The 60,948-nt window shown below is 33.9% G+C and overlaps 1 protein-coding gene across 1 annotated transcript; it reads left to right on the top strand.

The window, feature by feature from the left end:
- The first annotated feature begins 244 nt into the window (after positions 1-244).
- Positions 245-38,002, top strand: LOC128546789 (myeloperoxidase-like). The gene is made up of 18 exons (XM_053518121.1): positions 245-398; positions 4,280-4,393; positions 5,565-5,694; positions 6,409-6,550; positions 7,005-7,131; positions 7,354-7,533; positions 8,076-8,124; positions 12,301-12,407; positions 13,931-14,032; positions 17,035-17,145; positions 20,564-20,724; positions 23,190-23,347; positions 23,737-23,916; positions 27,984-28,123; positions 29,434-29,518; positions 32,177-32,346; positions 35,919-36,018; positions 37,577-38,002. Exons 1-18 carry the CDS (start codon positions 245-247, stop codon positions 37,704-37,706), a joined length of 2,340 nt encoding a protein of 779 aa, XP_053374096.1. The 3' UTR covers positions 37,707-38,002.
- Positions 38,003-60,948: the final 22,946 nt, after the last annotated feature.

Raw genomic sequence — 60,948 nt, 5'->3', positions numbered from 1 at the left:
ACGAAACTTTCCAGTTTCAAAAAGTAAAGTCCATTTCGTTAGCGAGATATATGCGATACAGAAGCGCGAAATATCTGCTAATTTGAAAACAAGAAAAGTATTTACAACGCTCGGCATCACGATTCATGATTTTATTCCTGGCCATTGGCAACACAGTTTTATTGGAAGAGGTCAGAGAACGGCTGTGCATAATGAATCCACTAGAAGAGTTTTATTGGAGGTGGTCAGAAAACGGCTGTGCATAATGAATCCTCTAGATAGGTTTTATTTAAATAAGAAGTGTTATATTGGAAGTGGTCAGAGAACGGCTGTGCATAATGAATCCACTAGAAGTGTTTTCTTGGAAGTGGTCAGAGAACAGCTGTGTATAATTAATCCACTAGAAGAGTTTTATTGGAGTGAGTGAGTGAGTGAGTGAGTGAGTGAGTTGGATTTTACGGCGAATCGACACAAAATGTAAACTATATCGCCAAGAGTTTTATTTGAAGTGGTCAGAGAACGGCTAGGCATAATTAATCCTCTAGAAGAGTTTTATTTGAAGTGGTCAGAGAACGCCTGTGCATAATGAATCCACTAGAAGAGTTTTATTGGAAGTGGTCAGAGAACGGCTGTGCATAATGAATTTACAAGAAAGGTTTTTTTGGAAGTGGTCAGATAACGGCTGTGCATAATGAATCCACTAGAAGAGTTTTATTGGAGGTGGTCAGAAAACGGCTGTGCATAATGAATCCTCTAGATAGGTTTTATTTAAATAAGAAGTGTTATATTGGAAGTGGTCAGAGAACGGCTGTGCATAATGAATCCACTAGAAGTGTTTTCTTGGAAGTGGTCAGAGAACGGCTGTGTATAATTAATCCACTAAAAGAGTTTTATTGGAATGAGTGAGTGAGTGAGTGAGTGAGTGAGTTGGGTTTTATGGCGAATCGACACTAAATGTAAAATATATCGCCAAGAGTTTTATTGGAAGTAGTCAGAGAACGGCTATGCATAATTATTCCTCTAGAAGAGTTTTATTGGAAGTGGTCAGAGAACGGCTGTGCATTATGAATTCACAAGAAGGGTTTTATTGGAAGTGGTCAGAGAACGGCTGTGCATAATGAATCCACTAGAAGAGTTTTATTGGAAGTGGTCAGAGAACGGCTGTGCATAATGAATCCAATAGAAGAGTTTTATTGGAGGTGGTCAGAGAACGGCTGTGCATAATGAATCCACTAGAAGAGTTTTATTGGAAGTGGTCAGAGAACGGCTGTGCATAATGAATCCATAAGACCTAAACTTATATTTAGACATACTGAATAAGTAGGTTCTAATATTGTTTGTGGTCACATGTCTGCATTTTGCGACCTAAGAGCTCGCACTTATCTAAAAATATTTGATTCATGAAACTTTGAAGGAATTAAATTCAGCACTAGAAGCTATGTCCCTGAGGTTTCATTTGGGACTTCTTCAAGCCCTCCACCCCTGAAACACATTTTAGTTTCAATATATTGTGTTTCCTGCTGATGTTTTGTAGTATTCTTATCCTTAACTCCTCTTACCACTCCACTACATTTTATTTTCATTTAATTGGAAATACACCTTGTCTTTATACAGAGATATTGTAGTGAATTGCAAATTAATTGTTTAATTACCAGAAAAATATAGCAGTTCAAAAGGTCATGCTTAAAGGACATCGACCATAAAAACAGTACGTGTTCTGTTATTTTTTCTGTTAGTATTTCTTATAATTGCCTATAATTTTTCACAGCTGTGACTTTAATTTACATCTTTAATGGTATGTTGATCATTTATCTTTGTTGACCATCATTTTCTCCATATATCGCGTATCAGAATTTATGAATTTAATACCACTATTGAACAGCTCCAGCGTTTATTACTTTCAGTGGACATAGCTCTACCTGTGGCTGGAAAATACAGATATACTGCTAGGTAAAATAAGATAAATATTATTATACTGGGCATTACTTTGATTCTAACAGTTCAAAGGAATAAAAACAACATGTAACATTTATTAAATTATGAAGGTTGCATTTGAGAGCAGTTGTCCTCTTTTAGTTATTACTTGAAAAGAAAACGATTTTTGTTAAAATTAAAAAAAGGTTCCGTCAACAACCGTATACTACGGAAATTGTCACGGAAAATGACTGCGTTGTACGAACTTTACCGACTGCGTTATGGATCTAAATCCTTAACTAGAAATATAAAAATTCACAAGTTTTTAAACATTTTTTTCTAAATAAATTTCTAAGATGCACGGTGACCCAAACCTGATTTTGCCATTTTGAAGCATTTTTGCTGCAAATTATTTTTAAAATCTTAACGTCAGAATTTTTTGTAGATTTAAATACCTTTATTCCATTGAAAATAAAGTGGGTGGGATAATAATGTCAGCATGTAAAAATGAAAGAGATTTGTTAGTGATATGTATGCTTGTATAATACTGATATCACCTTGTATTCATAGTAACCGGTAAGACCTGAAATCCCTATAACATTTAGTGGGATATCATATGTTTTATAAAGTACCACCATTTTTTCAATTTTACAAAATTTCAGAAATGCTTAAACAGTGGGTGAAGAAAATGCCCTAAAAAATTAAAACGAGTTCGGTGACCTGTGCTTTTTCTTCGCTTTTTTGTCTTGTTCTTCAAGCCTACAGAGTATAAAAAAATTCTTAACGTTAGAAAAAAAACGATCCTACATCCTTAAAATGTTGCAGTTTGAAAACTCGGACGCGGTGGAAAAGAAATTGGTGCACTTGGGTTAAAGAAACTTTGTGCCCGATGGCTGCCTCACATGTTAACAGAAGAGCAAAATGCCATTAGGGTCAAATGTGCTAAAGAAACACTGGAAAAGTTCTCAAGATGATCGCACAATGTGACACACCTCCTAACAGGAGATGAGACCTGGTTATACTTTTATGAGCCTTAGCCGTGTTGGCAACAGACAGTGGCTGCGAAAAGGTGACCGTAAACCAGTAATTGCAAAAAGACCTAAAAATGTCAGAAAGGTTTTGTATTCTATCTTTTTTAACTCATTGCAATGGGTACTGTTTACAAATTCCTACACCGCCAGGAAAACCAGTCACAGGAAAGGTTTTTAGAGACAAAGTACTGACAGCGGAAATACAAAATATGTGTCAATGAACTGGTCTTCGCAGTCTCTATTTGATCCATGACAACGCTGCGGCTAACAAAAGTGCCATCGTAAGAGTTGAAAAAGTGGTACAAATCTAGCATCCCGCTTATTCACCAGACCTTAGTCCTTCTGAATTTTTACTCTTTCCAAGGCTGGAAGAGATACCGGCTAGGCGCAAATATTTATTGAATTAAGCACTTTGGAGAGATATTTTTCACTTACTTAAGACTATACCAAGTGAAGCTAGACTACTCTGCAGCGTTCACATTTTCGATTTCGATTTCTCGACTGCAATCAAGGGCGAATACTTTGAAGTGATAAACTTAGTTTGAAGTCTGTTTACAGACTGTGGATGATACTCCAGCACGATTACGATTGTCATTTTTTTTTCCGGATTTATCATACCCGTTAAATATAATTGATAAAATGATCGACCGAGCCATGCATTTTATATGTTATTCAACTCCTAACTGCACTATTAATCAATCTATAATTCATTTTATAGCACCGCTTTCAATGTTAAACTTCTTTGATAGTAAGATGCATGAATCAGTTTTAGATATAGGTTTGGGTGCAGTATAAAAAAGGTCTATGTAATAAATGTACAGACATAACAGTGTGGATTTCTGATTGATAAGCCTTTTGAGAAAGATTACGTTGGAAAGAGCAAAAACTGTTAAGCATGTATGATAGAATTTTTGTAAGCTTACTAATATATTTTACAGTTACCCCTATGTTCAACTTACATCAGATTAAGGGAAATTCGGCCAAAAATAAAGGTCAAGTTTTGTTTTCGCAACGAGTACAATCTGAATGGTTAAGTGGTATATTATTGGACACATTTTGATGATTTATTATTTATTTTCGGAATATGGTTTGTTTGAAACAAATTTTCAAAGAAACATTTTTCAAATTGGCGGATATTCTGGAGGAAAAAAAACCGCTTAAATATCCTTAAGACTGCGCAGGTAGGTCTTTCAAAATATTTGATGTCCTCTATATATGAGACTGTGCGTATTAACTTTTTAAATTTTTCTCGAGCTTCTATGTTAAACGCATACGATAACATACTTTGGAATATGTTTATCTGCAGATGGAAATCAAAATTCTGTTACTGGTTTATCTTGGATGCATTGTTGCAGTCCACGATGCTTTCAATGGAAAAGAAATTGCTGCACAAATCGGGAAAGCATTAGAAAAAGGCGAGAAAGCTTTCATAAAAATTGAAGATAACGAAAAGCAAAAACAAAAAGACGGTAAGGCTATATAGCAATATTTCTTGGAAGATACCAAAACTATTGTTCTCACATAATAGGTATTGAAAGGAGATTTTTGCAGAATATGAAATAAACGTAAAATACAGGTTATTATATATCACAAGTGTGTAAACAATGATATCAACAAAGCATATCATACTGGTTTTCCCGATGGTCGAACTTAGACATCATGACATGAGTTCACAATATATATATATATATAAAGAAGTCACATACATGTACGATGATGAGTGATTGAATATAACAACAAATGCTGGCTCTTAACTTGCAAAATACATTGAATTCTGATTTGCACACTAAACCCAGATTCATTTCGTAATAGTTTCAAGTTGTAATATTAATAAATGAAATTTCCCGTTAAAAGTTAATATTATCATTATTTTATTATTTCAGTGTATGAATGATGAGATAAAGACGCATTTTGAAACTAATATGTCAATTAATCCATGTGCTTTCACAACATCCTATAAAGTATTCAGAGCAATTATTCAGCAATGTTTTAAGCCTAAATAATTAGATATCAACCTAACAATGAGAAATACTCAATTTGCCATGACTTTATATCATATTTAGATATATAAGATTTCGTTGATTTTAAACATTCATCAATGCGTTTTGTGATACGTCTCCTGACATTCCAGAGCCAAGGTTCACGTAAATCAGAACTGTCCACTGTCCGCTAAGGATTTCCTTAATTTCCCTTGCAATCAAAGACAAACCCATTCATACAATACATTATTCTGAAGAACTCTGAATGGGGTTATGTGTTTTAAACATCTTAACTGGCTCATATTTATCATAAAACATTTTTAGGTAGGGTAAAAGGTGCATGAAGTCACCAACCCTTTAAGACTCAAATATTTTTGTGTTTACTTATTGTACGTACAGACTATCTTAGCTGGAATGAATAAAAGCAACATTTCCTTGATAAAGGCTTGTACATTTCCATGTGCGATAATTTACACAAAGAAAATACATTTTCGGTCTTCGAATCGACCCTGTAAAAGATATCCTAAAATACAAAAAAAATCTTACCATCAGCACAGGAGATCTTTTGAATGATGTATACTTTATATCAGGATCTTGCAATTTATATAAAATAATCTGTTACTGCTTAGATTACATAACAGTTTGATATTGTTTCTTTCAGGGATAGACAAAACGAACAAGACAACAGCAACAGACCAACTGGCATTGATTGCTGCACCAGAAGAAGACACCAGAAAACTTGCAAAGAAAGCCAGTATCCAGCTGGCGGCTTTAAAGGAGCTCCTTTTAATGTAATAGGATTTTATAAAATTAGATATGGAATGTAATGACTAGATTCATTCGACCAAATTTTCAAATTGAAACTATAGGGAATTATGTACAGTAACTACTGCCTTATCCATTTATTCTAAATTTTAACTGTTGTTTTTCCTACTAACTATACTTATTTTAGTTCAATCATTAAGAATACTGAAACTGTTAGAATAGATCTACTTTATGTAACTTTTGTACTGCATGAAGTTCTTATGTAAGCGTGTTTTGCCTACAGTCTATTTCACGATCAAACAGGCCCAATTTATGTATTAGACAGCATTGTATACATCGCAAAAACCAAAAGCAGAAATTCTACTATCAAATTCATAAGCAATATAATCTATCGAAAGATTCTTTGTTAGCATAAAACTTCGCAGCTTAGCAACAATCTCGATTGGACTGAGTCTGTTCATGACAAGTGACGAGATAAACACCCCTCACTCCCCTTAACCATGACTTATCTCCAGCTTTATTATCCATAATCATTGAATGGACTCCATGAATGCAAAAGATAAGAAAATGTAACAGAATATCGGGAGTCAAAGTATCGATTTGATTGTACAATCTGGCGTTCTAAACTATGAAGATTATCACCAACTTGGTTCTCCAATTCAACATTCACAGATAAATGTTAAGAAAATAACTTGATTTAAACAGTATGAAAGACTTTGAAAACGGATGATGCAACATAGGTCGGTTGCAGTAGAATATATTCTAAACAATCTACATTGCATTTTCAGGGAGAACCTGAACATATACAGTTTAAAAGCAAATAAAAAGTACCTACGCCTTTGGAAGCAGAAGTTTCACGAATACTGTCCAGGAATTTACACTGTATGTGAACATTCAACGCCTACACATAAGATATAATAAATAACATAGTTAAGGTTCTACATTTACATTCAGTGTTGCAAAAAAAGAAAATAATATATTTAAACTTACTCTTATGAAATGTGTATCTTGAAGTGCAGGGGTGGGGGTGGGGGGAGAGAGAGATAGACAGAGAGAGAGAGAAAAAAAAACAGCATTCTTGATCCCTGGAACTTGCAAGAAGAAACGTTTTGATTGACGGACAACTGCCATCACATGCACTTACATTACCCTAAGTTGAAAAGAAGCCAAGGAGTTTAGTATATAAAGCAAATAAGGCATACTTAAGTGAATTACAGTTTTCTTTCGCATCACCGAAGGATACGGTTTAGAACTTAGAAATGACAGTCTGAATAAAAATTTAAATAATCCATAACAATATGAAATTTTGATAGAAAGTTTCATTAAATATCTTTAGGGTACAACATGTGATCCCAAAGCCTACTACAGAACAGCAGACGGCACTTGCAATAATCTACAGAATCCCACCTGGGGCGCGCTTTTATGTCCGCAAAGGAGAGAAATTCCACCCATGTATTCTGACGGTTGGTTGAACCTTTGTATTTGCAAGTCTGAAATGGACCATGTATTTGCAAGTCTGAAATGGACCAAGTATTTCGCAATTGATACAATGATTCATTGATTTGTCTTAAGTTTCTTTCTATCTGTAGAAGCAGAGTACTTACACACTTTAACACGAATATATCCGCATTCAACATTTATCATTACAAACCTTTCGCAGCTAAAGAAAATAAGTGTTCTTTCAGGTATTGATGCACCCCGAGATCGCGACTTGTTAGGTTATCCCCTCCCAAGTGCTCGAGTGGTCAGTAATGCACTGTACAAAGTTGAAGGGAAATCACCAAGGAACGATAAGCTCACGATGATGGTCATGCAATGGGGTCAATTCATCGACCACGAATTTGTAGCTACACCTATCCTTAAAGGTAAAGTTATTATACAAAATGTCCCACTACTTATTTTCCGGTTAGGAAAAATCTGGTTTTTGAGTGGTATATGACCTATGTATTGAAAAATCACCCAATTTTCGGATCACTTTATTAAAAGATTATTATAACGTTGAGCATCAGTTTATTATCTGAATGAATTGATAGAACAAACAAATTGCCGTTTTGTTATATTTTTAAGATAAATAAAGTAAATAATAATAGAATAAAAATATGATTTTTTACATCTAATAGTACAGTTGAAAGCATTTATAAAGCCAAAGAAAAGTGTATAAAAATGAGTGCAGGTGATTCAATGACAACGGACTACATATGTCACTAGGTATGCCGAGAAGCCTATTAGGAGTTCGGACAAAAAATCTCAACAAAAAACGGTCAGTGACCGCCTATTGTGTCTGTCTTGGAAAGTATATTTAGCCCCAGTATCACCCGTTGTGATACCTTGTATCATAGATTTTTGCAATTCATTCCAATATGCTTCACACGATACTTTTTCTGACTGTAGTTTCTTTTCAATCCAGGTGAAGAGGGAGCTAATATAGAATGTTGCGGCGAAGGAAACGAAAATAGGTTAGTTTCCTTGCTATGTGAAATATTTCATGCATTATATCTAATTACCCATCACGGATAAAGGGTAGTTACCTACTGCTCGGGTCTGCATTTTTTTTTCACAAACATGTTCATAATCAATTATGTCTCCAAATATATGTAAAATTCAGAGCGTTCTACAATTCATCGTTTTCAGGAGAGCATACCCATGAGTCTTAATTACGGCCGCAAAGTATGTGCCTGCATATAAACTGAAGGGCTTGTAATTCCCCATGTGCTGTATATTTGCATTTACATTTCTTGCGTACGAACAAGTGGACATATGCCTAGAGGATGAAGACATAATAGTACTTTGATTTATTTCTTGTACAAGGGTTGTTTTACGAATTGATCCATGTAAACTAGTATGCTTTTTACGGTTCAATTTGTGCAAATGAAATAGAAATATTTTATTAAAGTTATAATCCTGTTAAAAATCACCGTTTAAATAAAGCAAATAACTTTGTAGGTTTGTAGAAAACAGTCTAATGAACAAATTCGCCCGTTAGTTAGACTTGGATGGCCAAATATTGTTGAGATACGAATGGATATAAAACCATGAAATATTTAATGACCAGCTGGTCACTAATTCACTCGCCAGGCTTCGCCGAATTCCGTAAACCAACGAAGAAAGTGTCACGTGACAAAAATTAAAACACGTCGAAAACAACAATGGCTGATCGGCCGTGATAGGATCTTGTGCAAAGACGGCGGATAAATACAGAAATTTACAAATATTTTGCTTTTCGATGCCATTTCTACAAACAATACATTAATGTTATAAAATTAGACTGTTGTTAAGTAAAAGGAAAGGCAATTTACCAGAAAATGTGATACGAATGTGCTAGACATGTTGTTGTTTTGTTTCTTAAAATAGATTAGCGTGGCTCTTTGTACGGTCCCGTACGAACAATCATTTAGCATGGCTCGTATTACGGTCCCGTACGTTTCACAATCAATTTGTCTACATCTGCACAGTAGTCCCTAGCTAAAAGTTCAGATGTTTATATGATATGCTGTTACGGATCTCTGAGCTAAAATGAATCCCGTACTGACACCTAACCAGGAATCGTTCCAGAAGTCTGTCACGCTATAATTTTATCAAATGCAATGGACTCACCTTTTACTACACAATATTTCTAATCAATTTTCCTTTTGATCTGGCATAAATAATTCATGCAACATATTTTGAACACAAGTTTCAAATTGGTACCCCTGTCTGCAATATTTTGTCCGTCATTGCAGTTGTCACCTGATCAGGGTACTCTTCATTTCGAAAAACCAATAGGTGGTAGAGAATCGTTATTTATTGACATTTTCTGAGAAATTGTATGTTGTTTTAGAGAAATTTATGTGATTAAATTAAATTCATAAATAGGTAAAATTTTGATAGTGATTTTCAAGAATAACCACGTGCTCTGAACTGTTGCATGACATCATGAGTTTCTCACGAGATACTGTGCGCGATGTTGCGGTTTGATACTTGTTAGCTAAACAAATGGGGTTTCGCCATAACTTAATGAATGCGACCATCAGAAAATAAAAACAGTGCCAGTTAAGTTATGTAAGCCAGAATTAGATAGTCCCCATTGTCAATGACTGACTGTGACTGGGAGGCGACTGTCTGGTCGACACTTTGATGATTAAGCCTTTATTGAAAACACAAATTAGTGTGCAATGTTAAAATCAGCACTATTATATTACAAGTTACAGGTTAAAAGATGATAAAACATATATTTCAGGTTTGAACATCAGCAATCTAGGCCACTCCTGAACTCATTAAGAGTAGCACTAGATTTAACATGATGTGGTAGGTTGTTTCAGAGTCTAATGGTTAGTGGGGAAAAATGAGTTCTTGTGATAAGGGATGCGACAGGAGGGAATATAAAAGTGAAGGTCCTGAGAGTCTAGCCGGTACTGGTGATCTACAAAAAAACAACAATGGAATGACGGATTTTAAATAAAAGAATCAGGGATGTAGGGATGTGAAATTTCTCCATGTTTCTAACGTTTGCCAGTACAGTTAACATTTCTGTGATGCTTCATCTACAGCCATAGTTGATTTGAACATATCTGGCGGCAGCCTTTCGTACTCTTTCAATTCCATATGTTAGAGATGGTTGAATGCCAAACAGTTGAGCAATATTCCAATTATGGTTGAACATGTTTTGTACGGAGTTTCTTAAATTTGTACATTTATCATTTGTTTGATCATTTCTTTTCGTGTATTTTAGGGTCTTGTTTGTCTTTTTTTGTGATCTAACACTGCTGGTTCGTCTAAATATTAAGCATTTTTATAGTTTTAAATTCATGGATATGTAGCTTATAGCGAAAAACAATGTTTTTTTTATTTCTTTTTATATACCCTAATCACTTCGCATTATCGGAATTTAACTCCTTTGACCGGGTCTTTTTCCAAAGCTCTAATTTATGGAGGTACTGCTAGAGAGGATCACAATCATGCATGATAATTATAGTGAGATAAACTACTGTATCATCAACAACGAGTCTTACGATGCTTTTAAGTGAGCCAGGCAGGTGACTGATATGTTAAGAAAAGGCAAGACCTAAGGACATACCCTTGCGGTTCCCCTGATACCAAATGTGGTATATCTGATTGAAGACCTTTTGTGTTCATATTTAAAGGAAATATTTAATCCACATGGATGCTTTTCTATGTGTACCTAATTGAAATAGCTTGTAGACCAGACGATTGTGATCGACTTTGTCAAACGATTTGATAAAGTCCATTACTATTAGGTCTGTCTATTTACTAGCTTCAAGGTAATCAAAAATTCTTGACTAAAATTTAATAATTGAGATTCACAACTGTGCTTTGAGCGGAAGCCATGTTGGAAGGAATAAAGCAAATTTTATTATCTAGATGATTAATAATATTTGATACTAAAACATGCCCCATCAGTTGGAAGCAATTGCAAGTAAGAGAATAGGTTTGTGATTGCTGGCTTTGCTTCGTGGGCCCTTTATGTATACAGGGACAACGATAGCCGTCCTCCAATCTTGTGGAACACTGCCGGTACCAAGTGAAGACATGTAAAATTTAGTCTCATTTTTATAGAGGAGCAGTGTTTAAGCTGTGGGCGGACATTGTGTTGTTAGCTGTTTCTTTTACTTTCCTGTTTTGTTTTGTTTTTGTTTGTTTGTTGATTTTTTTGTTTTGTTTTGTTTTTTCCCCTTCTGATGAATCTAAGTGAATTGTTTGCTTTTGATGTGATGTTATCACCATACTCTGCCCAAATGAGATACATGTATTTACTTAGTGTGACACTCAGATATTTAGCAGCGTCTCTAGCTTTCAGTGGGGGAGAGAGAGAGGAGATAGAGAGAGAGAGGGAGAGAGAGAAGACTTATTATTGTCAATAATTAGTTTCAGACTTATCAACCGAAATATGAAAGAAAAAGTAAGCATATTACTTGATATTCAAACGATGATGTGAACTTCTATAGATGACATTTTTATCATTCACACTTATTGCATATGTGTCATACGATGACAACAATATTGCACCCAGACATAAAATTAGTCTTTTTTTATATTCGAAATCATTTCCTGTTTATGTACGACTGAAAATTAAAGAAAAGTAAAGAAATCGGTTGAAAACATATCAGTTGAATGACTTCAGTACAAGGTAATACAAAACTGCCGTACGAATAGCCACCTGCGGTTGATTTCACTATTCATACGGGACCGTACGATTAGCCACTTCCTTTAGCGTAGTCACGGACGTATCCGAATGATGGCGGTTGTGTCGCTGAAACCGAAAGTAACATTTTTATATCTGTCTCCATCGGTGGAATCTATCAATTTACAAGTAAATTTATCCAGCCAATGTCTTCGTGAACGGATGTTTTATGCGTTGCTGTAAAAAAATGACCTTCCTATTACTTTCGCTACGTAATTTTATCTGGCCAGTATTATAACTTTAATGCATTACTCCAAATTCGTTCGTCTACTGCCTCCCAATAGCTTACGTACCGAGAGCAGATACCGGGATTTGGAAATTTCTCTTAACCCATAATAATGCTTTCCAATCCAGGTACGCACCAAATGATGACCCATACCTATTTATTGAATGTGTGAACTGATCTCGGAAATTAAGATCAACTTAATAATCGATTTTTTTTTGTGTTTAACAGGACACAATGCTTTCCTATCCGTATACCAAATGACGACCCCTTCTTCAATAAAACGTGTATGGGATTTGTACGTTCTGCACCCGTGTCAGATCACAATTGTGAACCAGGTAGAATGATTTTAGTGACATTTTGGTGGTTTATTTCTTAAATTACTTTATCTATTACAGTCTCTGTCGGCATGACATGTTTTTCATAATTTAGACGTGCATTTCCTGCACGCAATTACAATCAGTTTGCATAATTCTACAACATAATTTAAGTTCAGCAGAGCGCACAAAGTACGTCTATGTAGGATATCTCTAAAATGACTTGGTGTATGTTAATTAAACTTGACATATATGCTCTTTATGTGGTTATCTATTAGGCCTGTTTGAGAAACCTATTCCATACAGAACCTGTTTCCATTGTAAAAAAGGAAAATTTAAAAAAAATAAAGAGAAACTAAATAGTATCACAGAAATTTACCTCGAATAACTTTTACTAAGCATGCTCACATTTTGTTGTATGTTTAATGTACTTGCGAATGTTCCTTTGGTAGCATTCTAATGAAATTGTTCAAATAAAACATGACGGCCAGAGAGCGTGGTCAATTAGTCAATTGATGAAGCCTTTAAAATCTTTTTGTCAAAAACTGTTTGTCCGGTGCTTAGCTCAGCAGGGTTACTTTGATCACACACAATCCGTTGTCTATCCTTTGTCTGTCGTCCGTTTAGTAGGCGTCAACAGTTTCTTTAAACAATTTCTCCTCTCAAACGTTTTCGAGGACTAGATAAAACTTGGCGTGGATGTTCATTTGTTGATTCTCTTCTAAACTGGTTCAAAGAAAAACATTCTATGCCGAACTCTTGTTGTCATGGCAACGGAAAGGAAAAAAAGGATAGAAACTACTGGGTGTATAACAAAAGAATTTCATAACATGCTCCTGTTTAACTCACTAATAAGATTGTTCAGACTAACACAGTTCGTCAAAAACACATGACTGCTTGAGGGCGTGGTCACCGTTCGCTATATTCACACGCTCGGAAACTAAAAAATGTGTTAGAAGCTGATGGGCTGATTTAAAAATAATTCCAAATGAACAAGGCCGTAAAAGAGCGTAGTTACTTAACCCTGTATGTATTTAGATGGAAATTCCAAAAACCTTCTTGTGATAAACTATTGGACCGATTTTAAAGCAAGTGTAAACAAATGGTCCTTGGGTGGCTCTTTACATTTTTTTAATATTTCAATTTCTCAAATAAATAGAGAAATAAATAAATTAAAAAAATAAACCGTCGGCCTTCTGTAAGCCAGTTGTATAGATTCCTCACATGCAGGAATTCTACAGCCAAACTAGCGGGGCTATTTATTATAGTAAATAACAAGGCAGATATGTATTTAAATAAAAGGACATCAAAATTGATATGAATGTGTATATATAGCCTTCAGATATTTTGTACATTCTTCAGCAAAACAGAATTGAATGTTCCTAAGCAGAATTTCCTTAACTACATTTTTTAATGATATTAACATTCTGGTCTTTTATGATCAACATTTGAGACGGCCACCACCACGCCTTTGACTGTCCCTTTCGTAAGTATGTATGACTATATTTCTTCAATTTTGTCTTTATCTATTAATCTTTATTAAGGTTTCCGGGAGCAGATGAACCAAGTGACTTCATTCATAGATGGCTCTGGAATATATGGCTCTACACTTAACAGCACCAACGCATTGCGTACAATGAACAACGGTAAATGCTTATTTTTATGTATTCTTATTTAATGGTAATAAAATGGCCTTACAGCTATTATGTTAATGCAATGTGTGTCTGACTATGCGAGCGTGCATGTGTGTTCGCGTTTATCGTCTTTTTAACATTTTTTTAGTCATATAAAGGACGGGATCTGCGAGTAGTAGTGAGCGCAGTGCACAAATTTATAGTGCTGCCTCACTGTAATACCATGCCGTAGACACGTGTCATGATACCCGATCCAGTCACATTATACTTACACCGGGCTGACCAGTCCTAGTACTATCCTTCTTTTGCGCAAAGTGAGGAAGCTGCTAGTACCGTTTTCACGTCTTTGGAATGGCGCGTTGTTAAGGTCGCTAACTTTGAATTGACCCCCCTCACCGGCGTGGGGTCAAAGTCTCGCTCGGGGAGTTGATTTCTTTATGTGTGGAATCCACCCAGCTACTTTATGATAGGTCGGTGGTTCTACTCATGTGCCAACTCGTGATAAAATAATGCACTGGGGTCTTCTTCCATCATCAAATGCTGGAAAGTCGCCGTTTGACCCATAATTGTGTCGGTGTGACGTTAAACCCAACATAAACATAACAAATTTAAAAACTAGTATGACGCGACCATGGAGCGAACTCTCGACCCTCTGCTCTCAAACTGGGCGCTCTACCGTTCGGCTAATGAAATAGAAGACCTAAAGTGTCTCTTTCGGACATTATTTTTAGCACGGTCGGACATCTAGGTAGAAAAAGCGTAAACATTCACGTAAACAGTAGCGTGTTGATAAAACATACACAGATGTCAACGGAAGGATTTTCCATCTATGAATATCGAATGATTTCATATCTGTAAAATCAATATTTGCCTACTTCATATTTGAATAAGTTCAAAATAGTTTAAGTTAACCTAAGCTTTTACAAATCTTCAACTTTTGCAAAAGCTGATATTAATAACACACAAGCTATCAAACAAATTTATTATTGTAAATCATACATTGACAGAAGTTATGTTACACATGAAAATAATTCTTGACCGGCAAACACTTGCCCAGTATGCTATAATCACCTTATAATCTGATTAGGATTGCAACACTTCCTAATACGATTAACATTGTTGACACTCGAAAACAGCACCTGCTACAAATCAGATTACGGTGGCAGATTTCAGATACATACGCTTTTAAAACGCACAGAGTTGGAGTTCAGCTTAAAGGAGAAAATTAAGTTCAAATGACTGCGATAAATAATACTTGTCTGGTCACATATTTCCAACAACTGAACCATGTATAATTACATTGTTCTTAAATGTACTTAGTTCATGTATACTTATAAAGTCATATATCCTGCTTATTGAAAAAGCTAATCATGGTTAATGAAATGAATCTATGAGAATAAATTAAGGTAGCATATATATTAAGTCATACATGTCTATTGATATTTCTCATGTAGAGCAGAACAATCACGTTTTCCTATACCTACTTCCTTGTGAAAAGGTTATAAAAGTTATAAAAATTCATTAATAAGACCACTTCGATATTACGACCACTTGAGAAAGGTCCGACAGGCGCGCTTAATATACATGTATATGTTTCACAGTGCTAATACTCGCATGTCAATGTCTTCAATTTTTTCTTGAAACTTACAGTGTCGTTAAATTTGTAAATTTGGATTGCCTCTGAATCAGCACAACCTACTACAAGGTTATTGTTGGCAACATTGTAAGCAATGGCTTTAATATTTTCCATCCCGTATTCGAGCAAAATTGGAATCAAATGTATACAGTCATAATTCAATTCGTATATCCCGCATGGATTCTTTGTGGATATAAATATGTTGTTGTTAATATCAACCTCAACGCCAAGGTAGCTTTCAATATTCCGATCAAAGGAAAGAGACACGATTTTCCCCATTTTAACAGAAAATATTCCTCCGTTTTGATCCAGTATATATATTAGACTATCCGATGCTTTCACCGCTATGCTTTTGGGGGAAGGTCAAGTGGGAAGCTAACTATCCCATCTATTGTCAAAATTCGAATTTCCGTCTTGTATCTGTAAAGACACAATAGATATATATGTGACTCGTGACTTGAAATGGCCCTATACAAACGCAACCTGTTTTAAAACGTTTCTTGATCAAAAGGAATTGGCCAATGCAGACTACAAGCAGCCTGTCGTATGCTAATCCTGATATTGCTGCAAGAATTGAATTTGAGACCACTGTAATATCATGAGATGGCCCATCCAAGGTTAACATCGATGATTTCCCCCATCCAACGCGGAACATTTTTATTGCCATATTACTGTAATCGGACACAACAATTCGGCCATCTGACATGCATTTAATACTATTAAGTTCACAGACCCTTTCATCATCGGGGAGTCGTATGTTTTGTTCGTCAGTTAGGAATAATTGAGACTTTGGACGATGAAAATATGTTTGACTGTTATATAGATATTCTTCAGAATCGCTTGTTCTGCTTTTTGCAGACGACTGTCTTTCATCAGGATGTATACTTTTTTTTATAATAATTACTTCTTTAGTCATTAAAGCAACTGTTTGCAATTTTTGCTAATTGATTTTAATGTTAACCGCAACAATCCCATCCCATCAAAAATGTTGTCGTCATCTAGGTAATATTCTGTGACAAGACCATAAGTTTTTACGCGATCCTTTAATGGTTTCGAAATACACTAGAAGTTACTGGTTTGCTCACAAATTCAACATTCTTTTTAATTGGTTGGGTTTTGTTGGATTCGATGGGTTTTGTAGGAAGAGATTAAGATATCATTTGTAGCATTTTCTGATCGTCTTCGTATTGAATCGTTTCAACTTTCAACTTTAGTTTTACAATTTGTTTTGATTGAAATGTCGATATTATGATTGGTGACGTATACCCGGATACGTACATGCATGACAACGTATCTAATTTTTGGTTGTACGTTTTTGGAAACAAGCCAAAAAAACGGGAAATTTAAAAATGCCATTTTATACTTTTGAAATATACAGGTTTGCTTAAGACATTCAATGATAGCAGCGAAACAGATAGTAAACTACTACCCAAGGATTCCAATGACAAGTGCACACTTGAAAAGCCAGAAGATCGCTGTAACCTAGCAGGTATTCGGCTCACTGTTTGTTCCATGTTTTCCTTAATGAGGTTTATTTTAGTTTCGTTTCTGTACTATTGGTCCAAAATTGTGGAATGAACTGCCGTTAGAATTACGCAAAAATAAATCACTTGATGTATTCAAAAACTTATTTCAAGACACTGTAATTTAGAGATTTTATGGTATTGTTTGATATTTTTGAACAATTGTTTTATATGTTGATATGTTTAGGACATGAATGTTTTCTAAGATTAAATTATCTCGAACGCTCGACATCTTATCTCGTGCGTACGACATCTTATCTTAATGCGTACGACATCTTATCCCGTGCGCACGACATCTATATATATATAATGAAGATAGGATGACAAATTATGTACACTGCTTTTTCCAAATGATGTGATAAACTTGTACTTGTGGGAAGTTTAAATTATATCTGATTAGGTGGGACCCTAATTATCTACTTGTCCGTATGTTTTTATTGATGACTGAGATAAACATAAAGGACCTTAATATATATACATGTAGATAAGATGTCGTGCGTTCGAGATAAGATGTCATGCGCACGATATAAGATGTCGAGCGCTCGAGAAAAGATGTCGAGCGCTCGAGATAAGATGTCGTGCGCTTGATATAAGATGTCGAGCTCGAAATAAGATTTCGTTCGTACGAGATAAGATGTCGTGCGCTCGAAAAAAGATGTCGTGTGCTCGAGATAAGATGTCATGCGCACGAAATAAGATGTTTAATCAAATTAACCAGTTTCAGTTTCAGTTTATATATACATGCAACATGTTTTTATATTTAAGGCATACAGACACTAAATAGGAAAATGGCACGAAAAAATGGTAGTCGCATAATAGCTACAAATAGTCTTCAGCTATTTCGATCTGTAGAGCTATTTTCCTTATTTTCTATGCAACTTATTTGCTATAATCACATGACAGATCTATGCTTGACATGTAGGTAGCTTTTTCATAATGAAATAACAACATGACAGAAATTTTCATGGAAACTTATATCATACACCAATACTACAATTTGGGGTCTAATTTATTAGCTGATTTTACAGTTTGTGTGTTTGACTGAAAATAGTTTTCTTGCATCAGACATGACCCCAACTTTTCTTTTGATTTTTATTTAATACTGACAAAGTTCTTCAAAAAATGTAAGTTACAGACATTTTATATGGGTCCTGATGTGTGCTGCGGCCATTTGAAATATGTCAGTTTTATATAGAATAAAGAAGAATGTGTTGGAACCTTAAACAAATGTGCCAAAATGATATATTTTGTGAAAGCTAGCTGAAGTCAAAGTGGTTTTGTGAAAGTCGATTTCTATTTTATAACTGTTGTACTTTTTAAACAGTAAAAACTTACTGTATTAAAACAGTTGGCAATGCAGTTTACACATACTGCATTAAAACATTTGGCAATGCAGTTAAAGCATACTGCATTAAAACATTTGGCAATGAGTTTAAAGCATATTAAAACAAATGACAGTGCAATTAAAGCATGCTGCATTAAAACAAGTGGCAGTGCAATTAAAGCATACACTATTAAAACTACTCGCAATGCAGTTAAGTCATACACTGTTAAAACATTTGGCAATATTGTTAAAGCATACTCCATTAACACAACTGGCAATGCAGTTAAAGCATATTGAGTTGAACAAGTGGTAATGCAGCTAAAGCTTACTCCATTAAAACAATCGACAATGCATGCTCCATTAAAACGTTTGGAAATGCAGCTAAAGCACAAACAGTTAAAACAATTGGGATTGTAGCCAAAGTATTAATCGTTAAAACACAAGCGACAATGCATGCTTCATTAAAACATTTGTAAATGCAGCTAATGCATCATACAAAAATGCAAATTGTTTCAAACTAAAACAGAATCAATGAAATGTCGTTTTCCTACGGATTTATCAAATAACTACGGTTACAAGAAAACAAGAAATATTCATAAAAAAGATATTCGGCGTTGGGTGGGATTTAATATTTCAGAGTAAAAAGGAGCCTTGAACAAAAAAGCAAAAATAACAGACTAAGTACTGAAGGAAAAAAATAATAAAATTAAAAAAAAATCAGTGCAGCGCTGGAAAAAAACAGTCCTCGGAATAAGTAATCAATCTCTTCACTAACAAAGAGGCATATTCATTCCATATTTCTCTGAATTTATTTAATTTGTTATCTTTTTTGGCATTAAACATCTCTGTCTTCAATAGAACTTCCACTTGTGTTCTGAACATTACAATATTTGGAAATATATTACTCATTCTACATTTAAAGATTGTATATTTAGCCACTAAAATTAGATTGTTGTAGCTTGACTAAATTCATCATTTCCCAAAATTACATCTACAATAGACCAGTTTGTACTTAAATTGGCACATTTGTCCCTGAGCCATCTTTTTACACCATCCCAAAAAGCAGTAGTAAATTCACAATCCCATAGCAAATGTTTTGTAGTTTCACTTTGTCTGTTACAAAAACTGCAGAAGTTATTGTTTTTAATGCCAATTTTTTTCTAACGAAGAGTTTGTTCCTTGTATTCTATGGTTTATTCTGTACTGAGACCACTGTAACTTTGGGTCCCTAGATGCATAGATGTTCAATTTTTAAGTTAACATTCAGATTTAATTCTTGACACCATTTTCTATTGGAACGTGGAAACCTATTAGATTTTTACAGAAAGTCATAGATAAATCTTCAGCCTTTCTTCTTACTATTAACGATTTTGATTGACAAAGGTTTTATAGGATTGTCTTCTTTTCCTACATGATGACCTCTAAAAGTGGAAATTGTTCTGTAAAATGCCAATATTATGTGTATAAATGCGTCCTGTCTGCAGTTAAAGAGGTAAAAAGTTGGCTTACACAGCTACGCCGGTAAATGATACATGGCATCAAAGTCACGGTAAACAAATTCTGTCTTTACCAGTTAGCAATTAATTCATTTAAACTCCTTAGCTGTAAATTATACTACTCACGATTGAAAACTGCATTATTTAATTTCATAGTGTCAGTTATCTTAAAAAATAAATGTTTTAGTTCCTGTGTCCGTGCAAATATAATCATTCAATCACAGGAACACATTTTAATACCTAAACCAATTAGTGTGCTCCAAACTTTCCTGAACCGTAGTCCGGGTCATCCTGTTTGTTAACTTCATTTCAAATACGATTTTGTAATCAACGCTCCTTAAATTCAGATTCAAAATCCAACAATTAACAATAAAATTTAAGTATCTAAAATCTAAAATGTAATAGAGTTATGATTTAGATGGTGCTGTCCACAGAACGGTCTAGTAAAGTTATCCGGTACTATAATTAAAGAGAGTCTTTCCACGCTAGGGTGACGCAATATGTATCGTCACATGTCCATTCTGTTGCAAATACTAGTACACTAATGTGCCATGTTTTTGTCAGGAGATGCACGTGTTAATGTGGTACCAAGTCTTGGTTGGAGTCACACGTGCTTTATGCGAGAACACAACAGAATTGCACGAAAGCTTGCAAAAGTTAATCCGCACTGGGATGACGAGACGTTGTTTCAACAAACTCGACGTATAATGGCTGCAATTATACAGGTGAGAAATGGCTGAGACCTTCAAACAACCTTACCCAGAATATGGTTGAAATGACACTATCTGTAATCAGTCTAATAGTACAAAGTGAGCATACACCATAATATTGATTTATTATAGAATTCCTTAAATTATTGACTTTATTCTTCTCATTGCTGATATATTTGTTTATCGCTTGTTAGTTACTCAGCAAGGCCTCAGTCCAAACTACACTGATAATCTTTGATTGTTGGTTAAAATTTTGAATGATAGTACTATTTTATGTAAATCCTGTAAAAAATAAAAGGCTTCGATAGGAGTAAACCAGTTATACGAAAGAGTCTACATTTTAGATATATTAAGTCTTCATTTTCTCTTACTTTCCTATACATTCTGTAAAAAGATTGTGTTTTATTTTAATTTTTATCCGTTGGTATAATACACTGGAACAACTGATTTTTTAAAGTTTTTTTTTAATAATTGCACAATCGTTGTATAAGTTTGATTAATAGATACACTAAATGTTGTCTCAGTCAAGGCAAAGTGATATTTGTACATTGTCAACACTGTCCCACTAAACACAACATCATCTATTTTATAATATACCTGGACGATTAGAAAGAATACGCATGTGCATGATATTACACAAATCAATTTAGTGTAGTTTTTCAAACAGAAATAAAATTTGTATAGTTCTAGCCAAACCAGAAAATACTTCCAAATAACTAGTATCATTGGCAATTTGTTTGTTTTCACTTAAGATAAATTGATTTTACTAATACAGATAAAAAAATAAAACGATCACTTTTAAATATATGAAAAAACTGCATTGCCAAAATGTAACTATAATAAATTTTACAAGTTATTAAACTGCATTAATTTGGTACTGTGGTATTTTTAGGATATTTTTCTAGATTAGATCATACCGAAATCTTGTATTGGATTATTCCATTTATAAAATGTCAGAGGTGACTAAGGATGTGATAATTTTAGTCCATCGTCCTAGCTACCAAAATAATTATGTAAAATATCTAATGACGTACGTTTAGCTGGGATTGTTAAGGTTTTTAAGGTTTTTCCTCAGCTTTAGGGCAAAGCTGATCTGCACTGTATGGATAACATAATTAACAAATAATCTAGGCCTTCGAGTGGTTTATCGTCTGATTTACCACAGTTCAGAGTTCAGATGCGTAGGAATTGAACCACGGCGGCGTTAGCCCGAGTGGTTAAATACTGAAGCATCTGAACGATGAACCGTGGTAAATTAGACGATAAATCACAAGAAGGCCTAGATTATTTTCATTCTGACATGCTCATTGATATATTTTAATAAATATTATGCTGGACTTCATTTACGCGAGGAGTAACGTATCAGACGTCGTGCGGCAATTTGACGTCATAATTGACGTCATAATGCTCTCGCGCGTCAACCGTTGTTTATCGCAGAATATACAGAGCTTGATTTCCTTCTTTGTTTAACTGGAAATCAAACCGAGTCATGTTAGAAAGTACATTTAATTATAATATTATATCTCAGATTTACACATGTATGTAAAACAACATTTTCTTAGTTTATACAGTAGTAGTTTCGAAGGAAATGACAAACAGAAATATTTCTGCATGAGCATAATCATTACATATATTATGTGTAAGGTATTAGAAAAAAAAATTGTATACCTTTTGCAACAGTGTTTATCAGGTGATGAAAGTTTATAGCTTTATAGTTAAAAAGCAGCTTGAAACTGCAGAAGAAAAAGTAGCCCTGTCTTTCATAGAGTACAGCAATAAACAGCTATGTATGGTTTTACATCGCAACAAAAGTGAATGAACAAGTTTGTATTACTTAAAACCCTTTTCTCATCGAATTATTTGATATTAATCATTCTCCGCATATTTACTCCAGGACAAGTGAACTTTTATTTACTAGAGTACCTGTCGTTTTGTACTTTATTAATTTATGATCAGATTTTATTGAAATTTGACACATTTCTTCATCAAAATTATTGCGGAGCTTTTTGCATAGACTTTGGTATCTGATCTACAACGCCAAGGGTTACAACGGTAAAACAATATTACACTTTCTTTTCCGGGCCATACCTGTGTTGCATGTAACGTTTAATGAGTCTCTTAAATCTCCCGCCGTTTTGTACCCTGAAATACACCTGAGCCTTCCGTAGATGCAAGTTTACGTCGGACCACCTGTTTCTAGACTTGTACATGTTGTCTGTTGTGCTATGGCCTGACTTAAAGTCGAACTGGGCGTCGGATAGTTTTTCGTTGCTTTTAGTCCATGATTTGATTCCCTCATTCAATATTCCCGTAAATATATTACCGAGGGCAGCTTAGAAGTGTTATTCCTCTATATTTATGTGTGTTCATATATGAATAATAAGAATACCTAACTTGCTAGAATTGCCATTGAAATATAAAACTGAAGTAATAAAATATCATATCTTCAGTATAATAATTATGAAGTATCTATTCTTCAGATTATAAACTATAAAGAATACTTACCTGCCATACTTAACGAAGAGACAATGAAGAAGTACGAACTCAACTTGAACACAAATTCGTATTCATGTAAAAAATGTTACAAGCCGGAATTGAACCCGACAATTTTCAACGCCTTTGCTGTTGCAGCATTCAGGTATATATATATATTTGTTATTCTGTAGTTAAATGACACAATGTTGTTATTTATCTATCTTGAATACCCTACATTTTTATACATGCTTAGGAACTTCAAAATAGGTTATATCTAAAAAAATCAGAATCATAATAAACACCAACGTAGCTTTCATATTGTAGATATGGTTTCGTCAATGTGCTAAGGAACATGAAAATAGGTTATTAATTATAGGTTGGTACTGTGAGGAAAGTCACTGGTTCTTTTTATCATAACATTAGATATGAGACATTTGAATAGCATTGCAGATTATGATCACAAATCGCAGCATTGTATAACCGCAGGTATTACACCACCTTGCAACACATGTGCGCTGGACCTAAGTAAGTGTTGTAATTTATTTTGGTCAGGTTTGGACACTCACAGATCGCCGACTATCAGGCTTTGATGAGCAAACAGTACAAGTTTATTGAGAAGAAACCTATCGAAACAACATATCATCGTCCACATATGATAGTGCATGATCATGGAACTGGATTAGATGGAATCGCTCGATGGCTGGCAGCCGATCATAGCCCGCTTGCTGATAGGTAATTATTGTAGCGTTATCTGAAAAGGGGGAAGTCTTATCTGCTGCAAAACTACTGAAACAATACACTTTATCTAATTCGATGAAATATTATGGATAGTTTGTAAACGCATTGCTTTTTTTCATCTTTATCATATAAAAAACTGTTTAATTTGGATTTTCTCGGAGTGTATATTGTTGATATTTTGAATTCTAACACGACCAGCAAATAACCTACATACATGTAGAGCAAAATCTATCTCGGGGTATTCTGCAATAAACCACTCGCGTGCATTGACGTCAACCGATTCAGATGCGTAGCACGGTCGTAAAAAGTAGTTACCATTTTTTCTAACACTGTTGATACTAGTATGTCGTGTTAGAATCGAAATAATAAGTTCCCAAGTGTGATTTATCGTAGAATAACCAGAGTTTTTCGTTCTTATGAAAAATAATATATCACTCAGGCCTACGGCCTTCATGATAATATTCTTACGCATAAGAACTCAAAACTCGGGTTATTCTACGTTAAACCACGTTTGGGAACTTATTATTTCTTAAATAATAATAATACATTTGTAACGAATAATGCAAAGTTCTGTTTTATAAAACTGAACAGATATGCTTAGTTAATATTTTACCAGAATCCTTGAAAATTGTTTAAAAGACGTTGTTTTGCTAGCTTGATTTTTTCGCAATTAAAAACTTACGGTTTTACAAATTTGTGGAATTTTGTACTTCTGCAGATCTTGGCATAGTGAATCAAAGTCCCAATAATGAAATTTTAATTTTAATTTATACCTCGCCTGTAGAATAACGTATGTCTACCTCAGATTTGTCAACAGAATTTCCGTGTATGGTGCACATTACCCTAAAGTTGTACCCGAAAATAAGTAATTATTATACCGGTTAGAAACAATTATCGATTCCCGTACTCCTTATCTAAATTCACGTACGTGTTAGTTTCAATGTGAAGAGAGCACATTTTCTATAGGTGACATATACCGCTTTATGATTTTTATTCGCTAAAATCTTCAATTCTGTAAGTACATTTAGAAAGTATGTAGTTAATATTACTGTTACTAAGAAGCTTCTTCAGTATAAACTTCGTAAGGTGTTTTTAATCTCTAAACAGACAATACAAAACTGATTATAGACTTTATGATAGGACACTTTGGGGGAAAACTTATCCTCAAAGGCTGACGGCTAAGGCTAGATCCAGTGTATCCAAAGGTTTAACTGCAATTTATTTAGTATTCACTGCTTGAGGGCATCCGTGTCGCAAAATTAATATATGATCTGTCTCTGGTTTATTTTGTTGTCCTTATTTGTGCAGTGAGAGGTTATGACCTTTTCACCATACATAAAGCTCTAAAATTTGAAACATTATCTGTAACATGGTTACCTCAAAGAAGGAGAAACTGCCAAACAATTTCGTTTTATTGTGAAAAGATTTCAAAATACCTTCCACCAAAAGGTTAATATGTTTTCGAAATATAATATTAAAGATACAAACCTTTGAAGATTTAGCGATTGAATTATCATGGAGCGTAATATGCCACCTAAAAAAATCTACAAAACCATTGATCTCCGGTAACAACTTCAATTTTGTCTTCAAAACCAATATGGACGTTTATCATAACCATTACTTTAAGCATACAAAAAGGAAATGTGAGTCAACTTTGACAAGTCATAGGACACAATAAAATATGTATAGGTCATCTTTAACAGGTACAAGAATGCAGAGATAGTAAAAGTCGATAGTAAATATGAGAGTTTTTCGGATTTCTATCAAATATTTATTCAAAAGGATGCATCAAGTTACCTAATTGTGTTTAATACGGTCGCTGGATTGTGAAAATCTTCTGCTACTGAAATTTTCAAAGTGAGGCTAATGGTTTTGAACTGATCTGGATTACATCACACTTGTAATGTTACGTAATTGACAAATTAGTACAAAAAATCCAGCAGAGTTGGTACCGTTCGAGAAGTGGTCTACAGATTAAAATCGCTTCCTTTGAGGAACGCATGTTAAAAGCATTCTTTCATATAAGCGTATTGTCACTAAATGTATCTTGAAACTTAAATAAATTAAAAAAAGAAATGAAAAATTAAGACAGGAATCATTTGTGACAGCAAACTGTTATTAAACAGTTTTCACGGACGGTGTCCAATATAAATCCATACTGTTTTTAAATTAGCAAAAATCATGAACAGCAATTTGTTCATGTTTCATTTTGGAATAAGATGACTGCCATACTCCGGGGAAAACAAGAGGCTTTGGTTTAATATCCGTCTAACATGTTGTGACTATTTTGCTGAATAAAGACATTTTCTCATTAAAGCGCTGACAGTTATGTCGAGATATTGTTAAACTCGAAGCGATACCTTCTGACACCCATCAATCTTAATTTGAAAGTTCTCATTGGAATGTTTTTGCTACAACAACAAAAAAAAGATTGGAATGAATCGGTGTAACAAATGGTGAAATCGGGTGATTTGTTCACGATTTGATCACGATTCAAATGGTATGCAAATGAGCTAATGAATAGGTAATAAATCGTAAACAAATCGTTTTAATAAATCGGTAACAAATCAGGTCTTTGTTTTGCTAAATAATGAATCGGTAACAAATCGGGTATGCTGAAACTGAAATGAAAGGAATTTGGCACTAATAAATCGGTAATAAATCGTGCTAATTAATCGGTAATGAATCATACAAATAATTTAGCATTATTTTAAGGGACGAAAGCATGGGTACAAAAAATTTAAGGACGAATTGTAATTCTCTAGAAATGGTAGCATGCATTAACTATAAAAATGGCAAAATAAATGATCTAGTAAGTAAAGAACAACATGAGATATATAGATTTTATTTACAGTGTAGCAACTGCAAAATTCAGGAGTACGATACATATTTGAACATATGCATCAGATCTTGTTTATAAAATGTTCTTTAAAGTTGTCATGAAAACATATGGCAATTAATTTATCTTGTAATTATTTCCTTTAAACTTAACAGCTTCAAATATAGTGTTAAGAGTTAATGTATGTACTTAAACATGTCCTTTTACAATTATATTAGATAATCAAACATTTGTACTTACTCCATAACAGTATAAATTTCAGTATTTTAGAGGACGTACGTGGTGTCTTTGTGTATTTCAGTTATCCCGCCAAAATGCATTAAAGATGGCTGACAATACTCATGTTTCCCGCCTAAAAAGTTACAACTTTACTTTTAAATGAATCGGTAATAAATGGTACTGCATAAAATATCTGTTTCTAATGAATGGTAAACAAATCAATTATTTGCAATGAATGGGGGAGGGACTTTCTCTCCAAAACCCGATTTGCTTCCGATTCATTTAATGAATCGTAAACAAATGGTGGTAATAAATCGGCAAATCCCGATTTGTTCACCATTTATTCACGATTTTGATACCATTTGTTACTGGATTTTTTTGTTTGGGAGGCTGATAGATTTGTCTCACAGTTTGAAGTTAACGAATGAGGTTTGGAATTGGTATAGAATGTAAGAAGAAATTTCGCTGTCATATTGTTCGCTGTAGTGAATTTAACTGATTACATTTAGAAAACTGAATGGTATCTTTGAGTAAGACTAGACTTATTAGTAATTTGCCGAACATGATTGCAGAGAAAGTTTTTATGCTAGAAACGCTCTGTATATGATTTCTGACCAGCATAAATGAGAAAAGTCAGTGGATTTGCCGCTTTCCGCGCTTGGTGTAATGTCTTACATGCTCACTGAATTCGCAGTTTTCCGCGCTTGGTATAATGCCTGAAATGCTCACTGAATTCGCAGTTTTACTTAAATTATGTCGATGAGACTTAAAGTTTTTAAAAATAAGACACACATCAAAAAGAAGCAAAATCGCACCATACATTCGGAAAAAGTTTTAAAAATAAATAAACCATTGCAAAGGATTTGTGTGTCACTGACATTGTACAACGAATACGTGTCAAATTTGACATCAGTTTTATTTGTGTCAGTGTCACTGTTTTTGTTACGCGAAATATAAACGATTAGTATATGTTAGTTGATAAATACCGAATTTATTTTGACAGCCTATTTGAAGATGGTACTAGAAATAAGCTGTTTATGGACAAGCAGGGCAACAGTCTTGACCTTCCGGCGTTAAACATACAACGCGGCCGGGACCATGGAATCCCAGGGTACAACCATTGGAGGATCCATTGTCGTCTTGGTAAAAGCTTTATGCTAGGTTAATAAAATATAATCATGTCAGTTAAGTTTATATCAATTTCTTTATGTCAATTCTGGAATAGGTTCTACAGTTTATATCAATCGCTACTGACGCCTCGTTCCTGATGCGGCACGAGGAAACGAGAGAACAGAACGCCAAACATAACTGAGCGGGAGTTATAGTAAAAGCTTTCGGCATAAAGCGACAAGGGAACGAACAACAGCTCCCGCAATCGAAGCAAGCGCTCTACTGCTAGGCTACCGAGGCGACATTTGTGTAATTTTTAAAGTAACAATTATCTTATAATGTTGAGCAGATTTTCATTGATCTAAATGAAAACATAACAACACATTAATACATAATCAGATGGTTATCAGATTTAGTTAATCTAGGTACTAAACACTTGGTACTTTAAACTTTAAATTAAATCTTTTACTCAGTCTCTTAGATGGCATTTTGGTGTATATAGTATGCACAAAATACAATACAGTTGTCCATTCCTTTTGGTTAAAGGATTTTATTACATATTGTATTCTTTTAAACAAATGAACACAGGGTTAAGTGACATTCTACGTGTAGAAGTTCGGCCGTGTTTCATATACCTTCTTGTCTGGTGCCATTGTTCTGTACTTTCAATGTTCAACATGATATGCCAAAAAGTTAGGGTTAGGGACACAATACTTGTATGTGTCCGTTTGGTTTATGAGCTACTTCTGGGTACAAAACATACATTTTATCTAATAAATTAGCAGTTCCTCGTGTATTTAATTATTACTTACATGTATAAATAATGTCTATCCCAATACTCCATTGACATGTAACGATACGTTTATGTGGAACACGGTGCACCTCCTGTTTGGTAATTAGTAATAGTCTGATGATGTCTATCCGACCGTCCGTCCGTCTGTCCACGTGTCTTCTGCGACATTTACCCAAGTAAATACGTTCCATGTAATGTTAGATTAACTTTATAAAATCTATTTACTCTGACATGTTATCTGAATGAGTATGTATCATTGACAAGTGATGATCTAATGTTTTCCGACCGTTCGTCGGGACACATCTTTTCGTACATTCAAAAGAGCACAATTCTGCAATCTGTCATAATAGTAATAACCTAATGATATGTTCATAAAGTGTTCTAGAGAAAGACTTCAAAAAGGTTACTTTGTACATTTTTCCTCTTCCGAACATTATTCGTCACAGTGCTGCTCATGTTATGTTCATTTACAGAATAATGTTTGTTTAAACCAAACTATATTCGAAAAAGTTGTTGCAGTTACATCCTTTCATTGTATTTGTTGTTTTAGACAAGGCTAACATGACAAAGGACGGAGAATTTATATTACCTGACCACAACGAGAATGAAACACACAAGTTAGAGCATACTTACAGGTAAGAGTAGACTTCTTTCATACTTAGCCACTGTGATAAACACAGTTTACAGTTAGAGAAGCATTTCTAAAGATGTTTACATAACATAACATAACATAACATAACATAACATATATTTTATTTGGCATTAAACTGCAATTGCACATTTATAGCCATAATATTCATACATGAAATACATAATCAAGGTTCACAACTTCTATAACCGTTTTACAGAGAAATTGATGTTAATACACAGACTATATGTCATCGAAACTTTATGTAATGGAGATCTCAGTTCAGTACAACAAAAATAATAGGAATATTCAGTAAGATGTGGTTTATCGTATATGATGTTAATATAAGTATATCAAAATCAATAGAGAATTTCACATTATTACACAATATTAATATGATGTAACCCACTGAAGTCATATTTCAATGTATTACGACATTCATGCATGACGCTCTTTGAACGCAAAATATAAATATTTCGCAACACTATTTAATATTCTATGGTTTTTGGAAGACATCAATAATTCAAATTTCTTTAATGTTGGCCATCTACAAAAATAGGGTAACTGTTTAAGAAATTGTTTACGTATACTGTAATACTTTGGACATACAAGCAAAAATGGAATTCATTTTCTATTACATTCATATTACACTGCAATCATTTTCTATCTTCTCTGGGAATATTTTCATATCTACCTTTTACAACAGCTAGATTGTGCGATGAAAGTCTGAATTTTGTTAGAATTATCCTATATTTATTTATATTTACATGTTTCATATATTCCTCTAACTCAAAATCATGTTTATATATACTATATGAAGATAACCTGTTTGAATTTGTGATATTTGAATACCATGTTTGTTTGTAAATATCTAATATTCTTAATTTAAATAACCGGAAGTTAAGGTTAGAAATATATTGGTTTAACCACAAATTGGACATTCCGATATCATTCAATATAGTTTTTATTTGATAAGCCCAGTTATTACCGTCATATGTAATATTATCTGCATCTCGTTTTAGTAAATGATACATTTGTTTAAGTAGACAGTTATCGTCTGTTTTTAGTATTTTTAACCAGTATTTAATCATTATAAGTGTTCGTTGAATTTTCATTGGATGTCGTCCTAACTCCCCGTATAATCCATCAAGATTAATTGATTTTTTTACGCAGAGAACATTCCTTAAAAATTTACAATGTATAAGCTCTCTATCTTTGCCCTCATTATATCTGAATACTTCTGCACTGTGATTTAAAATAGATCCAACTAAGCTATCAAGCAATTTAATCTTGTCCTGAACAGATAAATCTAGTTGATGAAATACTATAAATAAGTTATGTTGAGCAAAAAGTGAATGTTTGGCAATTATTTTTCTGAGTGCGATGCCAGTGACCATTTTTAAACAAGTTGAAATATCCGACTTATATTACAGTAATAGTACTGTAAAATGGGAAAGAATATATGTTATATAAGCATTCAGACAAAATTGGAATATCTTCATATAAGTATCGCTCTTCTTGAAGAAACACTTACCTTTCACGGAGTTTCCGAAAAGACCATATATTTGCTCTCTTAGTTTATCCGTCGTTCTATTGAAAACAATTTGAACATTCAACTTAATATTCATCTTGTACAAGCAATATAAAGAAAAACAAAATTTGGATGATATTATATACCAGTAATGATAAGTCTTTATGTATACAAAAAATCGTATTGTTGTGTAAATATATAAGTCAGTATTATTTTTCATGAACGCCTTCTAATGAATAGTCAGCAAAATATTTCAAACGTACACACACTTAGAGGCGTACAAGTAGAGTTATTAAGAGTAGCATTATAAATTTTCAACAGGAAAATATGCGAGTTTTATTATTGTTTCTATACGTTATGCACAACGTGTTATTTAGATATAAAATTAGAGTCACATTCTACAGTTTTGTTCGTACATGTATATTCCCCAAAACTGAGCGATCTGTACGCCACTTGCATTGAATTTATTAATCGTCTGCTAGCCTAGTACACGATTACCTTTGTGCCAATAGCTGTAAACTTCAATGCACTTGCATGTACGTTCTTAGCGATAGTGTTGTAAAAATATATTATAGGAACAAGTAGTCAAGTCCAGTATGGTATATAACGTCACAATTAAGTTTTGTACGGTATATAGCGTCATATTTAGGTCTTGTACGGTATATAGCGTCATATTTAAGTCTTGTACGGTATATAGCGTCATATTTAGGTCTAGTACGGTATATAGCGTCATAATTAGGTCTGGTACGATATATAGCGTCATATTTCAGTACAGTACAGTATACAGCGTCATATTTAAGTCTGGTACGGGATATAGCGTCATATTTAGGTCTGGTACGGTATATAGCGTCATATGTAAGTCCGATATGGTATATAGCGTCATATTTAGGTCTAGTACCGTATATATAGCGTTATATTTAGTTCTGGCACGGTATATAGCGTCATATTTAGGTCTGGTACGGTATACAGCGTCTTTGGTCGTTTTCAAATTAAAAGCTTAGTATAAGGTATGTTTGTATAATATAAAAATAGACAAACTATCCAACATAAATCTTCCAAAACCATAGCTTCCTGTGTCATTTTACTTTTTGATGAACTGCTTAAAGCAACTAATACCTACATGCACGTTTTCAGAAATGTTGATGATATAGATCTTTTTGCGGGTGCAATGACCGAGACTTTACTACCTGATAGCTCAGTTGGACCAACGTTTGCTTGTTTGATAGGTAAACAATTCGGAAATCTCAAGAATGGCGACAGATACTGGCACGAAACTCCGGACCAGATCATCAGATTCACAGAAGGTACATCATTTTGCCAAACGTCGTGTTATTGTATTGACAAATTAAATCTCATAAACACTGCAATAGTAGAGCTTTTGCAAGGTATAACTAGTATCTAACCTTTACATCATTGAGCGATTCGGTTCCTTGCTCCACAGGACATCCCTCCTTAAATTGTCACAATTACTTTCATCTTTTTCTAACATATATGGAAACGTTAATTGGGCACCCGAATGTTGATACTTACCTGTGTTATGGTTTGTAGTATTGTCCACTGTAACACGGTATCTCATAAATTATTTGTCTACTTGATGCATTAATGTTTCTGCTTTTTCCAATTATTTTGATCCTTAATGTTGTTATGTTTAAGCAATATACCAGAAGTTTTTTTAATACAAAACTGTTCTTTATGACATGTAGATATAATGGAACAGGTCGTAACTCTACATCGCGGGACAACTTTACTCAGATTATAACGGCATTCTGTAAAAACAGATGTCGATATAACCCAATCATGTCGCCAGGAGGCGATCCTTTTTCTCGTCAAGACCTGTTCCATTATATCTACATGTCATAAAGAACAGTTTTGTATTAAAAAAACTTCTGGTATATTGCTTAAACATAACAACATTAAGAATCAAAATAATTGGAAAAAGCAGAAACATTAATGTATCAAGTAGACAAATAATATATGAGATACCGTGTTAAAGTGGACAATACTACAAACAACAAGACGATTTCAAACCACATTAACTCAACATTCGGGTGCCCAATTAACGTTTCCATACTAATCTGATCTTCTCCTACAATAACACATCATCTCATGTCTGATTTGCCTCTAAAATAACACATCATCCCTCTCTGATCTACCTCTACAATAACACATCACCTCTCTGATCTTCTCCTACAATTACACATAATCTCATGTCTGATTTGCCTCTAAAATAACACATCATCACCTCTCTGATCTACCTCTACAACAACACGTCATCACCTCCCTGATCTTCTTCTACAATAACACATCATCACCTCCCTGATCTTCTTCTACAATAATACATCATGACCTCCCTGATCTTCCTCTACAATAACACATCACCACCTCCCTGATCTTCTTCTAAAATAACATGTCATCAAAATATCTGATTTTCCTCTACAATAAAATAGCATCAACAAACTGATCTTCCTCTACAATGACACATCATCACATGTCTGACTTTCGTCTACAATAATTCTTCATCACCTCTCTGTTCTTCCTCTACAGTAACACATTATCACCTCCCTGATCTTTTTGTACAATGGCACACCATCATGTAATTGATCTTCCTATACAATAACACATCTTAACCTCTCAGATCTACCTCTACATTAACACATCATCACCTCTCTTATCTACTTCTACAATAACACATCATCACCTCCCTGAACTTCCTCTACAACAACACACCATCACCTCTCTGATCTTCCTCTACAATAACAGATCATCAACTCTCTGATCTACCTGTACAATAACACTTCATCGCCTCCCTGAACTTCGTATACAATAACACATAATCTCCTCTCTGATCTACCTTTACAATAACACATCATCACCTCTCTGACCTTCCTCTACAATAACACATCATCAAATCTCTGATCTACTTGTACAATAAAATTCAACACCTCCCTGATCTTACTCTACAATAACACATCATCTTCTCTCTTATCTTCCTCTACAATAACACATCAAGAACTCTCTGATCTACCTCTGTGATAACATATCATCACCAATGTGGTCTTCCTCTACAATAACACATCATGAACTCTCTGATCTACCCCTACAATAACACATCATCATCTTGCTGATCTACCTCTACCATAACACATCATCACCTCCCTGATCTTTCTCTACAATAGCACATCATCAACTCTCTGATCTACTTCTACAATAATACATCCTCACCTCTCTGATCTTCTTCTGCAGTAATAATACATCATCATCTCTTTGATCTTCCTATACAATAACACTCAGATCTTCTTCTACAATAACACTTCATTACATGTCTGATTTTCCTCTACAATAAAATAGCATCACCAATATGTTCTTCCTCTACAACAACACATCATCACCTCCCTGATCTTCTTCTACAATAACACACCATAATCTCTCCCATCTTCCTCTACAATAACACATCATCTCTTCCCTGATTTTCTTCTACAGTAACACATCATCACCTCTCTGTTCCTCCTCTACAATAACACATCATCAAATGTCTACTTCTATGATAACACATCACCACCTCTCTGATCTACCTCTACAGTAAAACTTCACGTCTCTGATCTACCTCTAATATAACACATCATCACCTACCTGATCTTCCTCTACAATAACACATCATCACCTCTCTAATCTTTCTCTACAATAACACTTCATCATTTCCTGATCTTCCCCTACAATAAGACATCATCACCTCTGTGATTTTCCTCTACATTTACACATCATCACCTCTGTGATCTTCCTCTATAATAACACATTATCATCTGTCTGATCTTCTTCTACAATAGCACATCACTACCTCGCCGATTTTCCTCTACAATAACACATCATCACATCTCTGTTTTTTTTCTCTACAATGACACATCATCACTTCCCTGATTTTCCTCTACAATAACACATCATCACTACTGTTATGTACCTCTACATAACACATAATCACCTCTCTGTTCTTTCTCTACAATAACACAATATCACATCTCTCTCCTCTCTGAGTTTCCTCTGCACATCTATAATAATATATCATGACCTTTTTGATCTGCTTCTATAACAAATATCCGTTTCTACATCTGTTTCAAACAACAGTCAAATTTCTCAACGAATCTATTACACATAGGGCCGTACGGTGTTGTAGACACTTGTTTTAGAGACAATACTTTCAGCTATGAGCGCTTATACAAGCTCTGACAGACAATTTTAAATGTCTTGACTAAAGTACAGGTATGATTTGATGGTTCACAATGGCATCAATAAAGAAACTTGCATCATGTACTTTACATACGATGAGAAGACAAGAAAAACATAAGAGTTACTTATTTTTTAATAAAAGAAATAGATATAATTGTTTGTTCATAATTATGGTAAAGTTAATTAGTTTTTTATCCTGGTTGATTTAATTAAAGTTGTATGTTTTAGATAAAGCAAAATAATAACAAAGGTCAGTACAAGAACTGTCCGAGCAGACAACGTGGTTGACTATTCCAATGCTGGATAGTAAAATAGGGTACATCTGAGGAAGCAAGAGCTGGAGTGATTTATACCTACGCAATAATGTTTTGTTTTAGTAAAAATATTTCATGACTGACAATATAAAGAATAAAAAATAGCTGGGAGGGGTAGGGGTCGTTGTAACCAAAATCAAATAAACATATTTGAGGGCGGTGGATTTCTGGAATTATAGGCAATGAGTCGTATGATGACGGCGATCACTTCGAACAACTATTTCAAGTTTGACTCGCGTTCATAAAATTAGGAAATAAAATAAAACCGTTTTAGTTTCATTCCGATAACGAGGCAAATAAAGCGCATGTCGCTGTATAAATATGCATATTTTTATATTTAGATCAGCTGGCAGAGCTCCGAAATGTGACATTGGCAAGGGTTATGTGTGATAATTTTGAGATAGACAAGATACAACCAAATACGTTCCGAGTACCAGGACCGTAAGTATAAAAATGACAGAATAATCTCGGGTTTGTGCCATGCATTATTGGCGTTACTAGTATGACCGTGTTATATTCTTAGACTAAAAGTCGACGTACACATATTTCAAACACTACGTTCATACATTAAAACAATCACTACGTTCATGGGAATATTTATACTCTTTCAAAATGTGTATCAAGTAAAATTTATATACTCTATTATAATTAGTATTCAGTATAGCTTTATATTTTTTCATACTGTGTATCCAGTAGAGGTTTAATACTCTTTTATACTGTGTATTCAGTATAGTTTTATACCCTGTGTACATGTATTAAATAGAGTTTTATACTTTTCATATTGTGCATTCAGTTTAGTTTATGCTCTTTGTACTGTCTGAACATTTACAAATATTTTTCTGATAAACGGATTTAGATTTTTACAGTTTGATCCATCTTTTACGCAATATAGTATTTTCGTGATTCCTCTTTAAATATATGATAAAACATTTTAAATTATACCTCAATCTAAAGAACATCGATTGTTTTTAATTTTCAAAATATCTTACCGATTTTGAAGTTATCATAAACACAAATTTGTGGTGTCTTTTCCTTTGTAAAATTCGGTTATATTGCCATCAAACAATTAAAAAAAATGTTTGGCATTATATTTGATAGAATGTTATAAGACTTTCAAATTTCAATATATCCTGGTCAGATTAAAAGCAAAGTTTCCAGGCAAAGTAACATATTTAAGAACAACATTTTTCAGAATTGTGATTTCGCAAGATTTTTACAATGGAAAAATATATGTTTGGCCATTAATATACATATTTTAAACATTGTAAAATGTTAAAAGGATATTACTGTCACCTTCATGAAGGAAGTTAAGCTTATATTAGACCTTGCAAAATACAGCAGCCACAGTCCGCGAAAAACTCTATTACGGATTAGGTGGATCCAATAGTACTCGTAGATGGATAAAAGAGAATCTGAAAAAAGTTTTATGCCTATATCACTTAAACATTTAAGAAATATCTTCCTTACTTTGTCAGTTTTGATGTTGTTTTGAGAAAAAAACCATCGTTTTGTCTATGTGACTTATAAGAAGGTCATCTTGGAAATTAGATAACTTTAAATGGGCTTGTCATTCCTCGAACTTTAGAAGGTTTGGTAATGTTTTAGAAATTGTCAGTAAAACTTAACACAAGTAATCCTGCAAGTTAAAGGTAGTATCTATCTGTTTGTCTGCCTGTCTGTCGTTCTGTCTGCCTGTCCTCTGCTTGCATGCCAGTGTTCCTGCCTGCCTGCCTATCTAAATTTAACCTCTGTAAGGTGTTGGTAACGTAGTAGAATGATCACATATGATATAGCAGTAATTTAACTTTATATCACACTTACTAAATATCAACCGAAATAACAGTGATTTGTAATCGTTCCACAGTCCATAGACATTTTAATAAAATTTGAACATTTTGATAATTTTTTACAATATTACAATATTTAATTTTTACGTTAAGCTTGAGGCGGCCTCCTTTACTTGGTATTACATGTATATCGTTTTCCTTTTCACATGCAGCGGAAACGAAAGAGTGGACTGTACCCAACTGCCTGCAATCGATTTAGACAAATGGAAATCGTGTACAAAATTGTTACCAGACGGCAGGCCTAATTTCAAGAGAAACTGTGGGAAGAAAAGAAATGTTTGAACTGATATTCAATATTAAATATATGAACAGTAATAAGCTATAAGGCCTAAAAAATGTTTGTTTCCGGTCCTGACCTATCCTTTTCTTTTGGCACGACCCTAAATGTTTTTATGGCCTTGGAGATTTTTTGTTTCAATTTTTTAACAAAAAGTTGCAGAACTGCACTTTTTATGCTTTAAACATGGTCAGTGATGTTAAAAATCAACTTACTGATGCTCTTAAGCTCTAAAGGCATAATCCTCGTATTTGTACTCTTTTTGACACAAAACTAATTACCGAAAAGTCCCACTTAATAAAAAAAAAAAAATAAAAAAAATAAAAATAGAAAAAAGACCTACCTACCCTAATTTATTAGAGCATGTTACCAGAAACAAACATTTTTTTAGGCTTAACACTAAAATGTGCTTTTTTGAGACAATTGTGTAATGCATCGTAGCTCACAATATTAATGTTTATTGAGATCAAAAATAAAAGTACACACTGAATGCAGACTTAATTATATTGATAAACAGGTAATGATAATTAGAGTTTGCCAGAAATTATACGAGTTACTAAAGGCCGCCCGCTTAGCTCAGTAGGTAGAGCGTTGGTCTACGGATCGTGGGGTCGCGAGGCGATCCCCGGGAGGGGCGTATGTACTCCGTGACGTTTTGATAAAAGACATTGTTTCTGAAATCATTCGTTCTCCACCTCTGGTAATTCATGCGGGGAACTTGGCAGTGACTTGAGGAGAAGAGATTTGTACAGGTGCAGAATTCAGGAACACTGGTTTGGTTAACTGCCCGCCGTTACATGACTGAAATACTGTTGAAAAACGGCGTTAAACCCAAAACAAACAAAAATAAGAAGTGTTGAATGTTATATAGAGGCGCGACATGCTATTCAGGTAATATAACGATCATATTATTTACCTCCAACCATCATTGTTATCTCCCTATTTCACTGTTTAAGCCTGAAGTCAGTTGCAACGTCATTATGATGACACAAAGTAGACATTTGCTAAAAGTTAAAGACTTGAGTATTGCAATATCACCAAACTGCATTTATGATAAAGAACCTTGTCCAGCCGCCATAGTATTTAAGACGTAAAAGGCCCGATGTTAACATAAACAAATCATGAAAATGAATTTATTCAGTTGCAACAGTTTTTACAAAATGACACCCTTTTAATACAAACTCACAGAATTGTTAACATCTTCATACAGCAAATGACCTCCTCTGAAACAATAAGAGCTCAAATCCCTTTCTTATCATTTACATATCAAAACACTCATCTCAATGTCACTAATATAATTAAGGGACCAGTGGTTAAGGTCGCTGATTGGAATCACTGTGTCCTTCATTGTGTGGATTCGAAATCTGAAATGGCTTTAATACAATTTGTTCACACCAAATATCAAATAGTCCGGAGGCCGGTAAGACAGATTGTTAACTTAAATGTACAAAAACATTGTTTATTTTGACGAGCAGAGCAATTAACATGTTTTGGCTACATGATGTATTTGCTCATTTATTGGACTCTGTCAACATTATTATTTATTAGCATTAATGAAAAAGGTAACATAATGACTCCGTGAAACACTAAAGAAATCAATATAAACACTGGCTATATAATGTGTATTTGTGGACTAGCTGAATCAACATTATTATTATATATTCTTAAAGAAGGGTAAGAGCATAAGTCGCAGAAACATTAAAGAGAACCAATGTAAACCCTTTAACTCCATTTACTCACATAATTCAAAAGTTGCCTGAACTTAGGGACTGTTACAGCAGATATAGACACAATCAAAACGTTTCATTAAAACACAATATTAAAGGGGACATAACTCTATCGTACAACTACAGAACAATTTACACGACAATGTACCAATAAGTAGCAAGATGAAAGTAGAGACACTGCTTCGGAGCAACCTTCACAAAAGAAGGAAAATGAGTTCAGAGTGTTTTCGACATCAGTCTGTTAGTATCTGTTCAAACTGCAACGTGACGTAGTAAGGTAAATGATTTCCATTATAATCAACATTAATCTATTATCTGTCTCCCTTCTGTTAGATCATTTGAATACAAGGGCATATTGAATTGTGCCAGAGATCGTAAACCAGTTTCTGAGAGGTATGTAATCAAATGTATGTAATCACAATGTACTTATAATATATATTATATTTAATTTAACAAGTTATCCTACATAAGTTAACCTTCGGCCTGCTGGCGGCAACTGATTCTGCCTTTGCGACCAGTGAAAAACCAAGATCAGCCGGCAGATCCGTGCTGATCATGGTCTGCACATTTCGCTTATCAGTCAGTAAATTTTCAGTGGACAACCCTTTGATACACAAGTGGTCTGCCCCAATTTAATGATGGACCAGTCCATTTTAGAAATTTAGCGGGCTAAAGGTTAATGTTACAGGTAAAACTGTGGATTGAAACAATTATTCAGTTATGTATCGGCGGTTAGTGGATTTACTACAGAAGGTTATTGTCATCCCTCACATGATGTTTTTATTATTGAACGTCTACATTGCACTAGTAAAAGTTTCTGTAACAGCAGTTTCGTGAGTTAAATTTCCAAACGCCTCGGTCGATGTGCAAATGAGCTACGGTTGTAAGCACACGGTACAAGTAATAAATACAGAATATGTGTTTGTTTTGAGTGAATATGGAATATACCTCACTGCGAAATGAGAAATATTTTCACGAGCGCGTAGCGTGAGTGAAAATGTGAAAATTTTCTCACTTCGATGTGAGATATATTCCATATCCACAAATAACAAGCAAAATTTCTTTTTATTTTATGCTTTATTGCGTTGAGATTTTCATTTTGCAACCATTTTCAATCTCAGCGCGGGAAACAGACGCGCGTAAACAGACATGACATCAGACGTGTTGTGATGTTAGAAAGACGCACACAACATAAAGTTCCATTTTATTTTAAGTTTTGCTGTATAACATTATGAAATTCTCGTTAAGTAAAATAATTTGAATAGAGAACAAAGTGCGACTAAAATATTCATCCTGTTTTAAGCAAATAATTTAAATTCATACACAATGTACAAGTAGATCGGCATTTACAGTGAGTGATATGCAGTGAGTGATACGGATTATATCTCACTGATAAAACACAGTGTTTAATCAGTTAGCATGAAATAAAATTTGGAACAATTCTTTCTGCACTTGTTTGGTATGGTGATAATGTGACCATCAAATAGAATATAGAGGATATTACATGAATGTCTTTTCATATTGAATTTGATTCAACGAGTTTAATAAATTCAATGTGGAAAGTCACAAATGTAATATTCTTTTTATCACATGTTAGCTTTTCCTGTCGAAACATAAAAAATTCTACTTTCTTTTACTATATAAACAAGCCAATTTGACTAATGTCTCGTATATTATAAACCGCGTCAACCTCAAAGCTTTATTACATAGAGGATATTTGTTTGTTTCAGTGAAATATCAATTTTATTTCACAAGTGAGCATCAAAAACAGATATTTTCACGAGTGGCGTAGCCACGAGTGAAAATGACTTTTTTGGTGCTCACGATTTCCTTTTTATTTCATGTGTAAAACTCTACTTTTGTTGCGTAATTTATAAAATGTCGAAAATCGCGGGAAAGGACAACAGAAAGCATAACACAAATGACGTCATTTTAACGACGTCATCGTCATTATGGTACCCGGTATTCATAACGCTCGGTATACAATTTGACGTCATTTGCGACTGAGAACTGGAACTAGTTCAGAAAAAACAGTAAAAAAAATAAAAATGATAATCTACTGTTTCAGAACTGTGGATTATCACTTTTATTTCACAGAGAAAACTATAATTCACTGGAAAGCATAAAATAAACTAGTGTATTATCATTTTTATGCAATGGCTTTATTACACTCCCGTGACGTCAAACATAATTATGATAAATATATTTTATATCGCTGTGAATGTTCACGTACTCGCTGAACCCATGACTCTCCATAGAAAGCAGATTTTGTAAAATATTTGCGGGAATAAACAGATTCATGGAGCATGTATATTTCCTTATTACGAATGATGCCTCCTTGCCATACACGCAAATTAACAGTAGTAATAATCGCGCGCTAAATGAGTGTTGACAGTGCAAACATTGGGATTATTTCAAATTATGTGTCCTTGAGATCAGCTATGGGAGAATACTCACAGAGAATTGACATGATATGTGCGAGTTTTGGATCGTTGCTTATATCTGTGAATTTACTACGCATTTCATTAATACTATGAACTACAATTATCAGAGAAGCTATAAGTACACTCAACGAAAAAGATACTTAGAATAAGGAATTTAATGTTACCTTCCGCTTGCGGTGAGAAAGAATATCATGTAATCCATACATCCAAAGAGAACGCATAACATTATATTGTAAAAAGGCGGATACTTGAATGTATGCCACCTTTCCCCTTAGGCAATAGAATGTATATTTGGAATGAGGCATCATGTTAAAACACCAAGGAGGATATTTATTAAAGAACGGAGAACAACTATACATTTCATATTGTTTTTTGTTTTTTTACCTAAATACTTTGGCATGTTCCATGTTAATATTATTGTAACAGTAACGAGTTGTTCAACTTGAATTCTAATATGGCTAACAATGCTTTAATCATCACAACAATGTTATGTTGACGTCACGTCAACGTGATATTTAGCGCCATGTACGCATCAAGAAATAGCCCTTTCAAATTCCATGAAATATTTTACTTAAAAACATGTTTTAAACGAAATGTCACATTGCACAAATGTTTTGATTAATTTATACACATACTGAATTAGTTATTCGCATTGCTAATTCGCAATAATTTTCACTCGAAATGAATTCTGCCGCAAGACGTGTTTTAACAATTACCTACTATTGGCGCCATTTTTGCGCGAAGAAACAGTTCCATCATATTTGATATAAATTTTACAATAAAGAACATATTAGAATCGAAATAATTTATAGCAAAACAGTGCCTGATCACTATTTATACATTCAGGCGGTTATACGTCGTCCGAAATAATTTCACTCGGGCTGCGCCCTCGTGAAATTATTACGCCCGACGTATAACCGCCCATCGTGTATAAATAGTGATAAAGCACTGTTTTGCTATACATTATTTCTAAAATAGCAAATTAAAAAAAATCTTTCAATTAAACTTGTTATTAAAACACCTGTTACAGACTGATATTTTAAAACACATAACCCTGTCCTACAGCACTAAATAACACTCCCAACTAGCCAAAAATAAAAAAGTGGAAAACCACGGGTCGCCCAACACGACATAAACGAAAATGTTGCAGGCTCGGTTTGATTGAGCCTGTTCATGGACGGTAGTGGAAGTGCAAGCTACCGTCCATGGAAAGTGCAATTCTCCTCACGCTTAAGCGGATCTCTGTCACAAAGAAATTGAATGGACTCCACGATCCCAAAGGACCAGAAAATATCACAACACTGAATCCAAGTACGGGGAACCTTTTTTCAGGCGCCACACGGCACCTAAAGATTGCTGTTGTGATAGCTGATAACATCTTTAAGATGATTGGATATATTCACACCAAACAAACGTCAGACCTGGGTTAAATGTATCGACAGGCCATAACGACGTTGGATAGAAAGAAAACTACAACAGATAACTGTTTCCTCAACGATGAAATTCAAATACAAATGTAGTATTCTTTTCTAAATGCAATTTTCCTTGATTTAAGTGTAGAAACCTAAATCTTTCGCAAACGCTCTGGATGGGTCCCCTTCCATTTCATTAAGCTATTCCGTGGTAAAGAAAATCTTGTGGTAATTGCATATAAACACATTTAGTGCCAGTTTCACCTTCCTACTAAAAGCTCGGCTCAATCAATTGCACGATATATGTCTTTAGTAGTTGTTCTCAAAAGCAAGATGGCTTCATTTTGGAAACAGTAAAAAAAAAGAAGTCCAGTAAAACTTTATTTCGTCACTGACCTTATGATGTTAATTCATAAGCCAACACAGTTTTGTGAAAACATGTTTCGCTTTAATAAGCTTCTTCAGTTGACAATAAAATACACAATTTTTATTTTCCACAGAGTCAGGTCAAGAAAACAAAGAGGAAATATCTGTGAAGAAATCAGTGTAAAACGATAATGCAACCAGATTCTCTTAAGACCCGCCTGAGACCAGTAAAGCTGTTTACTGTCTCCCAGATAAAAATAATTCAAAGATTCCACTATCAAGCTGAATGGAACAGTCTGCATTCCTTTTTATTAATTTTTGCACGGCTAAAATATTTCTGTAGCATCGGTGTGCTAAGTTAGATATCAGCTTAACATACGATAAAATAGTTTTTTTTATATATATATTTTACGAATATCATGTACCAGATATTTAAAATATATACTTTTGTGACCTAACAATTTGATGAATAAGAACATTTGCTCTTTAAGCAGTCGAAGCCGCTTGTTATAATATTATTGTTGTTTTATCTAGAATCACATCGTTTCGAAACAAGGTTTTAAAATGATGAATCATTCCAGTTTCAAAAAGTAAAGTCCCTTTGGTTAGCAAAATATATGCGATACAGAAACGCGAAATGTCTGTTGATTTGAAAACAAGAAAGGTATTTACATTGTCTGGCATCACGATTCGTGATTCATTTCCTGGCCATAGGCAACACAGTTTGCTTTGCCTGCGGTGTTGGTTGGCAAGTAACTGTCAAAAAAAAAATTTATTGCAAAATTTCTAACATCTGAATTGAAAGACAGCGAGATTTATGACTCAGTTACACAGTTGGACATCTTGCCTTTTTAACATTTGTTTCATTTTTATCGGGAAGAATGTCATTAGCCGTTAGAGACCATATAAAGTATCTCTACCATAAAATCCTCTAAAGACATTTTTGAACTTTTTATAACAGCTCTTATCTCTTATTCTAACAGTGAGATGATTCAAGAAAGAAAAGTAGTTTTACAGTGTCAATATGAGTAAAAAAGAAATAAACTGAATTGATGAAACACAGCCGGCATTTTAAGACCATTTTTACATTTTTGTGTGTTGTGTTTGTCTTCATAAATGCAACACAGTTTTAATGTTGTCGACAAGAAGGTCATGCGTGCATATTATTCAAATGTTATAGAAAATATGTTTGAAATGATACTCTTCCTTCTAGTATCGGCATTGTGGCAATCGTATGAACAAAACTTGATTTATAAAAACAAAGCACTATATATATGCGGGAAGTTAGTTACTTATGTTTCATAGTTGTTGCTTTTTATTTTTTTATATAACATACGTAAACATGGAAAATCATTTTACTTTTAACGCGTTTATTGTGCATCGAAATTTTAATTGTATATTTTTGTTCCACACAATGAAAGTAAGAAAATTAGTGAAAAGTCTAATATTTACATTCGCCCTATTCCTTTCCATTGAAAATTATGACGTTCTTTCGTATGAACAGCAAAAGAAAAGGCGCGAAATTTACGTCATCGCTGCTTAGTGATAACCGACCGCTGTTTTGACGACGTCCGCGTATGGTCAGGGAGAACGTTCCTTAGAAGACGTCGCAGTTATGTGCAATTTATAATATTTTCTTGTTTGCAAATGGAAAGGAAATATAATGTAAATATAAGAAATGAAACTATGTTTTTCGATGTTCATACGAAATGAACGACAGAATAGGATCGGCAAATTAAACATGAATCGCGATTCTGTCGTTCATTTCACATGAACACCGAAAAAAAAATTCCATTTCTGAATTAAAAGCCATATATATGGCTTTAAAATGTAAGAAAAAATACCATTTAAGATTTATAATTTAAGAAATAATAAAACAACTTCTTACTCTGCATACATAAAAATACACCTATTCATAAGACACAAGGGAAGCAGTACAGTTTATAACTAAAGCAACATTTGATAAACTTTAGATAGTACATTTCTGTTTCGATATAATTCAGCAATTACTTTAATTATACTTGCACATAAAATATGTGGTCTTTAATTTTACAATTTTTTTTTGTAAAACAAACCTTTGGTCATTTTAAATATGTTTCCCCAAAGATCAAATAAAGTCATTTTACTGCTCTCTCTCTCTCTCTCTCTCTCTCTCTCTCTCGTTGATATAGATTTATCTATTGAGAGGTATGGTAGCATCTGGCTGCTGAAATATAATTGGACAATTACTAAGAAATTACTCGCAGACGGAATGTGTACATTAAGATATTGATAAAAATCACATTATATCAATGTTGCATAATTGCTCTTTATGAAAGGACTTTTTAGCACTCGACTTTAGTGTAAAATAATTTGTTTCTCTTATTGGAGAGGTCTATTGTTTAACTGGCGGTTCGTTTGCCTCGTTCGATTTTGCGTCTTCCATCTGTGTCTTCCACCCGATAGTCGGAAGAGGTAGCAGATATGTAAATCACGTGATCAAAACAAGACAGCAATTCAACATATAAAACTTACAAACTGATGAATAAACTAGAATAAATAAAATGTTCAAAATTTCTTTTTCAAATAGCACATTAACAATAAAAATCTCTGAAAAAAATACGCTAAAAAAGAATGATATATTTTTTCTCTTCTGACAGACGTCAGTTCAATTGGGATTTTCTTTCAAGCTTTTCTAAAGCTTCTCTTGGGCCCAAAAGAACGGGGCAGTTGACAAACAAGCTTGTCAGGTGAGGTTCTCGCAAAAATTGTGAGATGCCAATCTGGCAGCTTTCACCAAGTTCTGACTTGGAGCCAAAGACTTCAGTGAACAATTATTGCAGTGGTAGCTTTTGAACATTTTTTAAATGAAATTCAGTAACTAGGAAATGCTTGGGTCTACAGTCCTCGGATTGACCGACGTTGATCATAAACTGAAGATGACATATTGATTTTGAGATCATTAGGTCGTGGTTACAGGGACTGGACCCGGGAAACAGTTTCCAGACTATAATCCAAGAAAGCTTGGGCCTAGGGTCTCTAAATTTAATACGAAGATTGGACATCACCAACAGAATGATAACCCCTAATAGGTCACAGTGATCTGCATCAGGGAAACCGTCTTCGTATATAGCACAACCTATCATATAATCAGAGACATAGATAACAGTTGTTATTGTTATCTATGTCCCTGATATAACTTTAAAAGGTATGGTAGAACTTACACATTTTAATGCTGCTAATCTTAAATGTATCAAACGACCAGTCTTACAAAATACCAAGTCTTATGTCATCGTACTGAAAACCCTAAATCTTTCATCGATAAACAATCTTCAATATCAAATTTCACCACTGATCCTTTTATACCTGAACGCACAAGATTCCACTGTCAAACCATTGTAAATTTTAAATTTTAGAATAATCAACTCATTTAAAAGAAAGTTATGGAAATACGACCAAGCTGACTTTGGTAGTTATCGAAAAGACCTGAATCAAATATTTAATATCGACTTCTTAAATATTGTGGCTGAAGACAACATTGTATTCAATGCAGTCTCTAAAACAACATTTATAAAGTCGTCATTATTCGTCCTGCATGGTTTCGTTCAGAAATAAAAAACAGTCAGACAAAGAAAAAGAAAAGCCCCAAAACGTCTTTAAAATTAAGATCGTTCATACGGCCTGACCAAATTAAAAAGTTGTTCTCGTATATTTTCAGAAACACAAAAAAAAATATTAATACTGAAAAAAATCAAGCCAAAATTTGTTGGTGCGCTACTTTTTACGGACGTAACAGTGTACAAATGCCTAAAATTCCAGTCCCAGATTGTTCTAAAATGTACTTTAATCACAATAATTACATACTACGCACACATCGTCTACAATATATCATAATACTTATATTTAGTTGCATTCAAGTCATTTCCCCTTTATGCAGTTACGTCATTTTCTTCAAATGTTTACCGAATTGAGTTGCTACAATATTAGATTTATTTCATTGAAAATTGGGTGAAAAACATACTAATTTATTTAATAACATCAATCTACATTATTTTGGTAAGGGTAATTACGTATTGATGCATGTCACTTTTCTGTTTTTCCTGTCCATTGATCAGCAATTGTATACGAAAGTGGGTGGGGTAAGGAATTTACATTATGAGTTGTCTGCAGACCAGTTTAGATTTTTAAATTTTCCAATCCTTGAGAAGAATAATGTAAATGCACGTTAATCTCCATTTCAGACCTTAATTGAGACTTTGTTTCAACAAATTTAATCTGTTAAGAAAGATTAAAGTTAGAGCAAGAGCTGTCCGTAAGACAGCATGCTTGACCTTTCTAAGTGCTGGACTCGGAGTTAGAGCTTTGTCAGTAAAAGGAGCATAAAAGTCAAAAGCTTTAAAATTTGAAAGTAAAAGTCCTATTGGATGCTATATAACTTAAACAAAAATATTCTAAGTTAAAAAGGGGCATAACTCTGTCAAAATTCAATCAGAATTATGGGGATTGTTTCTCCTGGTATAGACTTTGATAGTTAAGTAAAAAAAAATATATTACATATTTTCTAATAGCATATTCAAAAGCATACATTATTTGATTACACTGTACTGTATGCCAATGTTTGCTTTGTTGTGCGTCTGCAGGTCAAATTTTCTCAATCCCTGGTGAATTATTTTGTGTAAAATGGCTTTGCATTCTATTTTAAGCTTTTTATTAGTCAATCGAGAGCCAAATGAAGACAAATTTATTTCTTCGCTCTTCGCTCGCTCCTGATTTTCTCAAAAACAAAAACAAATATTTAAATTATTTTTTTCGCTCGCCGCCTCAGTTTTCTTTTTCAGAAAAAAAATCCGATGAAAAACTTTACAATTTGGTATGGCCTAAGCTTTATCAGGTTAATTTCTACGCATGGTTTAAACTTTCTAAGTAAATAACTAACAGATTTAAGTCAACTGTAATACTTGTTTTGTCTTATAACCGTTGTAGTATAACGTCTAATGAAAGACACAATTAACTTCTGTCAAACATCAACGACAACCATAACTTACCTGCTTACCCAAACCATCACATATTCTCCATCTATTCAAATCTCACATCAAGATGATACAGATGCAATATCTTCAAATGATCACGTCCAAGTCCTGTAGTCCTTAAAGAAGACTCCTCCGTCCTAGCCGCGTCACTTTCTTTATTTTTTAACAAACTACGTACCAAGTCGTACTTTCCCACAATCTGGAGGAAAGAAAATGTTACTCCAATTTATAATAAAGCTTAATTCATCCGACCCTCAAAAATATCGACCAATATTTCTGGCTGCAATGATTGGGAATATGACAGCGAATTAATAGTAATGTAGACCGCATTATCATCTGTAAAGAGTCGAATAGTTAAGGTAAGACATAGGAAGGAAGCTGATTAATATAAATAAGAAAGCAGAGGGGCCAAAATAACAGCATTTGGAACCATGGAAATAACAGGTATTGCGGTCTGTAGAACAATAATCCATCGATGACAGTCTGGCTTCTGCCGCGTGAGGAGAGATTATACTGGTGAAGAGTGTGAAGTAATCTGAGATGGATTACATTGTTGAAAGCGTTACTAAAGTCTAGGAGATTAAGATCAGTTTGGTTGCTACACGAGATGTTGTTAAAAAGTTCAATCAGTTAGGTTCATCAGGTCAATATCGCTTTTATTAGGTCGATAAACCCACATATCGACCGCAACAATTGTTTTATTATTAAATCCAGTCTACTATATACCTTAAATAGAAATATCTGCAGCCTTTGATCATATTCCGTGGTAATTGTTTTTACGTCAAACCATGATGACGTCACAGCTGGAGGTCAATACGTGTTTTTGACTCCGCCTTCGATTCAATACGATTTTTTTATCATGTGACTAATCTAGACCAATGGAAAAGACTATAAATATAGATTTAATAATAAACATGTATAATAACAAATTAATAAACAATAAAACCAATGGTTTTAAAGTCTGGTTATTGTGGAAACAACGAACTGTAGTCAATGCAGGGCTTAAGGTAATGTTCTAGAATTAAATATTTTAATCAAATTTTAATACTTTCAAAACTTTTTCAAAATAATTTTCAGTCATTGCTGTAAGAGTCATTCGTCGGCTTAATTTACTTACGCATGTATTGTTTTTTCTTCTGATTTAATGTGAATAAAGTTGAGGATACATAGCATAAAATATTTACGTATTTGTCCTAAACTTCTATATGTATGTTTTGCGTGAATAAAGTAGTTAAGATCATATCAATATCCTGCATTTCCTTTCCTCCGTTAATAATTTATAGTCTGGAATACATTCATACACGCATTGAAATGTAACCGAAACTAAGCAACTCCTCCCGGGAGTTCGGCGAGTAGTACTGATCATTTTCCACTCGGCATTAGGCATTACCAATGGTATACGATCATTCTAGAATTAAATGGAGACGGAAGGAACATATGCATAATGTGTGTTGTTTTCGGAAACGAATTTAGTCATCAACTTTTGTTGTCGAAGAATTACGTACTTTCGCAGTTATCGTATATCTTTATCATTTCATGAAATTACACATGGTTAATTTAGATATTACAAAAAACGTTTTCGTTCGAACTATGAAAGTAAGTTTGAATCTGTTCTTTAGTTTTAGTTTTTCAAAATTTTATACCAATTACATCTCCCCATATGCGGGGAGATATGTTGACTTTGTCTTGTCTGTCAGTCTGTCTGTTTGTGTGTTTGTTTTTCCGTCAACAGAAACGCTTGTTTGGACTACTCCTTTGAAACAACCGGTGGGATTTCAACCTAACTATGTAGGGATATTCAATTTTTATGCGTTAAAGGTCGCATGCTACACTGTTTCACATTAGATTATTTTATTATATATATTTTAGCCAGGTAGTATAAGCATAAAATTGGTTTTTGGCATTATCGTCAAGAAATGAAGAAAAAGTGTTTACCCTGAAATTTATATTTCCAAAAACATTTTAGTCTGAGGGAAATAATTCTTTTCTGAAATGATACATTAAACTTTGTCGTTTTGTCTGTCTCTAAACACCTGTCTTTGTGATATGGCTACATATGGCATAACAGTTCGCCCTTCCATTAAAAATGAAGCAAAATAGGAAGACATGTACTATCCTTAAAACTAATCTTTCAAAAAATTCAAGAGAAATATGCTAAAGGTATAGACACAATAATAAATAATTTATCATCTGAAACGGAAAATTTTGATTAAAGAAAAATAATAATTATTCTTTTTAGACGAAACGAGATAAAAGTCGATATTACATGTATGTATATAATTATGTTTAAAATAAAAAAGGTATTTTGAACGTTATGAAGATACATTGATTCAAAAACAGACACCATTACGACTTCCAGAGGATAGATGATAGAGTAGACAAGTTAAAACGATAGAAATTCTCATTTGATTGATATGGAGCAGATTTTGGTGCTTGTGATATAATTGCTATACTCAATCTTTTAATCAGTCTTGTAAATCATCTTACTGTAAATCATGTTTGATAGAATTGCTTTGTGCTCTGTTGTTAATGTCAAGTATTTGTTAAAATACAAAGCCGTATGCTGGTACAGTTGATGCAAATAAGTTGTGTTACATGGACAAAACTAGCCAGGCTGAATATTCCTCAGCAAACAGAACAGTTTATACAAGCCCGAATTGCACTACACACTCGTCCAAAGTTTGCATAAATTCACAAGTCTAAAAAATAAGCGGTGACATTGTAGTGTTTTTAACTGATTGGAACCAGAGAAAATATATATTGTCTCCCTTGAAGTTAACTGAATTACAAGGATACAATGAATTTATACAGTGTTGTATTAACAGATATAATTAAATTTAAAACAGTTAGCTTTCCCATATGTGAGATCCGCAATGATGCAAGTTCACACACGCACACGCACGCGCGCGCGCACACACACACACACGATACATCAGATTGAATACGACAGAGCGCGAGCGTGCATATTTCACAACTTAGTTTCGATGCTGCGTTAGTCTATACTCGCCCATATTGCACGGCGTTTATACATGTATATAATACCTAATTACTGGAAATGTACGAGTATATCTTTGCCACTGGAAATTATTCTGTTATAACAGATTAAAGAAATAATCATTACATGTTTGAAGTCAATTATTTACTGAAATTTAATCATGAGAAATATCCGACAATTTTATATTGAAAAATATCAAATATGTTTTGCACTGGACAATAAAAGTTATCAACATTTGGTTAATATCATTGAAGAAAAAAGAAATAAAAAGAAAAATGTGTTTCATAAAATAGAATGTGTTTTATTTATATTACAAATATCAGTATCCTAATGTTAACATGAAATCACTTTAAACCGCCGATTACCTTTTTCTCGTCACACTTTGTCCACGGTTCATTTATAGTTTCTGATATTTCACTGTAAATAAAAATGTAAATTGTAATTATTCTAAAGATTTCTGAAGATGGAACAAGTAAAATTTTCACAATACCTTAAAGAATGTCAGTTTTATTGCCAACTTATTTTTTCGATTATAAATATCGGACAATATCACAATGTCGGAATAATTTGTTTTAGAAAGATTCGCATGGAAATGGTGTTTTTATGCAAACTACGATATCCTGAAGGTTTGATAATAATCCATATGGAATTAAAAAAGAAATGGTGTACAAGACTGCCAGAATTTATGATGGAAAATACCCGCAAAATCGTCTTCAGTATAATAATTAATCAAAATATTTTAAAATTTTAAAAAATTCTATTACTATCTTTGGAGTTTCAAAGAATGACATATACTGTGAAATCATAATATTCACAGAGGACTTATTTTTGTGGAATTTGTGGTTGCCTTAATAAATGAAATTAAATCCTGACGAATAGGCAAATAAGAAATAAACGAATCCATGTCCCCACGAAATACTTTTTGGCAAAACCACAAATGTAATGGTTTTATAGTAATCACAATGAGTTAAATCTATTTGTACAAAGACATTAAGTAAAAAAACTTAATACGGAATGGACGGAATAAAAATTGTATACCAGGCGTGGATTTTCGGTATTTTGACCTGGAAAAATCCATCTTCGGTGTAAGATGACTCTCATGCTGTAAATAACGTATTACGAACTACATATATGTAGAAGATTAATGTAGTAATTTATGTTTTATTTCATGAAACAAAATAAAAATCCAATTACTTGACAGTTCCTTTTTGTTCCTGATAGTATATTTCTCGATTCAAAAAGGTTATTTTATCAAAAATACATAACGTACGCTGTGATTGATTAAACACAACCGGAACTAAACATTGTTATTTGTCGGACGTTGGTTTCCCGCGCTTTATTTAAATACGCTGCTAAAAGAAATAGTTGTAAAAAGAAAGCCATTCGATTTATTTTATTTTTAGTTTTATTTCTTGAATATAGTATGCAAGAAAAAGATTCTATTACTGGCTGTAGCTGCAGATGGGAATATCCGGCTTTCAGGTAACTGTTCACGCAGTAACTCGGCAGAGCCTTCTTACCACCTAAACGGAAATTACAATCTGAAACTACAAGTAAAATAATCTTATAATCTTGAAACACCTCAGTTTCATCGAAATTGTCTACGAAGAACTGTTAATATAGATTGAATGATATTTACGAGGAATTGTACAAATAGATATAACTTGACAATAATTGGAAATAACACAACGGACCAAATTATGACATATATAGTACTAAGCTCAAAATTATAAATCGTTCATTCCCTGAGTTATGAAATGTATTGTTGGCAATTTCATTAGTCTGCACAGTGTCATAATCGTATAAAGGATATTCTGTTAGAAGGTTGTCATTGGTGTTTGGAAAAAAAAATGTTTACTGTTTTGCAAAGAAGCACAATAAGGAATATGTTTAACGGGGCTCGCATAGTCCTCACTGAAGATGATTCAAATCCAAAGCTACTTACACTGCCAAAAATTCCTTTAAAAGTTACCATCCTCATCCCTCTCTAACTGAAGACAAAACACGCAGTATAATTAGATTGTTGCGTGTTTGATTTATAAGTCATGCGTAAATGGTATAAAATGTGATACTTTAATGCCATTAGATTCACGTGATCTATAATCAACAGACAAGACAAAACAAGTATTTATCTCTGGAGGATATACGATTATTTTACGGCGAAAAGTCACATTTATAAAAATAACAAAACAGAAATAATAGTTTCTATAATGCGAAACGCTATGAGCTCATAAATTGCTCATATTCTGCAGAAATGGTTTTCTCAAACAATAATGTTTTAGTCCTATCCTAAGGAGAAGCATCCATTTACTTTAATAAGTTAGATTTGCGAGGTACAATTTATTTGCAGAAGCACGTTTAACCACATATCAGACCATTTTTGTTTTACACGAGCTTGTGGAGTGGTATTTTTAAATTCATTTCACCTTTGTAGAAATGCACTTTTGACCCCTTTGGTTACAGATAGTGCAAAACGAAGTAAATCAAAATATCTGTTTGACGAAATCGGTAACCAATATACTGCATTAAACGGCCTATGTACATTGAAATAAAACCAATTCATATTGCATTTAGCAATGGTTGACTTTTCCCGTTTTTATAGAAATTATAGGTACAGACATTTATCTTCGATATGGAGACCTATATTCCCTTTGAGACAGTTAGATGTAACATATAACAGAAAATTTTGTTTAAAAGAAAACAAAACTTTTTTATGCGGAAAACGTCATTTTATAAATTAATGTATACATAGTAATTGTATGTTCTCCCCTTTACGTGAGTGAATTAAAAACATTTTTAGACCAAGGTACAAGCACGATTTTTCTTGGAATTTTAGGCGATTTCACAAGCTATGTTCATTGAAATTTTCAGTGCAATTGCTTTTGTTATAAGATGTATGTATAAAGTATTTTCTACTTTCTGTGAACAATTTATTATATTTATTATAAAAAAAATGGTCTTTGAAGTGTAAATTTACAAAATCAAAATTCATCTTAGGTATGGTCTCTATACACTTTTGATGAACCGTAAGCATGGAAGGAAATTAGGTCCTACATAAAGACGCGTTTTGCTTTGAATATACAATATTATATAATACCAGATTCATTTAGCGCGAAATTCATCCTCTATTAGTACAGACACAGAGCGATCTGATCAGAGGGACAGAGTGAGATAAAGCCCCCAGAACAGATAGAGAGAAATCCTTTTTAGATACAGACTTGTCCGGCTAACTTAGCCAAGTTCTTTGTGAAAAGACAGTCTGATTCTTTAACGTGCCGATGTATAGCACCGATACACGCGAAGCCTTCTTTCCTGGGAAGAACCAGTACAGGCCTGTCAGTTAGGTGAGAGACACTCAAGAGCATCTCAGAAATTTCCAGTGCCTGGACCGGGATTTGAACACCGGACCTCTGGATTGACTGCCAAGCGTGTTACCACTAGACCACCGGCCCACAAACCAGGCAGGTCCTGAAGGAATTTAAAGTTGTTTAAGGTGAATCTTCCCCATCCACAGCCACTGTTTATAGGCGGGTTAGGGTATTTAATAAGGGAGAATGTAAAGCCCAAGATCTACCTCGTAAGGCGCCCTTTCATAACATTGCTTCTGTAGCAGCTATGTGCAGCTACATAGCTGCATCAGCGGGCATTTCATCGGGAAGTAGGCATGAAATTCTGACAAAACAATTGCAATTATTAAATGTGTGTGCAAATATGCATCCCATCTTTTAACCAAAGATCAAGAAGATCAAATAGCCCAATGTTGCAAAAACTTCTAACATCTTACTGTAAAAATGCAGATGAAAGGAGGTTTGATTAACTTCTCCTGGCAGATCTATTACTAGAACTAGGGACACGTTTCTTAAATCATAGAAAACATTACGTTAAACGCCTCACAAACTGGTTTACAGGGCATCTTTTTTCATGAAAATGCATCTGCACACAAGAGCAATATCGTACAGCAGTATATACAAGACCAGCAGATCAGGCAACTACTACACCCTCCATATCCACCTGTAGTCCATGTGATTATTTTCCCTTTCCTTTGCTGAATACAAATGCTGGCTGGGCGTCACTACAATCCTAGAAGCGCCCTTGGTAGCGCAGTGCATTAGTGTCTACATATTATTCCAAGGGCAAACTACTCTGTGACTTTCAAATCATGGATAACACGGATGGAAAGATGCGTTTCTGTTAAGAGTGAATATTTTGAGGGACTGTTGTAAGCAGAATGCTAGAGGTTTTGCGGTTTTACTCTATTCTAGATGGACAGTCTTAAATTTTCTGAATTTCCCTTGTAACACCGGCTACATAAGTAATATGTTGGACTATTACTGGTCTTTGGTTTTATTAGCTCAACGAAACTTTTTATACAGGTGGATGATCACGCGTCAACATTTTTACTTAAACATCTTCTTCTCTGAAACTACTTATTAGAATAAAACCAATTTAGTTGATCAACATAGACTTTCATCAGGTTTGTTACACGGTTCAGCTTAGCCTGTTCGGGCCACCAGAGCTTGGGGCCACCAGAGCTAAATCTCATGAACATCTGTTCGTCTGTTGATTAATAGATCTTTGTTTTTAAAAGGACGTTAATACAACGTAAATTTGGAAAAATGTAAATTTGGAAAACTGGTTAGAAAGAACTGCTAGCTGCCCTCTTTGCAAAGCATTGCTACCATTGTGTGATTTATATTTTTAGCTTCTCTGCAGGTTTCCACCTGGTAGTAACTTATGTTAAACTTTAGTAACTGTAAATTAAATTTACACGTCTGAAGTCAAATATTTCAAAGTGTTTTGCTGTTGTTCTTTGGAAGTACTCTATCTATATCCGAATAATTGACTTGATTATCCGAGAAAGTAAGGTCACGGGAAGTATAATCTGAGAAATATAGGATAAATCTTACCCCATAAATATACTAGACATAGACAGAAGGATGTAAATCAACTGCCTAGCAAAGTGCACACCGGTTGGTGCATAGAACATATTTATTGTTAGCATCTGGATACTGAGATATAACTGGGCAATGACTTCAAAATTTCCCGCATACAGATTGTTTATCTTCTATATCTGAAATAAGATATAGAGAAAGAACACTATATAATTATATAAATATAACATCTCACTTACATGTAGCATATTTACTTTATCCATAGCATTTTGCTATGGAATGGAACTGGGGAAAAGCTTGTTGGTACTCAACTAACTACTGAGGGAAAATTCAGAAATGGTATTTCTACGGCGGGAACATAACGTTTCGTTTCACTAAAGAAATTTTGTTTGTACATGTATTCTTTATAATATGTATGATAATGATACAACTGTCAACACTTCCAACAACAGCCGCGAATAAAAACTTTTATTAACGCAAACTTGTCTCCATTCGTGCAAAGGAAGACACGTCGGCGTTTTGATTACTGATTTTGACTGCAAAGTATGATTTAAAAGATATTTCATCTTTACATAACTTTTAACTTACAATAGAAAGGTATAATAAGGAAAAAATAATTTCTAATTTTGACGACAGAAGGTCATAATAACACAGTACAGCTTTTCTAGAGCCTTGCCGACATTATACTACCTCATAAAATGCATGAAGGCATATTCGTTGTCAAAAATAAACTTTACATCACACATTTCATCGTCTAGACTCGTGGCTTTTTATTGATATTGCCATTTTGATTTTTCTGTTAATGTGTAAATCACACATATCATGTTTGTTGAAGTGTTACAGAAAATGATCTCCAACTATATTGCAGATCATGATGTCTCCATTAGACCTTTAGAAACATCATTTTGCTTGTTTTTAATGAGATGAATGTTTGCACATTGCCCTCGTTAATTGGTATGACCGATGAACATCCATGGACCAGAAACAATCAAAGCGTATTTATATGCTTGTAGGATAAAAAATAAATTATTTTAGTCCATTTATCAATACTGCATTTTCGTTGCTTCTGGAAATCGTTCTTCTCTGGATAATATTTTAGATACAAGTGTTAATATGTCATCGTAATTAGATAACTTCAGTTGTGTAACTTGTCTCTTCACCTTAATCAAAGAGGTTAGAGATCTATAAATGTTTTATTTGTAATTGTTCCCCTATAGACTCCACACAGGAATTCAGACGATCATTACTTAAACAAAGACATACAAAACATACTACCACAGGGAAAGATGTGTCCGTTTAAGGGACATATAAGGACAATTAAATAATTTATCTTTGTTCTGTTAGTCTTTTCAATTTTACAAATAAAATCAATAGAATCTGTTTCAGCTAAGACATACATTAATAACAAATTGTATCAATTACGAAATACATATTCCCCGAACAAAACAAAAGAGTTTAAAACGGCTTGTATCATGGTTTACCTGCAGTGTCATCATAACTGTTAACTTCTATCTGAAATATTCTTCAACTGAGGAAGAGGCGTGTCTATAAGCGGTACTCTAACTAAGTTATAGAACATGTCTTAGGTCCCGCCTACATATAGAATACTGTAGGGAAATGTTGAACTTTCTGAAACCGTTCTCCATTTCAGTAAGAGCACGCTTGTCACGTGATAGTTTCAACGCTTAAAACGGTATGTTAACTTGTCAATCAAAATTAGTAGCCGAATGCGTTGTTCATATTGGCGGACCATGATACAAAACAGAAAGCGTAGGAGTCACTCGAATAATGAGGTTATTTCTCGAAGGGTACCACTACTCTTTCTTTAACTTATACGCTGAGTGCCTAACCTTTAGATACATTTGAATAATTCGTACTTAATACGAATATGCAGACTGAAAACATCTGATAGGACGTACATGTACCATGTCATCTTGACATAATGGAGATTTTTTTGTTCATTTCATGTCTATAGTTAAACACTGGTTGGTAATTACCTTACTTTATTTTAAAGTGTTTAAGGTAATTCTGTACATTTGATAAACCAGACGTAATGGTATAACGCCTTTTATCCGGAAAACTTAGAATAAAGCCTGGACTCTGCAGACGGAAATGTAAATCATTTTATGAATAAATGGCTACCTGTGAGTAAATTTAATAAAACAACAAGTTACTATACTATCTTTTTAAAAATAAATAATGAAAATTCAGCTTGAAATATTTGGATCTCTTTAATATTGAGCAAATATTTCAAAACCTAGAACACGGACTGTAACATTTTGTTTTACCATATTATAGACCATATATTACGACTGTTAGAAGTATCATTAAAATCAACATTGTAGAAAAATGTCTGTTTGCGAAAATGTGAACAAAATTATGATTTAAGAAATAATATATCTCATTTAGTAATTTGTCGCTGAATACATCATTGTTTGTCGTTCAGATGCGAAGGAATTGTATCACGAGGGCGCAGCCCGAGTGATATAATAATACGCATCTGAACGACAAACAATGATTTTATTCAAGAGCAAATCACTAAATGAGATATATTATTTCGATTCTAACACGTTTACCAGCGACTTTAAAATACATCCTTGACGGCATTAATTAAGTTTGCCCGTTTTCAATCGGTTTCTTTTCCAGCGCGCCGCTATGCCGTTTGACGCCATGACGTAATGATTGTGACGTCAGAACAGTCAATTGTTGTATAATAATTCGCTGATTTCAGCCTTCTTTGTTTAATAGGAAAATGAATCGGATCGTGTTAGAATTTCCCATAAATTCTCTTTATGAAAATTTGTGTGAAGTCCAACATTTTCAGATCAGTCTAGCAAAATCAGGGTCTAGTTAAATTCAGCACTGTATTTTTATTCGAACGCGCAGAGCTACCTTAAGTGGTAATTTTACAGCATAGGTACATTTGTGTCAGTGGTACAAAGGTAATTCATATGAAAACGCATATCGGCGGTGTCGATCCCAAAACCTCTTAATTGCAAACCGGCAATGTTCAGGAGACACTAAACATATCAGAATCTGATATAAAGAGGGAATGCATTTAATGTGTTTCTTGTAATAAATGTATTTTTATAAAAGAAAAAAAAGAGGGCTCTGAAAGCCCTGTACCTCTCACTGGACATAGTTCTTACCTCAGATAATATAGTATCTAATTTTGTATCGATTTCATTTTGACCATGCTTTACGCAGATCATCAAACAATTTTTTTTATGATTTAACCTAGTGACATTGTGTTTTGGCCTCAGGTATCCTACTTTTGAACTTCACTTATAGAGACAAATATTCTGACTAAAATTTGTAATGATCGAGTGGAAATAGTGGCCTCTGAACTTGATGACCTAGTTTTTCCCAAGTGACCAAACTACAAGTCTATTCTAGATTTTAAACAGACACACATTCTTACCACGTCTAGGAAATGTGGCAATTTAAGTGCCAGCAATGTCTTTCTATGATTTGACCTAGTGACCTAATTTTTTACCTAGATAATGAAGCATTCATCTTGTGTGTAATGACCTAGTTTTCAAAGAGACAAGCATTCTGACAGTGTTTTATGAAGATATGAAGATCAAGTAGAAAATGTGACCTCTAAAATGTGAACAATGTTTTTCAAGATTTGGCCTAGTGATATAGTTTAAGACTTTGGATTACCAAGTTTTAAACTTGAACTAGATGTTTTAGAGAATTAAACATTCTGACAAGATTTATAAGGATCAAGTAGAAAATGTGGTCGTTATGGTGTTAACACGGTCTCTCAATGATTTGACCAAGTGACCTAGTTTCTGACCTCGTGTTACCCAGTTTTCAAAGACAAAATATTCAATATTGAATGACAATCGAATAGTGGCCGGTAGTTGTTTTTTTTAGCAAACTACAACTTGATACCAATGTTTTATATTAAATAATTGCTGGGGAATTCGGGCAATTATCTCCTAAAGAGTTTCAAGTACACTTTGCGTCCTGTGCTCCGTTTGTGTTCATTTATTCTATCAGTCTTTGAACTAAAGATCCAACGAATCGTCCTTACAAAAAATGGAACCGATAGTTTGATCAGACCAATCGTATTAGACTCAATTAACTCCTCTGATTTTTTATGTTTCAAAGCAATATGAATCTAACAGCTGAATGATTTACTTAACTGTAAAGTGACATGATTTACACAGTTAAGAATTACTAGCTGCACACACATTGCCTGATACATGTTGCAAAGATTTATCTAATGTATAATGCTATACTGCGACTGGTTGTCCAGTTGTAAAGACAAGTGAATTGCAATTGTTATCTCAAGTGCGTAGATGTATAAACTGTGAACCTGATTTCTAAATGCATATTTAGCTGATTTTAAGTCAGATTTCTAGAAGCCTCTGTGGCGAGACCTAAACCTTCG

The sequence above is a fragment of the Mercenaria mercenaria genome, chromosome 11 (genome assembly GCF_021730395.1).
Source record: "Mercenaria mercenaria strain notata chromosome 11, MADL_Memer_1, whole genome shotgun sequence".
Lineage (NCBI taxonomy): Eukaryota > Metazoa > Mollusca > Bivalvia > Venerida > Veneridae > Mercenaria > Mercenaria mercenaria.
The sequence above is the reverse complement of the archived record's forward strand: the minus strand, read 5'-3'. Positions and strand labels throughout refer to the sequence as shown.

Coding starts and splice junctions, on each gene's coding strand:
- LOC128546789 (XM_053518121.1), top strand. CDS start 245: ATGAATCCTCTAGATAGGTTTTATTTAAATAAGAAGTGTTATATTGGA. Junction 7,534..8,075: donor AGCTACACCTATCCTTAAAG/GTAAAGTTATTA, acceptor TTTTCAATCCAG/GTGAAGAGGGAGCTAATATA. Junction 12,408..13,930: donor AGATCACAATTGTGAACCAG/GTAGAATGATTT, acceptor ATCTTTATTAAG/GTTTCCGGGAGCAGATGAAC.